Raw genomic sequence first — 72,089 nt, 5'->3', positions numbered from 1 at the left:
GGCACGACTCTGTCTAATCTCCTGTATCTCCGCCTCGAGTCTGCGAACACGTGAATCCTGAGCATCTGCTGCAGCATGCTGCGTATATCTACTAACCTCAGATAACTGAGTGGGGGTGACTCCTACTCCATAACCCCTCACTCGGCCGTAACGCTCTGGTCCCATCAACTCTGTGAATATCTCGGCCTCGATACGGCTCTGCTGCGTAGATGCTGCGGACTCGTCGTCACGCTCCGCAATGAGAGATGTAGCCCTCTCCTGTATTTTTTTTGAAAACAAGAGTTATACATTAATAGCTAACAAAATTAAATTTAAATCATTGCAAAAAATATAATATTAATAATGCCATACATATAAATCTCTCGACTCATCTCGAACAAAAGTACCATCCTGATGAGTATGAGTCATCCGGTAAAACTCCACTTGTCCGGGTTCCCTCCCATGCTCATCCTCCTACACAAATAATTTCAATTTTAAGCAAACAGTTATGATAATTTAAAAAAATATATGAGTATCATGATACAGACATGGTCCACGATACATAATGATATTAGTTATATAAATATTTGAACATAAAAATTAAAAGTTAATTATGAAAGTTTAAGGAACATACAAACTCCTGTCGGAGTCGTGCATAACTCTTCGACCCCGATGTATGAGGAACAGACTGAGCTGCTCGTGCAGCTCTACCAATAGCAGAATAAGTCTGTAAAATAAAGTAAAGAACTTGTTATATATACAATATATAATAAAAATCAATATTTTTATAAAATATTTAGGAAAAAAAGATAATAAACAGATAATATACCTGTGCCCTCTCGGAGAACCAATAATGAACCAACTCCATCCACTGATGAGGGGGTACATCAGGAGGACAATTCCTAGCAACCTCCTCCTCTGTCATACCCTGTCTCATATAGTCCTTCTTCAATTGTGCTCTATATTCTCTCCATTTGCGGTTGAGAGACTTCATTACAAAATCATGAGTGGATGGAGGGAGAACAAACTTGCTCTATAAAAAAAAAGTTAAATGAAATAAATTATATAAATGATTAACAATTAATATACAGTATGAACATCAATTCATTACCTCTATAACTCGGAGGAGCTCAACTTTGTACGTTGGAAGCATGTCATTCCATTTTGCATAGCCCAACGGACATAGCTGAGGCCTCCGAGCAACAGTCCCCAAAAATGAAGTCAATAAGCAGGCAGCTTTCTTAATTGGCTGACCTAGCTGATTGCACTCCACAACAATCCTTTCGCCCTCACGCATCTGCCACACATCTCGTACTACTGTGGGTCCGCGTCTGGGGCGTACTCTCCCGGATCCGTCTGCAAAAAATACATAAAAGTAACTATATCATAAATATACATAAAATGAAATAAAAAAAAATTACATGAAAGACAATATATACCCTGCACGTGTATCTCATCATCTGGCTGATGAACAGGAGGATCGTGCTGTGCTGATGATGAAGGACAGGGCTCAGAATGCTGTGCAGCTGAACTGGCCTCAGGCTGCTGTGCTGAAGAAGACGTACCGGCCTCTGTCTGTGAAAACTGGAACTGCACACCAGCATATCGTCCCCTGCGACGCATGATGTCACCTAGCATTTATATAAATAAAAGGTAGAATCAGTTAATATATGGAGTAAAATAACATAATAATTAATGCAAAATATATACATCATAAATAATTATTACCAGTAACAATCAAGCAGTAGTGTTTTCTTCGAATTCTGTTCTAACCAACGTCGTCGTAGCATTTAAATCATCAGCTGGCACAAAATTGTAGGGCATACATTGTGTATAAGTGTCATCGTCATCATCCTCTACTTGGTTTCCCATATCATATAAGTCTCTAGGTTTTGTTTTGATGATAGTAAACCAATCTTTATCTTTTGCGTCTTGTACATAAAATACTTTACGAGCTTGAGATGAAAAAATGAATGGGTCATCCTTCAATAACACACCAGTGTGTATCAACCTTGAAAAATTTACAAGTGTAAATCCATTTGCATCTTGTTTCAAACCCCTTGGTGAGTTTATGTCTATCCAATCACATCTAAACAGTACTACTTTAAATTTTCCATAATAATCCAACTCATAGATATCTTTAAGTGCACCATAATAGGATTTTCCATCCGCTTCCACCATAACACCGCTATTCTGTATTTTTCTAAATTTCTCTCGTTCTCTAGTATGAAATTTAAAGCCATTAATTATGAAACCGTTATATCTATTCACAATCTTGTTAGGTCCTCGAGCAAGAGCTATTAGTTCATCTAAATTATTTGTCTCCATCATCTTTGATACCTAACAAAAAATGATATGACGAAGTGCAGTTGAGTTATCTGATATTAAATATGTATCAAAAATTAATATATCCCATAATTAAATATAAATCACACCTGATTCGAAAGCCACATAGGGAATAACTCGACCAACCATCGCTGTTCAATCCTTGCATTAGGACGAATGTTATGATTGGCTCGTCTCTGATAAATTAAAAATTCACTGCATAAAATATAAATATATCATTTATAACATTATATCTAATATAAAATTTAAATTTTGATGTCATTCCTTAAATATACTAACCTGCGATGGTCAGATATTATGTCACTATGAAGTAACACATAACGATGTGCTTGTGCTAAGGATTTTTGATCAAGTACAATACCTTCACCTCTTCCCAAGAATTTTCCAGCAGTTAAGAACTTATACAGTTCTGCATTCTCCACAAAGTCATTATGCCGTTGAGGTCGACTAAAAATAGTCTCTACACCTTGAAGATATCTTGAACAAAATGTCAAACATTCATCCGCAATATATGCTTCAGCAATCGAGCCTTCGGGATAGGCTCTATTTCGCACATAATCTTTAAGACGCATAAGATACCTTCAAGAATTAAATATTTATTAAAATATCAGTATGCTGTTGTTTCTAATAAAATTATCAAAAGATTTAAGGTTTGCAATAATACCTCTCAATAGGATACATCCATCTATAATGTACCGATCCACCAACTTTAACTTCTGAAGCTAGGTGAATGAGCAGATGTACCATAATAGTGAAAAATCCAGGAGGAAAAATTTTTTTCATCTGGCAAAGTGTAATTGTAATATCCGATTCTAACTGATCAAGTTCCCGAGGATCAATAACTTTGGAACATAATGCCTTAAAGAATGACGATAATCGAAGTACAATTGTAACAACTTGTTTCGGCAATGACGATCTTAAAGCTATTGGAAAAATATCTTGCATCAATATGTGACCATCATGACTTTTAAGATTTGAAAGTTTTCGATCCTTTAGATGCACACATCGTGAAATATTCGATGCATATCCATCGGGTACTTTGATACTTTTCAAAACTCCCAAAAAATTATCCTTTTCTCGAGCAGACATTGTGTAACATGCAGGAGGCACATAAATTCTATCATTAGCAAGCATTTTAGGATGAAGTTCCTGTCGGATACCCATTTCTTTTAAATCAAGACGTGCCTTCATGTTATCTTTGCTCTTTCCATCAAGGTTTAAAAATATTTCAAGTAAATTATCGCAAACATTCTTCTCTATATGCATGACATCAAGATTGTGCCGAATAAGATTATGTTTCCAATAAGGTAAGTCAAAAAAGATACTTCGTTTTTTCCATAAATGTTTACTTGGCTGTTGTGTAGATGCTATCTGTGTGTCTTCCTCATTTTTATCCTCGAAATAATTGTCTGGATCTTGAAACAACTCTGCATCTATAGTACTGATACTGACTTCCTCTGGTAACCCTTCGTGCACTGAGCTTTCAACATCATCCCTTCCTCTTTTTTTAGAGGACTTTGAGTGCTTACCATAGCTGTAATTCATGCCATCCATTTGTCTATGAACATCAGTTCCAGAAGATGGAATAGGGGCACATCCCAATTCTATAGTACCATCAAACAAATCTTTCTGAAATCGAAACGGATGATTTGCTTCCAACCATCGACGATGTCCCATGTAACAAAATTTACCTCCATGTTTAACCAAATTGAATGTGTTGAATCTCCACAACAAGGACATGCGACCCGTCCCTTTGTACTCCAGCCAGATAAATTGGCATATGCTGGAAAATCATTAATAGTCCATAACAAAGCTGCCCGTAGTTTAAATGTTTGGCCGTTGGAAGCATCAAATGCATCAACACCCTCCCACAACTGTTTCAATTCCTCTATCAAAGGCTGTAGAAAAATATCAATATCATTGCCTGGACCCTTATCTCCTGGAATAACCATTGACAAGATAAGTGATGATTGTTTCATGCACATCCACGGTGGCAAATTGTAAGGTATCAAAACGACTGGCCAAGTGCTGTAGGTAGAACTCAGGGTCCGAAATGGATTGAAGCCATCAGAAGCTAAGCCAAACCTAACACTGCGAACATCAGAGGCAAAATCAGGATGCCTATCATCAAATGCTTTCCATTGAAGACTATCTGCTGGATGTCTCAACATTCCATCCTTTGTACGTCCTTCATGATGCCATCTCATTGATGAAGCTGTTTTTGATGATGCATAAATCCTTTTCAATCTAGGTATAAGAGAAAAGTAACGCAATACCTTGGCCGGTTTCTTTTTACTCCGCGTTGCATCCAATTCATTCAGTACATCATCTCGATCTTCTTTTTGTGTTATCCATCTTGAAGATCCACATACATTGCATGACTCTTGATTAGCGTTTTTACCCCGATATAACATACAATCTTTCGGACAACTATGAATCTTTTCGTATCCAAGATCCAATTCTTTTACTACTTTCTTGGCTTCATAATACGATGGTGGTAAACGAGTGCTTTCTGGAAATGCATCCTTTAATAACTTGAGCAGCATGGTAAAACTCTTTCCAGACCATCCATTCAAATATTTTATATGAAATAAATGTACAAGAAAAGAAATCTTAGAAAATTTTGTACAACCCGGATATAATTCTTCGTCTGCATCTTTCATTAAGGTGTGATAATGAGCTGTCTCATCATTAGATGTATGTATGGGCTCCTCAACATGCATACGTTCCGTATGCGTACATCCATCAAACATCCCAACTGTTTCTTGTATACTACTGGATTCTCCTAAATTTTGAACATCAAATCCAAAAGCATCTGTGATCAAACCCCTTATATCATCATCTCTTGCAGAATTGTCTTCTAGGCTAGTGGATCCGCAATGAGTCAGGGGTTGGTTACATGATGATGGCAACATAGATTCTCCATGAAAAATTCAGTCGGTATAACCTCTTAAAAAATCATTCCATACCAAATGTTCTTCAACATTTTGTGGATCTAAAGAAGAACTATTTACACATTTCCGACATGGACATAAAATCTTTCCATTCAAACTACTTTTCTCCATACCAAATTTAATGAAGTCATGAACTCCATCTAAATATTCTTTACTATTTCTTGGTTTATTTATCCAACTTTTGTCCATTGTAGGATAAAACTGACCGAACTTGCAATTTATCTAAAAATAAAAAAAATTATACAATCTATATTAATGCAATAAGTAAAAAATATCAGTCATTTCATAAAATCCAAAAAAATAACAGCTACATAAAGTTTACATAGTAAATGCTTGCTATCATCAACTAATAGGTAAAGAAGGTCCTATCCCATTCAGAAAATACATTAATTCTATAGGTCAATTACAAAAATCAAATGATATGCAACAAGAGCCGAAAAAAATTTCGGCAGCATTTCTCCTTAGTTCTTCCGTATAGGAAGAACAAAAGAAAAATACCATCTGAAATTTATTCCGAACCCTCAGCATACCATTTGATTATGGTAATGACCTATAGAATTACTCACATTTTTCAAACTGTCCATACTGGACAATCAATTGATCAATGTACATAATTCTTTTATCCGTACAAAAATAAATAAATGTACGGATACAATAGAATATGTACATTAATCAAAAGATGGGTCTATGTTTCTATGCAATGCAATTTTTTTTTAAAAATTAATTCATAATTAACATTGCCTGGCATTAAATTCACAACCATCACAAAAACACCCATGAAAATCTACTTAGCATGCATTTGAAAATCTAGCCATTTCTGTGATAAAAAGTTGCAACTAATAATACAATTTAATGAGAGATTATCAACCAACTTGAATATTTCACAATGATATAGAAAACTATGCACCATGTGCTCATAATCTCCATATAACAGAAAAGATATTTAACTTTTCAATCACAACAAAATGAAGTCTAATCTGATAAATGAAAAGCTTGATATCTCGCTAGCATTAGGCTAAGAGCCACAAGGAAAAAAAAAACAAGTGTCATTTGATTGGACTGATCAAATGATGTCGCATATTGTTATAATAGTCTTCACTTCATTTATACTTGTTGTGACCCCTATGTGTATGTCGCAATTGGATAACTGAGCCATCATTTAAATGGATGTTGCTTATTTGGGGTTTCCAATTAGCATTGTAACTTTACTTTCCACCGTAGATAGCACTCCTAATGAAACAAAATTGTCTTTGGTTTTTCAAGATATTTATCTAATGCCTATCAGTTCTTTTAGGTAGAATTTAGGAAAAAAGCAAGAATAAGAGTTTAACATACAGTTGTAAAGTATTTGAAAATGTTCTCTTCAATATCTAAATAGCATGATCCAGTCAGATCATATGATCCAAAGGACTATATGATCCTCAATACAAATTTAGATCCTATGATCCTAACGTATCCCAATCCAGGATGAGATCCAGATATGTTAGGGTCATTTGATCCAGATTGCAACATGTGGATTGTTAATCATAAGATTTTAACAACAATGCTTGAGTCACCATAATAAAGAAAGGAGGAAGCGGGTATTTTCAGATACTAATGTGGACCAGGGTTATGTTGTATGATTTCTTAAATGTTATTGTGAAATGAAGCTATAACAGTACTCATGGATAAAATTGTTTAACTAGGTCTGTAACAACTAGATTTTACAAGGAAGTTAGGGGAAAAAAATATAGACATTTAATCTATAGCTAAAATATAGAATTAAAATAATTATGTGCTCTCTAAATCTTTTCATCTATTGCTAAAATATAGAATTAAAATAAATGGTTTATCTTCTCCACATAAAGTTGGATTAGTTCCTGTAACATTTTCTACTTTTCTTGCTTTCTGGCCTTAATTCCCCCACCTTCATAATCATAGCATGCCTCAAGTTCAAGTCCTTTGTTGTTGCTGCAATATATTATCACTTCATTCTTATATTAGGGCACCAGAGTGGTTCGTGAATTATCTAGTGTTTTCTCTAATTTTGGAATGGTTGGCATATGCTTCCTGACAATAATAACCCATTTTATCTCATGAAATTCCATCCATGAATTGGTATTTCATATGGTCTTAATAGTTTAATTCCTAGTATCTTTTGTATTATTGGTGCTTCTATTTGTATTTGAATTGGAGGTATGGTTGTATATATATTTCCATGATTATTTTACTTGTTGTTTAAGCTGCAAAATAAAACTTTAACAAGGCACCCGCATTTTAAGGTATGTTCCTAAAGTTACAGAAAGCTCCTACATACAATAGCACTTGTGGATTTTAGATATAACAAATTATCTCAGTACAATAAGGCTGATGGACTCAAATTGTAAAGTGTGAAGTCAAGTAGTGGTTGAATATCAAGCCCAATTGATTGGAAGATGCATTATCCATACATGTAAGCCATTGCCATTTCCAAACAAGAATGTGAGGGAAGATAAATAATTACACTCACTAATTTCCATTTTATTTGAGAGAGAGGATTGTACCTAAAAAGGACCGGATGATATTGAACTGTAGATGGTCTTCAAAAGCAAGAAAAGGAAGGAGGGAATGTGCTGAAGTTGCTCCTAATCTCAGATAGTGTTCCGGTATCGGGGATGCGTGAGATCAGGTCCCAATACCGGCCTCCTTTCGCATATTGTCTCAATTCTCAGACGCTGAAGGCCGGGGAGTCGTTGTTGGAGACCTTCGGGTAGTGATGACAGCCGACCAAGAAAGAAGTAAATTAGGGTTAGGGTTCCGGTCAAAGGGTGAGACTAGACATGAGAGAGAAAAAAATCGAAGGGAAGAAGAGATCAAACCTCGGAGAGACGAGAAAGCGCCGGTGCCGGCAAGAGGAAGAGCTCGAGAAGCGGAAAGGACAGCCTTAGAGGGATCGGAGACGGGATCGAACGATCGTAGACGGGATCGAGCAGCGGTGAGGAAAAAACGAGAGGAGAAGTCGGCGCCGGCGATCGTCGGCGACAGGGGGAAGGACCGAAAGCGATGGCAAAGTGGGACGGCGACTGCGCTACCGGTGACAGAGATGGGGTCGGCAGTCGGCGGAGGAAAGGATCGATGGGGCGGCGGGAGATAGATTAGGGCACGGGAGATCGGGGGTATTAAACGAACCTAACGACGCTTTTTAGCGTCGTTAAATTACTGTACAAAAGCGTCGGCATTTTCTTTATTTAACGACGCTTTTGCTAAAAGCGTCGGCGTTGACCTTGAATTGTTTTACGACGCTTTTAAGTGTCGTTAAACGACGACGCTTTTTAAAAGCGTCGGCAGGTCAGCCCAACTTGCCGACGCTTTCCAAAAGCGTCGGCAAAAAAACGTCGCTATTTCCCCATTTCGTTGTAGTGATTGTACCATCAAGATAGAAAAATATTAAATAATTTTTTAAATTATATTTAATTCAAAATATTAAATTATTTTTATATATCAAAAAAATATTAAATAATTTATTAAATTATATTTGATTTAAAATATTAAATAATTTACGTACATCCAGCTCCGCGCAATATGTCGATCTTCAACTAGTTTGTACAATCCATCATATGCCGCTTCTCCATACTAGTCTATCGTTTCAGAAGTCATGCGAACCCGGCACTTCATGAGTTTGTTCTTTTACATAGACAAAAATAAAAAACTCCATTTGACAATAATTAACCATAAAAAATATTAATTTAATTCAAAATATCAGTTGGCTAGTGCTGTCTGCCTATCACAGGGCAGTACCGAGTCTGAGGATTATCTTCACTAGAGCAGTACTTGCATACAAAAAGGTTACCCCCTACTATAATGTGTATCATAAATTCCATGTAACGTGGTCTATTGCTTCGATGTCGTGCGGCGAGGTTCAGGTTGCATGACAAACGTCCAACTTTTTCATTTTTGAAATTTTACCAGTGCTGAGCACGTGATCCCCATGCGATCTTTTTCAAAGAAACGGTCATTAAATACATGGTTGCAGCTTAATGTTGCTTGAAGGATATTTAACAATTTATTTTAACTTGAAGGATCCATTTGATTCGTAGGAAGATAAAGAAAAATATGATCAATAGAAAAATAAAAAATACCTCATTTGATTTGAAATTTCAAAAAAAAAGATGAAAAAGTAGCTTTCTGATCATGGAAATACATACTTCTTTTGATATTCTTACATAATTGGATTAAAAATTTTGTTGGAATCAGATTCATTAGCCTATCTAGTTTGTATTTTCTAAAAGCATGTTTAAACACAATCCAGATTACATTATCAAAAAAAAATAAAAAACACAGTCCAAATCCTAGCTTTTGGACTGCAAAAAAAAAATCCTATGAAGACCTCTTTTTTCTTTTTATAGAATTTGTGGTGAGTGGTGTTTAGTTGATACAGGGTCATACTTAAATGGATAATCTAATCCATGAATCCTACGACATTTTCCGTCTAAGTTTATAGCAGTATTTAAGTAGACCATTTAATGAAAATGTTGCTGTCGATTCCCGAGTTGGCTTTGAGGTTGACACTGAGTCAAAGTTGAGGTCAGCTCAGGCTGGAATGAGCCGAAGTGGAGGGCACACCAACTGATGGAGATTGAATATGTAAACAAAGTACCTGACCAGAAGTGATTTTGTGGAGGACCCTCTGATGCTTAAGTGAGTCAATAATCAGAGAATAGAGAGAGTGACGTAGCCAAGGCCACATTTTAATGGAAATAGAGAAGGAAGACGCACGAAACAAAGAGAACAACAAATATAAGAGAAAACTCTTTTCTAAATTTTAATTTAATATAAAAAATAGACTTCCTACAATATTGGCCAAAAAATCATATTTATAAAAGAAAACCCTAACTTGATGCCTAAGCTATCTGAAATATTTCAGGTTTATTCTGAATACAAAATAGATAAAAAATTAAAACTTCCAGCTCATCTAGGATCTTTTGGACTCTCATTGACTTGTCAAAAATGAATGAATATGATCCTAAAACTAGGCTATGATGGCAAAGTAGTTAGACACGTAGAGCATGAAAAGACTTTCCGAATTAGGTACTTATAGACGATTCTGACTCCGCATGAGAAATTTATGTCCGTTTTAGAGCAATAGGGTCAAAACCATTGCAATCAGCCTGATTTCTTATCCTTTCGGATTCAGTCTATCAAAGCAAGGTATTTATCAGCTAAGACATCTACACCATCCTCTTCAGGTTGGAAAGAACTCATCCTTAAATTAGAATTCTCTTCTTCCTCTGACAAATCACCTGCATAGAGAACCAATTGCTTCATATTGAACATATCATAGATACAGAGATGATTAGGTAGCCTCAACTGATAAGCATTATTAGTCATGTGCACTGGGCTGGCTGATAAGCATTATTAGTCATGGGCACTGGGCTATGCTTGGCACGGCCCGACCGAGGTCCATCGAGCCAAGGTCCAAATGGACCATGCCAAGCATGGTCTATTTAGCCCAAACCACAGCCTGGCACGGTTTTAGGCCCAAAGTCTGGTGGGCCGTGTCAAGCACGGCCCATTTAGTACCGTTACGGGCTATGCCAGGCACGGCTTGTTTAATGTTGTTACGAGCCAGGCACGATCTGTAACCGCTAATTTAATTTTTTTTATTTTTTGAGTTGGATAATGGCTAGTTTTTATTTTTTACCCATTTTAACCCCCCAACAACCATAAAATGGCTAATTTTAGAGGTAATTTAGAAAAATAAAAATATTAAGATTCCTATAAATACCCTCCTCTTTTATTTTTACCACACCAAATCAATTCTCCTCTCCTTCTCTACTCCTACTCCTTCTCTTCTAGCAATATTTAGTAATTAACAATTAGTAAGTATTCAAGTGCTACACAAGAGAAGGATTAGTCTACCTATTAGAGCCTTGAAGGTCCTTGTTGAGGTTCTGAGGAGCATAAGAAAAAGCTCACAAATCTTCACCTACCTCTACTTAATTTCTTCATTTGATTAATTTTTATTATTTACATAATTCATATTTAGATATGACATCTTTTGATGAGAGTCATTTTGGCATTCTTCTGATTTTTGAGGGAGAAAAAATTACTGTCTCTAAAATCAATATCGAAGATCAAGGCTTTGCCTCTTCTTTCTGTAAGAGAACTAATGCTATATAGAATGATTTTGAAAGAGTCATGATAGATGGAGTTTTAAAAGTAAAATATAAAAATATACCAAATTATATAGTTATGCTAGTAGTAGAAGAATTGGCTATTTGAAAAAACATCAAGAGAGCTATATGATGAGTGATGCTCATCTTCAAAGCATCCTTAATATATAAGGAGGTAATCTTATAGATAATTTTACATATAATTATAAAAATTAAAAAAAAAACTAATAAAATGGATAGATAAAGATGAATTATCTTTTAGCTTATATGAGTCTTTTAATTTTGAAGAGTATGTCCAATTAGCCCGACAATCTACTTACAAAAAAATTAATAGATGTATATTTAAAAGAGTAGCTATGACTAATTTTTTAGCAATAAAATAAAATTTAATTGAAACTCTCTCTATCCTAAATTCAAAAATATCATTAACTTTAGATATTTGGACAGTATCTGTTGATAGTTATTATTTTATTATTATTATTGCTCATTATATTGATAATGATTGGGTATTAAATAAACTATTCTTATTTTTTGTGCTTTTGATTTTTCACATTCTGAACAATAAATTTTTAATGCTATTTACCAAACTGCATATTCATATGGTATTAATGATAAAATTATGTCTATTATTTTTAATAATACATCTAATAATAATTCTGCTATTAGATTATTTAAGGACTCATTGCATCTAATTCTAAATGAAAATTTATTGCATATTAAATGTGCATGTAATATTTTAAATCTCTCTGTTCAATCTGGCATGCGTATAGTTCAAAATATTATTGTAAAAATTAAAAATATAGTTTCTTTTATTTATACTTCAAGAGCAAGACTTCAAAAATTTAAGTAAATATGTATAGATCATGGTAAACACTTTAGAAAACTTAAACTTGATGTAGTTTCTTTTCGATCATCTCGAGAGAACCAATTTTTTGCTAGCTCAACTTGTTGTAGTCACCAATAGGATATCGGTCCTTGGTCAGAATAGCTCACAAGAAGTTTCGACTTCAAAAGTCAATTTCTTTTGATGATTGTCAGTAGCCTCTTTATACTTGGCATTACTGACCTCAATTTTTTTCTTGACAGATTGATAGATAGCCTAGATTTCTTTGGCCCAGCTTTTAGTCCTCACACTTGATCACCCCTTGGAAGTTATTGGAGAAGTCCAAAACATTATTTGGGTTTAACCCATAGACTATTTGGACTAGACTGTAGCCTATAGACTGATTCATTGAATGATTGCAAGCAAATTCAGCTTGTGTTAAGGTTAAATCCCACTGCTTCAGACATTCACTAGCAAGACTTCTCAATAAGTTTTCAAGACTCCTATTAATAGACTCAGTCTGACGATCCATCTCAAGATGATAGGTTAAGCTAAACTATAGAGATGTGCCCAACCTTTTTCATAAGTTCCTCCAGAAGTGGCTCATGAACTTCTTGTCTTGGTTGGACGTAATGGCCTTGGATACTCCATGGAGATGCACAATCTTTTTGAAAAAGAGTCGAGCAAAATTGGTGGCATTCAAAGTTTTGTGACAAGCTATCAAGTGTGTCATTTTAGAGAACCAATCCACAATCACTAGCACTAAATCGCATCGTCTTTGGGTCACAAGTAATCCTAACACAAATTCCATATTGACCTCCTCCCATGGATGGTTAAGAATAGACAAAGGAGTATACAGTCTAGTATTAATCACTGTGCCCTTTGACACTTGGTACACCTGACATGCTCCATATATCGGATCACATCATGCTTCATCTTTGGCTAGTAATACTTGCTCTGAATCAGCATGAGGGTCTTGTCTCTCCCAAAATGACTTTCTTCATGGGGTTCCTATATAATCTTTTACCATGAAGAATAATTGAGAATACAGAGCTGCACCTCTCGAAATAGAAAACCATCCCATACCTGATAGTCAACTCAATCATCAACCTGGACCTCCAGTAGAATGATAGCAAAGTTTGGATTGCTAGCATAGAGGTCCCTCAAAGCATCAAAGCCAACCACCTCCACTTGAAGAACACCTAGAAGCTTGGCTGTCCTACTCAGTGCATTCGCCACTCAATTCTAAGCACCAAACTTATGCTTCAGAATAAAGTAAAACTCCTGTAAGTAGTTCACTCACTTGATATACCTGTGGTTCAGCTTTTTCTGACCATTGATATACTTTAGGGTCTCATGGTTAATGTAGAGAATGAACTCTCTTTGGACTAAATAGTACCGCCATTATCGAAGAGCACTAACCACAACATAAAACTCAGCATCATAAATGGAGTAGTTCAGCTTTGACCCTAATAAATTTTTATCATGGAAAGAAACAAGTTGCCTTTCTTAATTGAGAACTCTATCTTCCCTAGTAGAAGAGGCATCGCACTCTACCTTGAAGATCTTAGAGAAGCCTGAAAGAGCAAGAATATCAATAGAAGTAATCTTCCGCTTGATCTCTTTGAAGTCAATTTGCATCTCTAAAGTCCACTGGAAGCACCTCCCTCTCATGCAATTAGTTATCGAAGATGTAATAAAGTTGAAACTTTGGATGAACCTACGATAGAATGATGCCAAGCCATGGAAGCTCCGCACTTTAGTGATGTTGTAAGGTACTAGCCAATTCTAGATGGCCTGCACCTTAGATGGATCTACCTAAAGCCCATCAGAAGAGATGATGTAGCCAAGAAAAGTTAGGCTATCCACCATAAAGCTGCACTTCTTAGTATTAAAGTACAACTTCTCCCTCCTCAATGTGTCAAGGACCTCTTTAAGATGCTGCGGGTGAGCTTCTAAAGTAGCACCATAAAAAATAAGAATATCATTGAAATAAATAATAATAATTTTATTGATGTAAGGTGGCAACACATGGTTCATCAATCTCATGAAAATATTCGGTATGTTAGGAAGCCTGAATAGCATCACCAACCACTCATACAGGCTCTTTCTCATCTGGAAGGCTATCTTCCACCCATCCCTAGGCCGAATGCACAATTGATGGTAGTCATTTGTTATGTTGATCTTTGCAAAGACTTTGACTCTAGCAAGCTAATCAAGCATATAGTCCAGTCTCAAAATTGAAAATCAGTACTTAATGGTGATCCAGTTGATCGTCCTGCTGTCTATGCACATGCGCTACAAACCATCTTTCTTTGAGACTAGCAATGTAGGCATCGCACAAGGACTTATGCTCGGCCTAAATATATCCTTTGTCCAGCAACTCCTGGACCTGCCACTGTAATTTCTGGTGTTCAACAGGACTCATGCAATATGCTGGCTTATTTGGTAGACTCACTCCCATAGCAAGATCAATATGGTGCTGAATATCTTTTCGATGTTAGTCCTACAGGCAAATCTTCAAAAAAATATCAGTAAATTCTTGAAAATAGGATGTAGCATGGATCGGACTTCTCGCTCAGCCAAATCATCCTTCTCCACCACTGTCAAGAAATAGCCAGTCTCTATTGCTTCCTTCAAGTAAAAGTGCTTCGTCAAAAAGTTGATGTTGGTCTCTGACTATGATTTAGGTAGGTCCTCCTCCTTCATTGATGCTAGAGTAATCTTCTAACCATCCTTCTAAAATGAGTAGGTGCTCTGGCGACCATCATGAGTGACACTACAAAATTTTCTCCAACCAATTCCAACCAAACCTCTAACCTTTTAAGATGTTTAATCCTATATTGAATAGAAAAAAATTGAAAAGGGGTTTACATTGAAAACCTTTCTTTGGGGCTTTGAGAAGTTTGGGACAAACCTCACACGCTTGCACACACAGCCCGACTCACATGGTTGCACCATGCCCGCAGTGTGGCAGGGCTTATATTTTATTTTATCTCTATTTATTTTTTTTTCTTTTTAAGGATTATTACCATTTTTTCTTATTTAATTGAGATAAATACCATATTAAAATATTTTTCTGTTAGATTTCTATCTGTTGCTTTCTACTTGTTGTCTTATGCATGTTAGATAGTTTAATTACGTATTTAATTTTTTCTATCTGTTAATACATGTTTAATATATTTTAACGATACATTAGCAGCCCAAACAACTAGTCTGTGGACCTATAAAATGGGCTCGTGGTGGAGAGGGTTTGGGTATGTAGGAAAAATACTGACTCTCTTCCCTTTAATTTAAGATCTTCTTGTTCTCTCCAAAACCTTCTTCTTCCAAGTTTTTCTTGATCCATTTTCTTATTCTCTCATCTATTAGGTTGAAGCTCTGTCATTCTTTCCACGATTGTACATGCAGGAGAGGCCTCCGATTGTATTTTGAGATTCATTTCTCGAGCTTAGTCCCATACGAGGGTCGAAAATCATCTTAGGATAGTGCATTGCATATCTTTGATCGATAAGTTTTAGTTTAATTTACTATTAGTTTTTCAATATTGTTTAATTGTTAGTTCAATTAGATCGTAATCGACTCTCCTAAGAAATAGATTTTATCACGTATTACTAACAATCTAAAGCGAGTACCCATTCTGATTGTGATTTAATTATTAACAATATAGTAAATATTTATTTCAACAAAATCTTGTATAGTTGGTTCTAGTATTTGTTTGCATGTTAGTCTGCCTAAATTTATTTTTCCTAGAAAAGAAAACTAAAATTTCTCTTTCATAGAATAAAACATTAGCTTGAATTAAATTTATCATTTTCTATCAAAATATAAATAAATAATAGCAAAAAAATTAATAATTCATTACCATCAGTTCAGTGATATGGAATCATTGAAAGATTTCAATATATTCTTTGTGTAGCTCTTTTCTCTCTTAATTTTGTTCTTTAACTTTCTTTTTAGATACTTGTTCATAGGTACTGAGGATTTTGCTAGTCTCAAACCTGATAGTTTCAATAGAAAAGATTTTTTTAGGTGGCAAGAATAATGAGAAGTTTGGTTGATATCTCTAAGTTTGTTATTTGCTCTAGAAAAACCACTTCTTTTTAAATCATTCTTATCTGGTACAAATTCTAAATCTCCTAAAGAAGTAGACTATCATTGTAGGCTTAGAATACTCAATTGCCTATCATATAAATTATATGAAACATATAAGAAACACAAAACCTCTAAAGAATTCTAGCAAGCTTTAAAAGAAACCTATATCTGAGATGATGAGGAGGCTACAAGGTTCACCATTTCTAACTTTCACAGTTTTAAAATGGTGGACAACATACTCATCAATGATCAAATTTATCAGTTCCAAAATCTAGTCCAAGAGATCCATGGAGAGGGATCTACCCTTGATGAAGCATATCAAGTATCATGCTTGATAGATAAACTTCCACCCTTTTGGTCTCAATTTACCCGTGACCTTGAAAGATCCCAGTCTTCCCTCACCCTTAGGCTTATTTTTCTATCTATTAGAATAGAAGATCAATTTAGACTTAGAGAAATTTAAGAAAATCAAGAAAATTAACTAGCTTAAAGTCAAGGTTAATCTTATAGAATCCCAAAACCCAAGTTCAAGTCCTAAGGGTCAAAACTATAGAAGTCAAAATCTAAATTTTAAAGCCAAAGGGAAGAATTTCAAAGGAAAGGATAAAACTTAGGTTTCAAAATCAAAAGTCCAGATTTAATAATCACGTCCAAAGACCTAAGAAATAAGATAGTGAGAAATCCTGCTTTGTCTATAGTCAAGACAATCATTTCCCATCTTAGTATTTCTACTAAAAAAAAAGTAGAAAGTTATCTACAAAAAAAAGAATATAAAGAATCAAAACCAACCTAGACCTCAGGTTAACATGATCGAAGGAGAATCATTTTCTTTTAGATCAGTTTATTTTACTTCCTCTGTCAATTTAACCTATTTAGATGAAGAGTGGTGGTTAGATACTGGAGCCAACATCCATATCTATACTGATAGGTCTTAGTTTTTATCATATCAGGGATCCAGTAGAGGAAGTATAACCATGGGTGATGGAACAACTATTAAAGTACTTGGGAGTGAAGTAGTGAACCTGAAGTTTACTTGAGGAAAGACTTTAACTTTTCGAATGTGCAACATGTATCCACCATTAGAAGAAACTTGTTAAGTGGTTCCTTGTTTGGTTAGATTTTAAGGTTGTCCTAGCATCCAATAAAATTGTAATTTCTAAGGAGATATATTTATTGGTAAGGACTTTGTGTCCAAAGGATTGCTCAAATTAAATGTAATTTCTTCTTCCAAAATTAATAAAAGCTTAGTTTGTTCTTCTACATCTCTTGTATTAAATTTTGAATTTTGCAAGACTTGGCTTGAAAGATTTGGGTCATATCCATCTTAGATCAATCAATAAAATATCTAATTTTAATCTGATTCCAAAAGTAAATATCAATCATAATTCAAAGTGTGAAGTTTGTGTTCAATCTAAATAATCTAGAAAATTTTTCAAGCCTACAGCTTCTAGAGATGCTAAAATTCTTGAACTTATTCATAATGATGTTTGTGATTTTAATAAAAGACCAACCTGTGGAGGTAGTCGTTATCAAAGTTTTAAATCTCATGGGATGGGACTGTCTCAATTTTTTTATGGAACGAGATACACCGCCATCCCATTCTATTCCGATCCTTAGGATAAAGAATGTCCCAAGGTATTCAGATCAGGATATTGGGATGCTAGCAGAATGGTCTTGTCCCGACATATAGGATGTACTCCATCCCGATGTCCCGTGGGACATCCTACTAGGATCTGAATCTTGATCGTTATTCTATAACTTTTATTGATGACTTTTTGAAGTTTTGCTATACCTATCTTTTGAAGACTAAGGATAAAGTTTTTGACAAATTTAAGGTTTACAAAGCAGTAGCTGAAAACTAACTTGAAAAAAAAAATAAAATCCTAAGGTCTAATCGAGGAGGTGAATATACTTCAAATAAATTGATCCTATTCTATGAAAAAAATGGGATAATTCATGAAGTCATTACTTCTTATTTTTCTCAATCAAATGGTGTGATTGAGCGAAAGAATCGAATCTTACTGGATATGGTCAATGCCATGATAATAAATTTTGGTGTATCTCAAAACTTGTGAGGAGATGCTCTGTTATCAACCTACTATATCCTAAATAGAGTTCCATCTAAGGATAGAGAAAAGACCCCTTATGAATTTTGAGAAGGACATCCATCTGGGCTCAGTTACTTTCAAGTTTTGTGATGCTTGAATAAAATTAGAATTTTCAAATCAAAAGGAGTTAAAATAGGACCTAAAATTATTGATGCTGTTTTTGTTGGCTACTCTTTAGATAGTAACACCTATAGGTTCTTTGTTGTCAATTCTGAAATCTCTACTATATCAAACAATATCATCACTAAATTTAGAGGTACAATTTTTTTTGAAATTTTTTTTTAAAGTTGAATTTCTAGATCAACCACTGATCATTCATCTTCTTTAGATTTATCTCCATCATCATCTGTTCCAACTCCGATAGAAGTAACTTCTGAACTTAAGCTTAGGAGAAGCAACAGAACTAGAGTTGAAAAGTACTTTGATGGTAGCCACTTTACTTTTTTGATAGAAAATACTCCTACCACTTATTAAGAAGTCATGAACTCTATTGATGCTCCATTTTGGAAGGAGATAATAAATAGTGAATTTGAATCCATTATTGGAAACAACACTTGGATTCTCACTGATTTATCTTCTGAAAATAAATCTTTAGCATGCAAGTGAAACTTCAAAAAGAAGACGAAGATTGATGGTACAATACAAAAATATAAAGCAAAGCTTGTTGCTCAAGATTTTGAGCAAAAAGTCGATATTGACTTCTTTGATACTTGTTCACCTATAGCCCATATTACTATTATTTGAGACCTACTTGCTTTAGCTTTCATCCATAAAGTTATTGTTCATCAAATGAATATCAAGGCTGCCTTCCTGCATAGAAATCTTAATGAAAAGATTTACATACAGCAGTCAGAGAATTTTTTTATTCCAAACCAGGAGCATAAAATCTATAAACTTGTTCGATCTCTCTATGGATTGAAGCAAACTCTTAAGCAATGGCATGAAAATTTTGATTAAATAAATTTTTTTATAGATTTTAAATCAATAAATCAGATAAATATCTTTATTATAAACAAATTGATGATCAATTTATTCTTTTTTGCCTTTATATTCATGATATTTTGATTCTTGCTCCTGATCTTGACTTAATCAATAATATCAAAAATTTTCTATCACATCATTTTGATATGAAAAATTTAGGTGAAGATGATAAAATTTTTGATTTGAAGATTATTCATACTTTTGATTCAATCAATCTATCTCAATCTCACTATAGTCAAATGGTTATTAATAAATTTGATTATTCTAATTATTCTTTTGTATCTACTCCTTATGATCCTTCTATCCATCTCTTAAAGAACACAAAAAAAATCTATAAATCAAGAGAAGTATGCTCAAATCATTGGTTCTTTAATGTATCTATCTAATTGAACTATACTTGTTATTGCTTATTTTATTTTCACACTCAGTAGATATACTAGTAATCTTAGTATGTTTATTGGACTACTTTAAAGAGAGTATTCCAATATCTTAAAAGTTCAATAGATTATTCTCTTCATTTTGTTGGTTATCCAAATATACTTGAGAGTTATAGTGATTCAAATTAGATTTTTGACACATTAGATGTCAAAGCTACTTCTGGCTATATTTTTCTTCTTAGAGGGAGTGTTTCTTGATAACCTTCCAAACAAACTATTTTAGCTAAAAGTACTATAAAAACTGAACTTGTTGCTCTTGATTCAACCTATTCTGAAGTTGCATGGCTAAAAGAACTTTTATTTAAAATTCTTTTAGTATCTTCTCCTATTCCTTCCATATCTGTTTACTGCAATTCTAGAGCTGCAATAGATTTTTGCAAAAAAAACTTAAGAATACTAAAATAAATAAATATATTAAATTAAGATAAAAGTCTATAAAAAGAAAAGAAAAATTCTAAATTATTTCTTTCAACTATGTTGCAACTAACCTTAATTAATCTTATTGATTGTCTTACAAAAGCCTTAAATAGGAATATGGTCCTAGAGTCATCGAGGAGATGGGGCTTAGCTTATAAAGAACTTTCTAGCCATAGAAACCCAACCTTTATGATAGGAGATCCCTTGAAGAAGGTTCAATGTAACAATGATAAGCTGATTGATTGATCAGGGAGCATGTATGAATTTATCAAATATAAGAGTTATAGACTCTAGCCCATCCTTATAGTGATTGGTGCTCCTATATAGCGGTTAGGAAGAGTTTATTTTTGAATGAGATCTAAGATGTATTCCTTGAGATGTGATACTATACCCATCCCTAGAAGGGCTAACCTATATAAGAGTATACATATTTGGTCATGGCTAGAGACATAGACAATCTCTAGAAACTCTTATGAAATAATCAAGATACCTACACACTCCCATTAATATGCAAACCTATGATATGAGCTTCTGTATTGTGTGTGTAATAGTAAAAATATGAGTCAAAGAAATATAGTTGAAAATTTAGTTTACTCTGTTTCCTTCAGGTTAATACTATTAATACTAAGTAAAGTTATAACTTCACCTATTATATAGTATATATATTCAGTAAAAAAGTATTTCACATTATTAAATTTTTAAGTGTTAATTGTTTTCAAAAATTTTGAGTTTTAAGAGGGATTGTTAATGTTTTGGAGGGAATTGAAAACTCAAAATTTTCTCCAACTAGTTCCAACTAAATCTCTAAGCTTTTAAGATGCTTAGTCCTATATTGAATAGAGAAAAAATTGGAAAGGAGTTTATATTGAAAACTTTTTTTTGTGCTTTGAGAAGTTTGGGACCAACCTCATGCGCACGTGCAACTCGGCCTGGCTCACACGTGAGCATTCATGCCATGCCTGTGGCATGGCAGGGCCTATATTTTATTTTTTTCTCTATTTATTTTTTTTATTTAAGAATTATTACTATTTTTTCTTATTTAATCAAGATAAATATCGTATTAAAATATTTTTGCATTAGATTTCTGTCCATTGGTTTTCTACCCATTGTTTTATGCCCGTTAGATAGTTTAATTATGTGTTTATTTTTTCTACTCATTAATTTGTGTTTATAGAAATTTTTTGTGCACTGCGAGCGGTGTAGAAAATCTGACATGGAGCGCACCGTTTTATATGATTGGTTCACGTAGCCACCGCTTTTCAACGCGCATTTATTGCCTACAGTTTCATTTTTTGGTTTAAAAATTTTGCATGACAAAAATATTCCTGATCTTTAGATAAAATTATGGTATCCTATAGCATATTATGATTTCCTATATGTAGGATGTCATAATATGATCCAGAAAATTATGACATCTTATGACATATCATGACATCCTGAGTCAAATTATGATTCTCTGCATATAGGATGTTATAATATAGCCCAAGAGGTTATAATATGATTCAAAATGTCATAATATAGAAGGAGCATTTTTGTCCAACCACTTTTCAATGCGCATTTAATACCTGCAGTTCTACTTTTTTATTTAAAAATTTTAAATGATGAAAATACTCTTACTCTTTGAAAAAAATTATAATATCCTATGACATATTATGACATTCTGCATCAAAATTTTGATTTTTTGCATGTAGAATATCATAATATGGACATATGATATTATAATTTTTTTTAAAAAGTAGAGATATTTTCGTCATTCAAAATTTTCAAATGAAAAAGTAAAACTACAAACATTAAATACACGTTAGGAAGTGGTGGTTATGTGGACTAATCATATAAAGTGGTGCACTCCATGTCGGATTTTCTACATCGCTCGCGATGCACAAAGAATTTTTCTTTATGTTTAATATGTTTTAATGCTGCATGGGCAGCCCAAATGGTCCATGGGCCTATAAAATGGGCCCGTGATGGAGGGATTTAAGTATACAAGAAAAATACTTGCTATCTTCCCTCTAATCTAAAATCTTCTTGTTCTCTTCAAAACCTTCTTCTTCCAAGTTTCTCTTGATCCATTTTTATTTTTTCATCTGTTGGATAGAACCTCTGTCATCTTTTCCACGATTGTGCCCACAGGAGAGGCCTCCAGTTATATCTTGAGATGGATTTTTTGAGCTTAATCCTGTACGAGGATCAAAAATTGCCTTAGGATAGTGTATTGCACCACTCCTATTTGTAAGTTTTAGTTTAATTTACTATTAATTATTTATTATTGTTTGATTGTTAGTTCAATTAGATCATAATCGACTCTTGTAGGGAACAGATTTCATCACATGTTCCTAACACTTCCTTTAGGATAGAATTAGTCCTGTCTATGAGTAAATAATTAATGGCGGTCTACTCTCAAAGTATAATAAATCACTTCATATTCTTCTTGAAGTACACTCTAATGAAGAAAAATCAGGATCAAACCTAACTAGCCAAATCCAGATGTATTGAAAATCAACAAATTTGATTGAAACAATGTTTCTCAATCTTCTTTTATGCAGATAGAATCTCCTTCTAAATACTTAATGGGTGTACTTAAGGTCACTTAATCGGTGCTCTTAATTTTCTCCTCTAATCTAGTGCTATTTAGATAGAAGAGGATGTTAATCTGATAGATGAGAAATATGATCTTTTTTCTATTTATAGATGTGAAAGGGCGAGTATGATTGGATGCTTAGGTATTCTTTCATTAAATACATTCTTTCACATAATCCATTCGTTCATTAAGAGTTGTATTTCTTAGAACCACCATCAGATCGGATGCATCTTTTCATTAGAATGCACCTTTTCATCTATGAAAGTCTTTTGAAGAGTCCATTTCCCATGCATCAGTATGAGATATCTTATAAGGAGAGAAAGTGACTTTTTAAAGATATCTCATGAGAGACAATTACGAGTTGTGCTCGTAGAATTTTATAGAATTTTATGAGAGGAAAGAGAAATAAATATAAATCAACAATCCCTCATATAATGCAAAATTTTGAGAATCATATAACACATATGAAATATGTATGGATTAAGAAGACTGTAAAAAATAAAGGTACCTTACTTGTTTGAATCTTTACTTAATGTTGACATATTTCATTTATAGAGTCTGTAGTGAACAAAGTCTTGAACCAGGCTCTTTAACATAAATTTTATATGCCACACACATAAATATTGGCTATTGTTGGATTCATTCAGATTGATACTTTTCAGTGTTGCTTTGATATTTTGGTTTCATGAGTGCTCTAGAAATAGCTTAATCTCATATATAGGTTGCGGCACCATAACCATACTCACATAGGTGCATCTTTCAAGGGCATCTATAATGGATAAATATCCAATATAATTAGCCCCATTAAAGATAATTATGCTTCCTCTTATCGTTGCATTAAAAATCACTTTTATTAGAATGGGACTATGGAGTAATTATTTCCTCTCTGTTTTTTTTTTCAAAGTACTTCTCCAGTCATCCTAAAACAACTTGTTAATATCCATTGAACCTTCTTTTTGGGATCTCCAATCAGTAAGGTTGGGTTGCCATTATTAGATAATCAATTAATGTGCTTCAGTCCCATTCCCTTCATTAATTCTATAATTTGCTTTCTTGCAAGTCCTTTGGTTAGTGGATTTGCTATATTTTTAGTAGTCCTTACATACTCCAATACTATTACTCCATATTTTTGAAGGTACCTTAATATTTTTAGTCTCAGGCATGTGTGCCTCTTAAGTTCATTGGAGTGCATCTTAAATCTCATATCAAAATTACTAAATAAGAAATATTTAGTATCATTAACAATTTCTATATTGGTACCAAAAATTAAAATATTATCAATATAAAAACACCTAATAACATATGAATCATAATTTACCTTAGTATATATACATTTATCAGCCTCACTTATAAAAGAGCCACAAGATAAAACTATTAAATCACACTTCTCATGCCACTAGTTTAGTGCTTGTTTTAGCCTATACAAGGATTTAAGAAGTTTACAAACTTTATTCTTATCTAGATACTATAAAGTCTCTAGGTTGTTCCATATAAATTTAGTCTTCAAGATCACCATTAAGAAATGTTGTTTTCACATATATTTGGTGAACTCTTAATTTAAATATAAAAGCTAAAGCAATTAAAGTCCTAACAAATATAATTTTAGTAATAAGAGAATAGGTATTAAAATAGTCAAAATCTTCTTTTTGGGTAAAACCTTTAGCAACTAATGTTACTTAAAATTTATCTATAAATTCATCTATTCTTAATTTCTTTCTAAAGATTAATTTACAACCTATAGGTTTGCACCCTTTAGGTAGATCAACAAGAATCAAAGTTCCATCATTCATTAGAGATTTTATTTTATTATAGCTTCTTTACAAAACATAGTCTACTAAATTAATAGCATCACTATAACACTTAGGATCATCTTCTATCAAATAGATGTAAAAACCATTTTCATAATGCTTTTCAATCCTTTATCTTTTACTTTTCCTATGTTCATCTAAATATAAAGAATTAGTGTTTCCATTAATATCCTCTATATTAGAATTGCTATTAGAAGGTAAATTAGAATGATTAAAAGATTTATTAACTTTATCTTTAAGGGGCATAATATTTTCAAAAAAATATCTCTAGATACTATTATAGCATTTACATCAATTTTATTAATTTTTTGATTTTATGATCGTAATTCAATAATTAGTACTTTAAGAGTATCCTATAAATATTTCATTTATAGTTTTAGGATCCAACTTTCTCTTTTTATTTTTAGAGATTTTAACTTTGGCTAAATACCCCCACATTTTAAGATGATTTAGATTAGGTTTCCTATCTTTTCATATTTCATAAGATGTTGGATTAGAATTTTTATCGAGAATTCTATTAAGAATATAACAAGTAAATAGAAGAGTTTTCTTTCCACAAATTAAAAGATACACCATAACTAGCAATCATAGAATTAACCATATTAACTAAAGTACTATTTTTTTTTTTCAGCTACTCCATTAGAGTTGGGTGATAAGGAGAGATTATTTCATGAATAATATCATTTGTTTCATACAAATTATTAAGCTCATTTGAAATATGCTCTCTTACCCTATCTAACCTTGAATTTTAATTTTCTTATTAAATTAATTTTCAATTTCACTATTATAAATTATAAATTTATTTAAAGCTTTATCTTTTATTTTAATAGGAGATGCATAGCAATATTTAGAGAAATCATCTATGAAAGTAATAAAGTATCTTTTTTTTTTATTTTTAGTTAAAATATTTAAGTCACATACATCACTATGTATTAATTTTAAAGTTCAGTTTCTCTATATACTATTTTAAATAATTTTTTTATTTGCTTAGATAGTACACATATTGTCAGAATCTAGGGGTTGATTGATTTGCATAGCAGAAAGAAATATAAAAATATTTATTTAATCATGCAGTGGAATAAAAATAATTTTTTAGATTAATTATGTGAGATCTCATCTCGAATCAATTAGGATTTCTCATAGTTGTTAATATTAAAATTAAAATAAAAAAGATCAAATCTTCATCTTTGCATAGATAGTTTTTCACTGTAATTTGATGATCGTGAATGTCTTCATAATTTCTTTAAAGCCGCACAAATATCTGACCTCTATAGGTATCCACATAAACTGTTATCTAATCAAGAATCTGATCTCACAAAGGTGCTAGCTTTCTTATAGAGATCCTCTTGAATGATGGATTTCTTTTTTTTTTCTCTTTGTTGAAAATCTTTCTTAAGGATTTCAACATTTTATCTTCGTAGTTCGCACTCCACACATGAATGAATTATGAATACTTCTTCATCCTTTCTTAATTTTCTTCTTAAGGAAATCCAACGCTATTTTTCTCTCTTTCCTCTTTCTGTTTTCCTTCTCCTAAGAACTCTTTTTAGATGTGAGCCTTCTAAAGGCTTTTTTCCTCTTGGGTGTCCAACTCTTGGATCTGAAAATATCTTCAGGTGAACTCCAAAGAGGCATTGGAGATTTCTTTCTCACATGAAGGGAATTAGGGCGTCAAGGTGTGGGCATGGAACCTTTCTAAGCATGAGATCAATCTCAAGAAGACCCCAAATCGTCCAAACTCTTTTGGATGTTAAAGATTTTGTGTGCCTCCCTTTAGACATGAAATCCTATTTCACATGAAGAGAATGACGTAAATTATGTGGGGTGTGGGGTATTCCCTTTTAAAGAGAGGCATGAGAAATCCTTCTAGGATTAGGATTCCACCATGCCTACAAGCCAAGAGTCCATGGGTGCCATAACTCTTGTTAGTGTCAAATCCCTTAGGTATGATCCAACTTCACATAAGGGGCATGTGGAATTTGGAGTGAGGAAAGTGAGGTGCCAACACTTGGGAGAGGAGTTTTTATGAGTCAATCACCTTTTGATGTCAATTTTTGATCAAATCCAAAATTCTTATCTCATAAAAAGTCCTATTGCCTTTGGACTTTAACTATGTCAACTCTTTGATATAGTCAAAGTTTTGATTTGTCAATCTTTGACATGTCAAATTAAATCCAATCATCTAATCAGATACAACCTCTTTGTGTGTGACTCCATAGGTTCTATTATATTTAGTAGTGAGATATATTGTGATCTTCATCAACAATATTATAGAAACTCCTTTCAATGAATTGGAACAATTCCAACTCACCATTAAAAATTATTGACCATCAAAATAAATCTCATAAGTCCCATAATCCACTAGTGATGTCTAGCACATGTAGTGGCATTCTAGTAAAATAGAATAGATGAATCTTTAGGTATAGTTATCATATGATACAATACTTCTATCATAAATTTCGATAAGATAGAGATTATAAAATTTTTTGTCAAACCTCATTATCTGTCATATGTCAAATTTATTTGACTCGAGTTTCTGATGTAAAAACTATAAAAACTCTTTCCATTATTCATACTATTCTGACAAGATCTTTTGAACTCAGTCTCATAAATCATATAGGACTAACTCCCTTATCTATCAAGGATGATAGATTTCATATAGGTGCAAATTCTATTCCTATAATAAATCTATTGCAGCCAATATGCACCACAATGACCCATATAGCTAGGAGACTAAATGTATATGTAGTGAAATTACAGTAATCACATTGTGAACAGCCGACGCATCGTAGATCAAAGGACTAGTCACATTACTGCAGCATCGAGCAAATCATGGATGAATGAGTAGATATTCAAGTGACTTCTCATATTAGTCATGCTATGTATCCTTATTTTTCAACAACTATCTACACTCTCACTTCAGTATCCTCATACTGTAGACTCGAGACTCGTCTATTCTAAAAGAGAAATGATTCATATATCAATCTATCTGGATCAATCACCATCTCCATGATGATTAATTGATCGAGAGTATTTAGAAATTAATCATCAATGACACATGCCTTAAATTTTTAACTTTTGAAAATATGTATCATCATCTTATTAATTTCTTGAAAGACTCATGGACATATCCCAAAATAACTTTAGCACACTACCAATATCTGGTGATGTACTATCATTTGGGATATGTATGGTGATAGCATTACTGCACAATGTAGTGATGCTATCATCGAACTTATCACTAGATTCTTCATCACTGGATAGGATTTTGCATCACCAAACAAGATGATCACATCACCTAACTTACATCACTAGGATGATGTAAAATATCACTTTCTACCAAACAGTACTCAGTGAGAAGCAGTGGGAGTGGTGTGGGTGTGGTGGTGGTGCGGAGAATCAACGGACCCGGGGGGATAGGGAACCACGAGCATGAGGGGAGAGGGGAGGGGGTGGGTGCGTGCAGGGGAGCCATGGGGGTGGTGGGGATGAGCACTGAGGAGCCATGAGAGGGTGCAAGCTAAGAGGTGTGGGAAACCGTGGGCATTGAGGGGGAGAAGGGAGGTGGTGGACGCACGCAGAGGAGCTATGGGGGTGATGGAGACAAGCATGGAGGAGCCACGAGGGGGTGGTAGGGGATGAGGGTGGAGGAGCCACGAACAGACGAGGGGTTGGGGGGCGTGCGTGGAGGAGTCACGGGTGGCGTCGGAGGAGGGAGAGGGTTGGGCGACGAATTTTGTGTGATTTTTTTTAGGAGTAATTTTATCCAAAATTTTTATTGTAATATTATCAAAAAAGTGATAATCTGGATAGTCATTTCTCTCAAAGACTATATAGATTGCCTCATGAGAGACAATGTAGATTGTCGAGGTAATATAGATTGCTAAAGCAATTTAGATTTCTATTCAAAAAATATATCTAATGTAGCAATCCAGCGGGCCTACTTTAAATTGCTAGCAATCTAGATAGATTGTCGGCTACCAAACACAACCTATGTGTAATATATTTAAAATAAGGATAATACGTACATTAATGAGTTTGACCATATGCAAAGACTCAAGTAAAATGCTAGTGTGCAAGGGCTAAACATTAGACAAAATTGGATGCTAATAATGCACTTCATGATCCTTGACTTAATGGTATTAGCCACATTTTAAACAATATGCCAATTAGTAACCAATGGGATATCAACCTTGTAGGCACTTTTTCTCGAACAGTACAAGTTGGCACCTTGCACCGGAGCTTTTGTTGGGCTATTGTTTTCTCTGCACCACCTATCAAGATCCTTGGTGTCTTCTTCGGTTCCTAGGAGTTTATCCCTATGCAAATTTTGTGCGCAAGACTATACATGAAGATGGTTATCTCCTTTGACAAATAGTTACTAGGGATCGAGGATTGCTGGCATGCTAGATCAATCAAGTCAATTAGTGAATATATGGCTTAGTCCTCAAGTAGGGCTTAAAATGTTCTAATGAATGCAATGACATATCAAAGATATAAATACAAGAATTTAAAATAAAGAGATAAAACTAAATCAAAGAATTCTTGCGAAAACAATCCTAAATCTTGGGAGAGATCAATGCTCAAGTCTATATATAGAAATCTTAGACACGAGACAATCTTCCTGAGAAACACTTGGCATCAATATGCAAATGTGTTGGAACCGCATCATTCTTTCAATATATGTGTATACGTATGTATATGTGTGAATGTATGCTTTTTTTTTTTTTTGGGTAAGACATGCATGTATGTATTTATTGAGTATGGAGTTGTTTCCAACTGTTTCAACTTGCTGCAAACCGCTTTTGCTTATAGTTGAGGAAAATCGCTAGCAACCAATTTGCTTGATGCTAACGTGATGTCATGTCTGCCAACTTGCCACGTCACCATTATTGTCTGTTTTCTTGTTGGAGCATTCTTGAAACCAAGGATGGGAGACCAAAATCCAGCACCACCAAATCGCAACCTACGGACGGTTGTGATTTTCTTCTTTTCGTGCTCATCGCATAGCTTGTCAAACGCACACACGGCAAGCGGATTTGGGTTTGGGCACCGTTCGATAACGAGAGTGCTTTTTCCACCCCTCGCCTCCGCCCTAAAACAAAACCCTAGTAGTGGAAGAAGCTCTCTTGCTCGCCCTTCCTTTTGTCCTCCCCCGAGCTTCTTCAATCTTGGGCTCCAATGGAGGAGGAGGAGCTCCAGAAGGCCGTGTACGCTTATCTGAGGAAGAAAGGCTTCAGGCAGACCGAACTCGTCCTTCAAGAAGAGCAGAACCGCCTTTCCTCCTCCGCTCAGTCCGATCTCGCTGTCTCCAGGTTCATCCAATCCTTCCTGCTTCTCTCTCTCGGTCCTATTCTCGTTTTCTTCTCTTCTCAGCTATCTTTTTCCGTAAAATCTCTCAATTAGGTGATCTGAGACCACGTTGATGCCTACCGAGAAGGAAAATTGAAAATTTGGTGGTTGATTTCTATTCAACCTATCTCAAAATGGCCTATTTGGTGGTTATTGTATATAACAAATGTTTTTTTTTTCAAATTTGTTGACGATTTTTTTATAGCTTTGGTTTGCTTGGAAGTTGGTTAGGGTTCTTTTAGTACAGTTTCCAACTGGGTTTCAAAACCTTTTCTCGCTGATTTAAGCTAAATTTAGGGCACTTTACTCGTATCATTTGGATTGATGAGCAAGGAGCAGGTCAAGGTTGCATGGAGAATTGGACTAGAAATAATGGGGTTCGTCCGTGGGTCATTACGGTGTGGTGAAAGCGGGCCACATTTGGTACCCGATAATACCTGAATTATGACTTTGCAGTAAGTTTAGGTCCATGCGAGGTTTCAAAAATCCGTAGCTATTGTTTGATGTCAATAGGTTCATGTTGATGATCTTAGTTTCACATTGGCCTTATGGAACATGATTTTGTATAGATTCCTTTTACTTGCTTGACTAAGAACTTAGGAGCCTTAATCTTTGCTTTCGGTTTATTTGGGAGTGTGATTGTCGCAGTGGTTGAACGGTGTTGTGGAAGTTTTTAAAATATCAAATTAATGTTTCCGAGTGTCCGATAAATCTATCTGAGATTTAAGTTGGGGGATATCTGATGACTATTAAAAGTAAGTATGAAATACTTTGAAGTGATTTTTCCTGTTGGATAAATCAAAATTCAAAAGTCTATATGCTTGGAAGTGTTCCGGTTGTATCGAGAGCAGTATGAGGGTGCCCTCTGTAATTTGTAAGTTTTAACATTGTGGATGATAGCTTGGTCATGGAGAGTGGATGTTCAATCTTTCTAACAGCATTTGAATGACGTGACACTTTCCTAGAGGGAGCTAATTAAGGTCTAAAAAGTTTCTGAGTTATCATTGGTGTTTAATGGATTCAACAGTCTCTTGCTTGTGATCAATTTCTCTGAAGAACTATTGTTGTTGGAATTTTTTTTTTATTGACTGATAAGTGTCATCATATTTTTAATATCAGACAATTGTGTCAGCTTAATGTGATAGAAGATATGATGCTCAAGAGATTAGTGATAGCCATCAATTATCAACACAATTAACTGTGATCTGGTGGCACTGCATGAGGATGAACATCATGGAAGTATTCAAGGGTGATCATATTATGAACTTGAAAACTCTCAGACAACTTATTGGCTCATGAAAATGCATATTCAGATTGTGGAGGTCTCACTTGCTCTCAAATAAATGTGATAGAGTTTTGACAATCTAAAGATCATTTGTCATGTTAACTTGATGGAAGTCTTTATTTGCTCAAGAAGAATATATCAATTCATTATAAGCCAAACACAAACAAATATTTGTTATTGCTAGTCAACTATAGGATTTTATATATTAGCAAGAGAACTTTCATCCAACAGATGGGAAAAAAGATCCAGTGGCAACGAGGCCTGCTAGGTGGTATAGCAGAACCGGTACTGGAGGTTGCGTCAGCTGGCGATTGGTTTGGTATAGTATGGGTCTCTACTATGCCATTCTAGGGCATACTAGAAATAGGGAGAGGGAGGGAGAGAGGGATAAAAGGAAAGAGGTAGAGAGAGAAGGGGAGGGGGAGGAAGGGAAGGAGGAGTGGGAGGGTCGAGGGCTAAATCCTAACCCTAGTGGAGTGAGAGGGAGAGGGCAGAGGGCTAAACCCTAACACTTACCCTAGTGAAGCAAGAGAGAGGGATGCTTATCGATGATGAATGAGGGGGGAGTGAGCCATGTTCGATCGGAGGGGAGGGAAGGGGGTTGCTCTCGAACCATCATGAACACAGAAAGGGAGGGGGGGGGTGCTTTTGAACACTTTTGCCAGCAGGGGTGCTCTTGAACACTATTGTGAGCGCGGGGTGGGGTGGGGTTCCACCTGCTATTGAGAAGGGAGGGAGGCGGAGAAAGAGGGAGAGAGATCAAATGAAGAGGGAGGGAGAGAGATTGCAAACATTGAACTGTAGGAAATCGGGGCTTTATTAAGACATTAGGGATGAACCATCCGGATTGTCTAAACTGTTCTAGTTCTTGATGGTTTGGTTTGGTATGAAGGGAACCGCCCAGTTCAGGATGGTTTGGCCAACCTTGAGTGATTGATCTGGTTGAGTTGGTAGTTCAACCTTCTTCAGTTGGAATGATGAAGAAATTGTTATGCTTTATTTCTTGTCTTTTGAAGCATTTGATAGCCGATCACATGGACCTTTTAGTTTAGGGTAATCAGGTTTAGTGTCAGGCTTTGCTTTTATTCTGTATCATTTTTAAAGGTTACTTATAAATTAGGAGTTAAAGGTTTCATTTATAGATATAGATTTGAAACGAGTCCCCATTTTCCCTTTCCCATTTGAGTGTGTGATTGGTGCAGCTCTAATATGGTGATAGACTCATCTGACTGAGGTTCAAGCCATGATTTGTTACCAATGTAGTTAACTTCCTTGAGTGACTAATTATACTACTTGAAATCAGGTAATGATTTGAGGTTATATAGTATGAATAGAGACCTATATTATCTTATTCTGGAGTTGCACTGCTAATTGGCTAAATGCATAGTAGTAATTTAGAATGCATTATATTATTATCTGATTTAAGAACCAACTATATCCTTGTGTTAAAAGCTGATGTATGGTGATTTTGATCGTCAGTTTTATTACATGCGCCTGTATACGTCCGATGTGCATGTGAACTTAGAGATACACTACTATTGTTTCATTTTTCATTTTTATCCTGATTTCATATCTTGGTAACTAAGGTCACAGATGTACAGAATAAAGTTCTCGATTGATATATTTTTTGAGGGAACTGGTATCCTAAGTATAGAAGTCGCAACCATGTTAAATTTAGCCAGATCTAGATTGGCATTTTTTGTGCATTTCTGTAACACATTCTAGTAACTTTGGTCATTATTAATATCTCATAGTGAAGTTTTGAAGGAATCTACGCACTGGCCAGCTTTAATCTCCAATCTTTCTTCTGTTCAGCAGATGCCATATAATTTTAATCTTGTTTTAAAAGTTTTCTTGTTTGTTGCTTTACAGATTAGACAATGATCCAGCAAGATACCATGATGGATATAGCAAGCTAAGATCGTGGGCGTATAGTTCATTGGATTTGTACAAGGTAATCATTTGTCAATTAGATAAGTATGTTCATAAAAGCACTGAGGCTTCTCTAGTAAATGAAGAACTAGGTTCAATATCTAATGACCAACAGAACTCTTTGCCTTCTATCATGTTCAGTATACAAGTGCATCTGATTTTACAGATGGTTCAGGATTTGGATCAAATTTTAAATTTAGCCCCTTGTAGTGGCCATCTACTATTGCAGTTTGTGAATATGGCCATGGCTCAAGATTACTACTTGGTAGCAATGTTGTTGTGCCCATTTATCTTAATACTGAACCCTCAATTCTTATATTTTTGACACTGAAGTGTCAATCTTTCATCACCGTTGCATTCATTGCCTCATTGTTACAAATCTTTTATCAACATTTCCCATGGTCAACATTTTTAGTTATGTATTTAAATAAGGCTTTACTAGCATGTGATTTGGTGGGAAATTTGGAAAGAGAGTTATTGAATGGCTGAACAATGCTTATTTAATCACATTTTTCTATTGCTCATTGGTGCCTATGTTTTTACCTCTTATTTGGAACCTTCGTACCTTCATATCCTTATTAAGAACTTGGCAGGAGACACCTTGTACCTTCTTTCTTTCTCTTGATGCCAATTAAAGTCCTTACCACACAAAATTTCATATAAAAATCCATGATACGGTAGTTCTTCTCCATTGACTGCTTATAACATGACATATTCCCCTATAGTGGCCGGTGGTACTTTTTCTGTAGTTGAGCTATAATACATTAGCTTGTATTAGATCACACTTTACAGTGCTTGATAGATAGTGTATCTTAAGCTTTTAAGATTCCATTCCTGAGGTTTGATCAATGTATGAACTTGATCAAGTTTTAATCTTAACCTGAAATCTATAACCAGATTTCTGAGCATAGGAGTGAGTGCAGATATGATTTAAAAATTAGAACAGGCAGGTATTTTCAATCTTAAACTGCAAGTTTGACATATAAAATATTGCAGTATTCTTTCAAGGGATTATTAGTATGTCTGAAAATGTTGAAAAAGGAAAATTTCATAAAAGGAAAGAATTGCAAGTTTCAGTGCCGAGGATGGCAAAATTAGCTTTCATCAACTGTATCAATGAATTTTCCTTGGATTTACTACTAATATTTTTTTCCTAGTTGCGTTTATTTTTTCTGATGTCTGCACTATAATTTTAGAGGCTTTTTCGATGATGGTTAAATACATTTTTGATGATTGTTAAATGCTTTTCTTAATGGGATTCAATAATTTGATGTATAAATTTTTCTTTTGTCAACATGATGTTCTCTTTCATATATATCTTTTCTAAATTTTGTTTATCAATCTACTTTGAGTTATATTCATTTAGGTAGAATATCTTTGATTATGATACTATGTAGGGTTATGGAAATGACAAAAATCTTGTCTCTCATTTGAACTTTATACAGCATGAACTTCTCCGTGTGCTCTATCCAGTTTTTATACACTGCTTCATGGATCTTGTGGCAGAAGAGCATATGCAGGAAGGTACACTTTTCCGCTTTGTGATTAATATGCTTCTTGAATATAATAAATATTCAACTGATTCCCTATGAAGTTAATTATTATTGTATATTTTATATTTTATTGCTTATGTTGTAATATGGATCTTGTAGCTCGGACATTTTTTCATACTTTTCGTGAAGACCATGAACTGATGCATTTACGGGACCTTCAAAAGTTGGAAGGCATTCTCTCACCTTCACATTTGGAGGTAATATTGTCTTTTACCCACCTCTACTACATTTTACTATATACTAGTTTATTGAAGGAGTGAAATATTTATATTTTTTCCTTGTTATATGTTATTTCATGCAGGAGATGGAGCTTGCTCGTTCTTTGCGGCAAAACAAAGTTAAAATAAAGCTGTGTGAGGTGCTAATTTGCCCAGTTTCATAGATGTGAGCTTGCAATTCCACTAGTTAGTGTAGGTCGTGTATTCTTGGTTTTTCGAGATATGATGGATATGAATTTATTTGTAGGAATAGTTAGTGAAGGTTGTATATTCTAGCGTTTCAATATATGGTGGATATGGGTTCATTTGTAGGAATTTAATGGGAGATTCATTCCTTGAGTTGGTAGTGGCCTATCTATGATCGAGCAATTGCATGCCTGCATACATATGCATATGTATATATTGGTATATGTACATGTATTTACATTACCTACATATGGAAAAGATATATATTTTTAGTTACCTTTATGTGTATATCAAATTTGTCTCATATAGATTAATTTTTAATATGGAGAACAAAAAAGATCGGCATGCAAGGATTGTAAAGTGATCCTAGGGGAAAGCATGAGAACACAACACAGGCTAGTAGAATTAGATCTATATACTGGGCATAGGAAGAAAGAAAGGACACTCATATATTCCTAGTGCTAAGATGGTGAACTTAAAAGAAAAAATGTTGCATTTTTTAAGGACAAACTATTCAAGGAGGGAACTAGAAATCTGAAATTGAATAACATAGAATGCAGGACTAGATGGCAAATTGTGTTAAGATGGTAGGTAGAGAAGTTCTTGGGGAGTCAAAGGGTAAAATATATCCCGTGAATGAACTTGATTGTGAAATAATAAGGTAGAAGAGGCAATTAAGATAAATTGGATTTGTTTTAAATAATGGAAGAAACAAATGATATCATGGTTTTTGAATATATAAGAAGCCTAGGAAAGAAGCAAAAGGCCAATAAAGCTAAATATTTAGTGTATAATAATTTATTTTATAGCTTGGATCCAAAGGAAGATAAGAATGAAATTTATGAAGTAGCTAAAATAAATAAGAGGACATGTCAAGATATTGATTGAGTTAGCTTCGTTAAGAGTGAGGTTAATAGGACTTTGGTAAAAGGTAGGAAACTAAAGAAAGATGAGGGATGCTATTTTTAAGAATTGTTAAATGACATTCAGTTAGAGACAATTCTGTTGAAGAGGCATGGTTGGTGAGTTATAAAGGTTCTCTTCATGCAATGGATATAATTGAAGTTGAGATTGCTTTGAAAAGGCATTAAGCTCAGACGAGAATACCTATTGGGGTTTGGAAAATTTTGTGAAGCATTAGGCTAATTTGGCTTGTAAAATCTTATTTAATGGGATTTTGAAAACCAAGAATTACAAATGATTGAAGGAGAAGTGTTGTAATTAAGACCGGCAATCCATGAGGCAACCAACTTAACCCACGAGAAGCAAGTTCAGGTTTTGGCGTGAATGAGCTTTGGTGAAAACAACTTGAGCAAACTTAACGCATTTGTTACATGTGTCAAGTTCAGGTTTCCAGATGTGACCTGTCTAACCAATTTCGACTTGTTTAATAACGAGGCGGGTCAATACAATTATAATTTGACCCATTCATGACCTATTTTAAATGTTTTTATTTATGGATCTAAACTGGTTTATAGGTTGTTACAAACTCAACTTGATCACACCTGTTTATCAAAAGACTTATGCATTGTGGGTCAGGTTACCTGTTTAATGAACATGTTAAGTTTGGCTTCAATTGCTAACTTGTTTAATGAATGGGTTGGGTTTAGTTTGAAAGGTTTTCTCCAGTTACCTGTCTCAACCTAGCCTGAACCTGACCAGGCCGGACCAATTGCCACTTCTAATTGTAATGCCTGTGTACTATATGTATGGAAATTTTGTAATAGTTTGGGCATTGATTTAACAGGTCACTTTATGAAGCTATTGGAAAGGGTCATTGCACAAAGATTCAAAGAAATGAGATGCTTTAGGAGAACCAATTTGCTTTTATGCCAAAAAAGTCAACAATAAATGCTGTCTTCTTATGTGATGATTACAAAAATATTAAGGCAAAGAAAATAATCTAAATATGGTCTTTATTGACTTGAAAAGGCTTTTTTGGAGTAAAACTCGGAAAAGGCTTTTAAAATGGTATGAAGAAAGGTAATCTAATGCATTGTGTACATAAACCATACATTGAAATCACTGCAGATTTCTGTGCTATCTATGAATCACTGCGAATTGAAATCACTGCTTGCACCAAGGGCAAGGATCATCATTAGTTCCATATCTTTGTATGCTATTTATGAATGAACTCAATGTTAGTATTAATGAAGATGTACCATTGTCTGTGTTATTGTTGGATGATGTAGTGTTTCTTGTGGGGGAAAATATTAAATATTTGATTAGATTTATAGAAGAAAGTTTTAGAGGATAAGGGCTTAAAAGTTAAAAGAACAAGGATGAAGTACATGAAATACAGTTTTAGTTAATATCGAGAAGTTGAGGCCCCAGTTGAGATTGATGGGTCAGTGATATTGTAGAGTGATCAGTTTCATTGTCTGGGTTATGCAAAATACTATAGGGGTAGATGAGGACACAGGTAATAGTATTAGAGTTGGTTAGATGAAGTGGAGGTGTGCTTCTTGGGTGGTGATTGACACATATCTTAGCAACTTAAATGGAAGTTACAAAATGGCATTAAGGCATGCATTGTTGTATGGCTTATAACATTGGACGATAAATAGGGTCCAAGAAAACAAGTTGTGAATGAGAATGATAAGATGAATGTCTGGGGAAAAACTGAAACAAGGAAGAATTTAGATCCTAGCGGGACACCCCGCGGGACATCGGGATGGGGTACCATCCCATGTGTCAGGACAGGACTGTCCCGCTAACATCCTAGTGTTCCGATCGAGATACCTTGGGACATCCTCTGTCTCAAATGTCGGGACAGGGCGGGACGGTGTTGCATTCCATATCATGAAAAAATTGGGACAGTCCCATTCCATGAGATTTAAAACCTTGCAAGGAAGGATAGGGTGGGAAATAAGTATATAGAGTAGCTGCTGAAGTTCTATAAAGTGAGGAGAAAGTAATGGAGAATTGATTGTAGGGTACGAACATGTACACTGAAAATCTGTGGCAAATTTAATAGGGAGGGGTTCTTTATGTTGGAGGATGTAAGGAAAGGAGAGGAAAACCTAGGGTAACATGGTTGGATGTTGTGAAAAAGATATATAAAAGCTTGACATTGAACGTGGCCATGAATAGGAATATTTGGTGAAAAATGAGAATCTATAAGGCTGATCTCAAATAGTTAGAATAGCCTGGTTTTGATTATGGTATTTGCTGTTGATTTGCTTATTATGTTTATATTCAATAATCTTATGGATGAATGAATGTTGTTGGTATTCCTTTAGTAGTTTTAACATTATTCATGGCTATTAATTCAGTGTTTATAATTCTGCATGATGCTGACAATGAAGTAACATATAGTGCTTGGTTTCAAATCTCTGTGATGTGTCTTGCTTTGTCTTCCTTCCGTGTAGAACTGCAATGGAAAATGGGTTCCATACTATTCTCAAAATTATTGCCATTGCAAAAAGTTGATTATGTTTCCTCTTTGGATCTTTGAACTATCTCATGCCATGCTTATGCCAATATGAGATTGGTATGAAATGCTCAAGTATTGACTTTTGACATGTGATTTCATGAAATCTTGAAGTCTTTTATCAATTGATGCAGAACTAGCTTAAGCATAATGCAAGCAAACAATTACACTGATATAACAGCGTTGAATTGGTGCACAAGAATATATTGGGCAAGTAAACTATTTTTTAAACTGATTTATGGCAATTTAGCATCTCAAATCATCCTATATGGTTTGTGTCTCTTGGTGTTTAACATGTGCATTGCATAGTTTGAAGCAAGGTTTTTCGTACAGAACATACACTCGGTAGTAGGCTTACCATATCAACCAGATAAGGTCCTGATAGAGTAGGAGGCTCAATACAGTACTGGATGGACACATGGTATAGCTGCATGCTCACCTGCAGCAGCTGTACCATGTGTTGGTACAAGGTCGTGTTGCACAGACAGAACCCGCACAGGTAAGCTATCAGTATAGAGTTTGGTACTAAGTTTGAAAACCTCAGTTTAAAGTAATTTATCAAGTCTTAATCACAAACAAGCTTAAAATCAAGGATAAAAAAAAAAGTCTTATGGTGATGAAGTATACTTTGATAAAAGCATAAATCATGTACATATGTAAATGAATTAGCAATTTAAACAATTAAAACATTTTAACATAAATGACCACACATAGAGTTGCTCAGTCCTGCATCAAATGTGTTAGAGGTTTATATATACCTTCATCATGAATGTGGATGATGTTGTAGGAATTATAGATATATAGCAAAACCATAGGAAGCTCATGTACTTATAATATCTTTCAAAAAATCATATATTTAATGTCAAGGTTTTACATCCTGGCAGATAGGGATTGTCCTGGCTGTCCCATCCCATTTCTATAAGAAAATGGGATTGGGACGGAGTCGGGACTTCAAAACCCATTCATGTGGAGAGAGAAGAGGAAAGAGGAAAGAAAAGAGAAAGAAAAGATGAAGAAAAGAAAAACATGAAAGGAAAGAAGAAGAAGAAAAATGAAAGAAAGGAAGGAAGAAGAAAAAGAAGGGAAGGAAAGAAGAAAGAAAGGAAAGAGAGAAGAAGAAAAAGGAAAAAAAAAGAAAGAAGGTAAGGGATCAGAAAATAAAGAAAAAGGAAAGGGAAGAAAGGAAGGTAGAAGAAAAAGAAAAAAAATAAGGAAAGAAAGAAAATAAGAAAGAAAGGGAAGGAGGATGGGAGAGAGATGGAAGTTATCTATTGGGATACATGACTGGGACTGCTGCTAGGACAAAATGGGACAATGGGATGTCCTGTTCTATGGAGAAATCAGGATTCCTCTGTTCCATGGGATTTAAAACCTTGCATAATGTATACTAAAGCATTATGACTTTGTGAAGGGAATGGACCATCACCTTTTGTGCAAGTCCTATTGTATTGGGCCACATTTATTATAATTTTGACAAATGAGGATCCATAAAGCTGTCCCCAAATAGTTGGCAGAATACTGGGTGGCTATGCTTATGGTATGGACGAATTGTGAATAATACTTATATCTTGGCCAAAAATATGACAGATTGAAAAACTAAAGTTTTATATTGAAAAATTTGTAGTTCATTAGTTGATTGATTTTTTTTTTTTTTTTGTTAATCTTTGAGATTTTTTCATGCCAATTATATAAACAATTTGGGGTATCTAGATCAGCCTGTGTTAACATTATATCTGAATATCAATCTTAATAAATAGCTTTATCACTTTAATTTTGAACCTTTATTGATTTTGCAGAGAATTATGTGTGACCTATGTTCCTATGTTTTGCCCAAAACACATTGATTCATGGCCTGTTATTTACAAATTTTAAAAGAAAAAAAAAGCATAATATGGTTGAATTCTTCAAAGAACCTAAAAGGTAATGGGAAAATGGATAATCTTGATTTTTATGCAGTAATCTGATGCAAAACAATGGTATCAGATTATTACCTCATCTGATTTGTATGTTAGGCCTTCAAATCAAAAAAGGCTGAAGAAATTGTTATAGATTTCAAAGATGTTAGATGGAACTCAAATGACCTAAATAACTTGAAGAGCAGTTATTAAAGGATGGCATTTGGTGGTATGAACTGATTCACAAGGTTTACTATTTCACGATATTATATTATGCTTATATCTGGCTGAAATATAATGAACCATACAGTTCAGATTAACAAGAAAAATTAAAATTCCAGTTTCTATCTTTTCCCATCCTATAGTATTGTCTATATCTGTGAGTATGGAGCACTTGGTTAAGTTGTGTGTAGGGGTGTGCACGGTTCGGTTCGGATCAGTTTGGGTTCAATGTTCAAACTGATCTGATTTGAATCAGTTTTCTAAAGCCAAAAGTGATACTGAACTGAACACAGAAAAACTGGTTCAAACCAAACCGAAAAAATCGGTTCGGTTTATCGGGTTGTGGCCTATTGGGCTTATGTTAAATAGGCAGCTTATGGGATGGGGCGATGGGCTAAATGGGCAGTTTATGAGATGGGATAAATAGGCTAAATATAGCAGTGATAAACTGGTGGAGCTAGGGCAAAATATAAGTAAATCGGTGGCAGTTCATGTATAAATTATATTAATATATAAAATATATATGTGTGTGTGTGTGGGTGTGTACCCACGGGTCAGCTTGGTTTGAATCGGTTTTTTCTAAACTAAAACTGAAACTGAATTGATTTTTTTGGTTTCTAAAATTTTTAAATCAAAACCAAACGAATTTGGAAAAAACCAATCCAAACCGAGCTGAAATTAGCGGTTTTAGATTGGTTTTGTGGTTTGATCGGGTTCCTTGCACACCCCTAGTTGTGTGTTTACAGCCATATCATCTCGTTTGCAAACAATGAAGAAAGAATCAAAATCACGTAAGGCATAGATGTGAACCAGAATCCGAAGCCCTGAGGCCAGATATATCATGATGGCAAGAAATATGGATGCTGGAGGTGAGTCAGGTGATGTGGCAATGTGGTTCCTTGGTCTGATGGACAATGAGATCAATGACGTAGATGCTCTTATAGCTTCTTTTGCAATTACAGGCTGAAATTCTGTTGAATCTGTGTTTCATTATTTTTATTTTTATTTTTATGTTTTGTGTTGGCACATACTATCTTCAGGTTGACGTGGTCTTGTTTTTTATTGATGTGTCATGAAATGTTTTTGACGATAAATTAGGAGCCTTGTTTTAGAAATTCCTGCCTGCAAAGAGTATGCCGTGATTTAAGTCATAATCTGGGTGATGGAAACTCTTGGTGCTTTTCTGTATTCAGTATTCCTACGACCTCCTGCTGCAATACCTTCAGAAGACACAATCCGTTACCATGCTTGGGATAATCAATGAACATATAAATTTTGAAGGTATGAATTCGTCCAATTACCAATAGACTTTGCATGTTATATTTGGTTATTTATAAATAAGAAAAAAATGGAAATGTTCAATTCCTTCTTACCTACTCCAGTTCCTCTCGTTTGTCATGGTTTTCTGATAATTTGTCTTCCACTGATAATCTTAACAGTATCTGCTGGGCAGCCTTCCTCAATTTCTGATGATGTGGATGTTGTAGCCTTAGTGGGGAGTAGCCAGGATATAGCTAAACAGATAAATCAGAAGGAAGTACGCTGGGGGGTAAGTGAGAATATTCATCTGGTTTAAGATTTTCTTCAATGGTTAGTATGTGCTGGTTTAAGATTTTCTGCAATGGTTAGTATGGGAAGTGCAACTTAAATATTCAGGTCTTGTTTGGATTTTGACATCCTGTATTTTCGAGATTTCTCATGTAGGTGGGAAGTGATGAAAAGAAGCAGAGAGGGAGAAGCTTGCAGGACTCCTGGGATTTTGAAATCCATTACAAGGGTAGACTAGTATTCCTGAAATTTGGGATTTCAAATCCTGCAGCTTCTCTCAGTCTAGCCAACTTCTCCCTCTGGGGTATCCTCTTGTTTTTTTTTTTCTGCCACCCATCTGCCTGATATCACAGAGATAAGGAAATTTGGCGTCCTATGGGGCCTTCATTTGTTATCATTCCATTACATGTCAGCCTTACAATTAAGCCTACATGACTGTTATTAATTACAGAAGGAAAGATGTTCAGAATTTATTTGATTCCAACTAGTCCTTTATAATTTCCAAAAAGAAAAACAGTCCTTGATAATTCATTGTCAGTATTCTGTGAATCTTTGTTTTATAGGATGTTCAAGTTTAGTAAGTCCAGTATAGGTTCTGATGACAGTCATTCTTCTGTTACTTGACTTTTTATTGCACTCTCCAGTTTGAGAAGATTTGGGAAATCGGAACAAAGAAATTGAATTTACTTAAATCCTTCAGGCTCCATCATATTAGATGCTGAAAGTATAATCACTATTTCAACATGCAGTTCAGTATGGCTGCATATGCCACCACTGCATTCTACTGACTGCATCGCACTGGACCTAGCAGCCACCATAAATGGTGAGGGCACATAGTGGGCCATTAGCTGCCATCATAGGCTTAGGTGGTCCGCACATGTTAGCTGAGCCCTCTGCTTAAAAAGGGCAGCTTCCTACCACTCTGCGCGGGCGGACATGCGCAGCCTTTTGCATGTGGAGAGGTAGTTCTATGTTTTGAACCTGTGACATGTAGGTCATGATGGAGCAACCTTACCATTGCACCAAGACTTGCCTTCTACCCCAACCCTATGCCTGTGATCTCATATTCTTCTCCTCTTTCTCAGCTTCATTTGATAATTGGCAGATTTATTCATTTATGTATTAACATACGTGAAATATATTCTTATCAAGTTGGGGATGTCATACTTTTGGATCTATATGTCATACTAAACTAAAATATGGTTTCAAGCGGCTTCTTGGGATTACTTAATTTTTCTTTTTCTTTTTTCTGAATGTTTTTGTATTCATTTCTTCCTAATTTTCTACCTGTTTTTATCTGTTTTGTAACCCTTATCTACTTCTTAATATATTTAAAATGTCAACGCACATGCACCTGCATCCTGCATATGGTCTATGCATTAGGCCAGCTGTTTGTATGCTGTGGCTGCTTTCCAAAACCATCGTATAGGTGTATTCTTTTTATTTTCCATTAAATAAACTAGTCTGTTGATGAAGTGGCAGTCTGACAACAATAATAGAGAACATGATTATTTGGCTGAAAGAAATCGAGATTTTTATTATTTATGGGTACTAAATATGCTGTGTTCTTGATTTTGCTTTTATTTGTATATTGTCAAATGGAATGAATGTAATTTCATTTCTTTGCTTTTGTACTATAATACCTATAGCAGTCAAAATTTAATTAGCACTTTGATTTTCAATAGAAATCGGATCATGCATATGTTCTGATCTTTATAACATATAGGGAAAGGACAAAAACTTGGTTGACATTTCTTATGGAAAAATGCACCATCTAAAGAACTGTCTCAATCCCTTAAAAATTGAACTTACAAAAAAAGTTCAGACATAGCATGCTGAAAGTAAAACCACATTTTCTTTGTATGATGGTACGTGGTAAACATGGTCCACAGCCAATAATCCAAAGGATGGAATGACACACTTAAGCATGAAACTCATGTTAGAGATCATCATCATGCTCGCTCATGGTGGAAGGGTTTCCATTTGTTCTTCTCTGCTGTGTTCCACTCCAAGAGACCTCTCAACTAGCATGATTTATGGGTTGGTGCAGATCATCGTTGCCATCATACATTATGAGATTGCCACTTCCAAAAATACATTTCATCCATTCTTATTGGTCTCTCTGGGTATGGCTAGTGAGAAAAGAAAAATCAAGGGATTAGCAGTGGAGTGTTTCCATTTGTAGCCATGCTGACATTGGTTCACACCAATTTTGCTGTTTGTTGTGCTTTGTTGTTTTCTCTGGCTATGAGTTTTGCCTATGACATGATTTTTCCCCTCCCCCTTGACATTCATCCTGCACTGCTGTATTTCTATTTTCAATGCAATAAAATACTTCTGCCTCGTGAGTGTACGAACTTTACCTAACCTCCCTTGCTATGCAGTGGTAGGTCTACTTTAGCAATAGGAAGTTAGTTGGAATAGTATCAATGTTAAATTTGAATTCTAGATACAAAAATTTCCAGGGGACACGTGCAGGAACAAAATTTGGATCCTATGTATGTTCCCAAGTCTTTGATTTGGAGAAAGCTACTGAGATTAAATCACACATTAGATTTGTTAGGCTTTATGAGACTTTATAAACAATCAGAAAATTTAACTACCAGCTTTTCTTTTGCTTCATTTGAAAACTAATACACAAAATGGGAAAGCCTTTAAGCAAAGTCAAGTCACACTTTATTAAAAGTGCATTATATTGACTAAAATAATATACTTATACATAAATTTGTTTTGTGTATCCAGCATATGTCAAAATTTATTATTTACTTGCTGGAGTTAAATAGCCTTTTTGTATGAAACATTTTAAGGAGAATAACTATTGTTCCATTCTCTTTTATAAAACATAAACGGAACTGTGAGTTGTTACCTATTAGAAATGCACACTCTACTTTACCATGGTACCTCTAGCGTATTCTGCAGATAGTTTAACGAATATCTGTGCAATTGCAGTTGCTTGAAGATTCAGTTGAAGAACGTTTGGAGAGACCAGTTTCAGACTCCGAGAAGCCTGAGGGTGAAAACAAAGAGGTGGACCCAGAAGATAGCAAGGCAAGTAGTTGGCTTTCAACGTTTGATCTTGCAAATTGAAAGATTGCCATTTTATTATATGATCATGTGTATATTGATGTATAAATTCATGACTTTGGCAAAATAAAGGCCTTTGGCATGAAGTAGTTGATTGTGAAAGATGTTAAACTGTTAAAAACCCATTACTGAACCCTTGACCTAGTGGTTTCTATGTGATGGTGTGATAGGATCTCTCGCATGTGCGATAATTCCACTGAACAAACTTGCCCTTCTGAACTTCTATGTTCTTAGAGACAACATAAATTGAGCTGTGGACATAAGGATCTAATAGATACCCTGATCATGAGGTTCACATCTTCAAAGTCAAACCTGAACTCAAAACATCTTTCCATGGATTATATGATCTTTTAAAGCAAAATGTTGTTCAGTTAGACCTGTTTGGGGCTTGTGGTCTCTGCTTTTAGGTGGGCTAACATTTTGAAGCAATCGGCTGAGTCTATGTGGAGATGTGAAGCAAGTCTAAGGCTCATTCAAGTGCCATGCTTGTTTCTCTAGTGTACACTTTTTATTAAAGGTGTGTGTATGCATTGATCCTCTTCACAAGCAATCAAAAGAATTGGCCTCCTGTTGATATTTGGATGATGTTATATATTTGGACTTGAATGTCATACTCAAGTCTTCCATATGGTGTCATATATTACATAAACTAAGATCTAGATAAACGGGAAAGGATGGTGATATTGTATATAAAATAGATATATGAAATTGACATATATGGAATGTGCAAAAGGTTTGCTCAATTGATGGATTAGAACTTGAGATGTAGGCATGAAAAATTTTGGAGGATCAGAGCATTACCTCTCAATGTGTGACATGTTTATAGTAGCGAAACACAGTATGTTATGAATGAGGTTCATTATGATGTCACTGACTAAATCATTAGATTTTAAACAGATTTTGTAAGGAGCAAAGAATATGCTCTTTGCTGAATAAAACCATGGTTGAGATGGACAAGAGACTTGAGAACAGCGTGTTGAGGTGCACAACAAGCAAGAAATCTGTGAGCCACAGTCACTTTTTGGGTCGACAGAATAAACCTTAGTTCTTGTTAAAACTATGTAGACAGTTGAGCTTGGTTACGGAAATCAGTAGTGGGTGCATGAATGGATTTGGATGCACACGTAGGTAAATTATGTGTCATAAAAAAGGAGAAGGAATAAAATCTAGTTATAGGAGTAGGTTTTCAGGGAAATTATGAAGCAAGTGTGACACCCCAAGTTAAAGATTCCAAAATTGAGTTTAAACTATTTCAAATTTTAAACAATGATGAGAAGGATAAATCTAATTAAAGCTTTGAAGATGTTAAGTGACATACACTAATTGTAGTCAGTAGTCACCATTAAAGGAATATTTGCTGGGCATACATCAGAAGAAATGTTTAAGAGTTAGCCTTCCAGTTAATTGTCTTCTGATTTTTTTTCTTTCTCCACAGGAGATCCTCAAGTCATAGAAAAGCTAGTGTATCTTTGCAGGGCAACCAGCCCAAACTATAATCTTATTATGGCCTCTGATATAAAGTAGCTAAGATGTATACAAGAAAGTTGTTCTTATCTACGAAGAAAATGTGTTGTAGCAATAACCATAAACATCAAGCCTGCATGAACTATTTGATGTTGGGTTTAAAAATCCTCAATCCTCACTGCTAAGCATTCCTTTCTATGTTCATCTCGAATGTTATTTCGAGGTTTTCCATATCTTCTTTCACAACTCATGTCCATATTATGTTGAATGTTCCCTTCAACTTCCTAAATCCCTCAGCATTAGTTGAAGTAACCCTCCTCTTCAAGATATACATGCATATGCCTGTACCTTCTTAATTGGCTTGTCACATTTCTATAGCTTCCGGCCCAAATTTCTGACTAAAATATTCAAAATGGTTAATATATAATGTCTTCACTCAAATCATTAATGTGCATTAGATATGTTGATGTTGACATCCCTATCGACTGAGTTGGTAAATTGCATACTATTTGGTTACTCTATGCACTTAACTTCTTACTCTTAATATTTATGTACTTATTGAATGGATTGTAGATTCATGAAGCTATCGATCAAGCTGACACATATGGATAGGATAATGCTAGGGATGTCATTGGGCTGATCTGCAGGCCCTGTTTTATCATTTTGTACCATCTTGAGATGGGCTATGGAGTCAGGCCTATTGAAAATCTTAGATTAGCTTAGCCCATTGACGTTCCTAGATAAGGCTTAGCAGTTAGGAAGCTTTTGATGTTTGAGAAATTCACGATTATTATTGATATGGTATGTTTTGCATTCCTGAACATCCTATTTAACCCTTGCTTAATGTGTAGCAAAGGGGAGCTTCTTGTACAGATTGCAGATGCTATATTATATCCAGTGTTCCTGAATACCAATATACTGACTATGACTTCCTAGTTCTACTCTACATTCTTCAGCTGTCACTTAGTTGCATGTCCATTATATAGTCCACTTTAGTCATGGAGCTTGAAATGCACATTAATCCTTTTTTGGGATCATGTTTTTTTTCTAAGTTAATCTCAAACCTTTATAACTTCAGCAGAAAAGGTCTGTGGAGGGAGGAAAACAAGGTGTTTCTGTCAAGAAGTTGAAAAAGGACAAGCTCGTTGGTGCAACGGGGAAAAATATCCGCTCTGAGACAAGCACAGTCTCCATCGCTCCTCGAGTGAAACCAGAGCTTACTCTACCTGTGATGTAACAAACAAGATTCCCCCTTCGCTCCTCTTTTTTTTGTACTTACAGCCATGGATGCTTATATTCATTGCTATCCTTTTTTGGTTCATAAACAACAGACGGTTTCTAGGTTTCGCATACAGATGTAAAATAGCCACTGCATGAAAGACAATGTGGTATAGTTACTGCATATCTCATCATTGACAAATATTTATTCTAGGTGACCATGTTTGGTAACGATAACTCATTATGGTTAATTATGTATTTCATACATGCAGAGAAATTATGGCCCTAGATATGAAGTGGAATTCATAATTCACAGTGGGAAATGATTTTGCTGTCGATCGTAATTCATTGTTGGAATATTGTGATCTTCAAGTTGACAGCTCGAAATCATGTTGAATTCATTCATTGAAACCAATCTTTCTTAATGTTACCTTCATTCAAAATTTAAATATGTTTGCATCAAGTATCATGTCCTAGCATTGTGGATGTTAAAGTATCTAAAGGTTTAGTGTCTCTTGACTGCTATGTGCATGTTTTTGTCTCTCACAGTGCGCATAATCTTTCCTTGGCAGAGCTCATGCAGTTTTATAGACCAAAAATCAACGATGCCTGTGTGTATGTGCACGTCTGCCTGTGTGTGCCTCTGCATTTGTGCTTGTATGCCTGTGTTTTTTTGCATATATGTCTCTGTGCATGTACATTGTAGATCATCCAGTTGAGGGTCTGCCTCGATGTTCATTGTCTTCGTTAGCAAAAATGCCTAAGGAACCAACATTAAATGTGGTTGAGATTTCTTGCACACTCATCCAGTGGTCATATAATGGATAGTTCTTAAGGGGAAGATATTATGATCTGATGTAGTTGTGGTTTAGAAGTATCCAAACTTCTTGATTTTAGTCCATGTAAAAGATGTACGTGTCGTGATGAACTGCATGGATTATGATTTATATGGTCCACCATTCTTTTTCACATAGCTTGACTGCTACAATCAATTTTCTTTTACTAAATCCATTGGTAAGATCAAGAATCCTCTGAAACATCTGATTCTTTTGGTTTCTGCATGTTTAAATTGTTGTAGATCACCATCAGTGATGTGCAAACTGACCAATAATGTTCCTCACATTGCTTGGATTTGGGCTTTAGATACTCCTAGACTTGTAGCGACAGCAATCTTGTATGATCTTAACCTAGATCAGTTTTTGCTGTAAAAAAATATTGCTGGCTTTCTAAATTGCAATATCAGCTATGATATGTTTGGCAGAATCTAAGTTAGAATTCAACCATTGTAAAATGTTAGACATATACTATGGAGGTTTTTAGATTTGGATCAAGTGGCCACAATATATAAAGCTTGCTGAATTTTGGAACTGATTTGTTTTAAGATGTGTAAATTATGTTTAGCAGTATGGATGGACGTCTTTAATTATCAATTGCTAATTTAGATCAAATATTGTTGGAAGATTGAACCCTTATAGATTACATTGATAAAATCCTGATGCATCGAGCCAGTAATTTTGAACTTAGATGCTCTGATTAGATTTACTTCTCAAGATAATTTTGTTCTGTTTCACTATTGTTTCATCCAATAAATAGATAGTAGGCCACTGATTATTGGATTGATGGATGGAATGTTTCAAGAATAAACATTTATGTTGTCTATAATTTCAGGACCACTGAAGTAGAACAATCTATTCTCGAGGACTTAAGAAATCGAGTGCAATTAAGTAGCTTGGCATTACCTTCTATCAGCTTCTATACCTTCATTAATGCACATAACAGGTGCTCATCATCAAATTACAATCAAACATTTAGTTACCAGTTGATGCCTCTTCAGTTGTTTTATTTGTTATTTTTGGTGGCCTGACTTGTATCTTGAATGTGTTATAGTTTAAATTGTTCATCTATTTCTCATGATGGGTCATTGGTTGCTGGTGGATTTTCCGACTCTTCTCTGAAGGTTATTTTTCTTGTTGAAAGTGGGGATGTTTTGTTTTCATTCCATTTTCCTCCTGTAAGAGTCATAGTTCCATCTAAATTAGTAAAAAAGTTGTGCATTTTCTTATTTTTTGGCAGGTTTGGGACATGTCAAAGATTGGTCGACCCACCAAAACATGTAAGAATTATTGCCTGCATTTACTATTGGTAAATTTCTATTTCATGGTGATCCTAATTATGTAAAAGTCTGGGGGTAAACATGTGCATAAATTGAAATATATTACATAAAAATGGAATGATGCTTTTTCTTCTCTATTGGCGGAGGCTAGGCGGATTGAAAAAAGTTAAAAGGCTAGATCAATCCAAAAATGTTTAAAAGACGGACCACTTTTGAATACATATACAAATGGTCAATTGCCTATGCTTATCCTTGTTGGGCCTCGTATATTTTCCTGCCTGGGATGCTGCAGGCTGGGCCTGTGGCTATCAGATTGTACCTGTTGACATCACCCAAAAAAAAAAAAAGAAGAAGAAAATCAGCAAGCATATTAAATGCCAGGTTTAATTCTCTGGTATGGAAATAGGAAAGTAGGGTTCATCTATCAGCCATTCCATTTGCTGTGTGCATGTTACATGAACATCTTTCATGACATCATGACAGGTTTTCCAAAATGCATGCATGTGAACTCAACTGAAATAAGATTTTCCTGAAGCACCAAAATCTTGCAGTAATCAGATAATGCTTTCATCTAACATGTTCTATGTTTAGGTGTGTAACGTGTGTTTTTATTCGTCTCGATTTTGTTGAATAATTTGAGACAAAAAATGGTTATTGATGGGATTTTTTTTGCTTTTAATTATAGTCGGGTGACCATTTTCATATGTAGTGCCACCAGGTTGGATTCCTATCTATTTTATAGTTCATTTTATTTTTCTTTTTCTTCATGACTACCTGTTTTAGTTTTTCTCCTAGTTTCAAAGGTTATCCTGTTCTCAAAAACTAGCACTTTTATTCTTACAGAACATATGCCACAGTTCTCTTACTTCCATAAGCTAGATCATCCTTTAGAAGTGTAAAGAGATTATAACCTATAGGCAGACCCTTGGTGCAATCACAACTTGAAACATACCAGTAAGATTGCATCTACTTTTCTTTATAAGCTCATCTCCTCTGTACATATCTGTTCATGATCTCAAGAGAAACAGTAGTATCTTACATGTGAGCTCTCATGCTACTCCTTAATAAGCTTTCTGTGAAACTACAAGAAAAAGAAAAGCAAAACCCATAGTATCATAAATCTTTCTATCACCTGCTTAAGTAAGAAAGTAGACTTTGTGGAGTAGCCTTTCTGGTTTAACTTTTGGCATTTATGACAATATGTTTCCTAGGATTTTTGTCACTTGTATTTCTCTTTGATCTCCCTTTGTGGCATAGATCAATCTGCAATTTATCTCAATGACAGTTTGCACAGTATCCTCCATCTTTGTCATAATGAGTTACCAATGATTCTGAATTACTTTGTTGGTGTCTCTTCCACATCCTGCTTAACTCTCAATGTTTTACATCCTTACCTGATATTTCTATACATCCATTTTTGCAATTATGTTGTGGTACACATGCCTCCTTAACTAATGGTGGTTCTTCAACATTATATGTCTAATGAGATTATTATATAATAAGTAGTGCAAAAGCTTACATCTTGCTTGAATCTTTGATTCTACTACAAATCCATATTTTTCTTGCTTTTAATGCACCTAATTTGATATTTAACATTCTGCTGCCTCAGCATTGCTATTTGGTAGTTACTTTTCTCATCTTATCTTGATGCAGCTGTCATATAGATCACCATAAGACATTTTCCTAAATTTTTTTAATTACTTTTTTAACAGCTTTATATAATCCTATGTTCTTGAAAGAAGTTTAAATTTTGTCACTTTTAATTGTTGACATGCTTGCATGAATTTGCTTATTGTTCTTCTGATTGTTAGCAGCCAAGTTCTTTGAGTTTAGATTTTATTTTAAATTTGTTAGACTGTCATAATGGAAGCATTTCAATTACTGAACAACCACCTTCAGCCAATTCGCAGGGGGAAAATGAATCTGTTGAAAGTGAGCATTTGCTGGGACTGGAAGAGGGGAAAAGATCGTACACATTATTTCAGGGTCATGCCGGGCCTGTTTATTCAGCTACGTTTAGTCCTTTTGGGGATTTTCTTTTGTCTTCATCATCAGACTCAACAAGTAAAGCTTCTTTAACCATGCTAAGCTCTCATATACTAATTTTGTGCTTTGTTCCTATTATGCATTCAAGAGCCACACACACTAAGAAATGCCATAATTTTTCACTGCAGTCCGATTGTGGAGTACCAAGCTGAATTCAAATCTTGTTTGCTACAAAGGTCATAATTACCCAGTATGGGATGTTCAAGTAAGAATCATGAATCTTAGATCTTGTTTGCTAGCATATTAGATGTTGTATGTTCATAATTACAATGTTTATATATATATATATATATATATATATAACATTGGACCCTGATTTTTCAGGTTTAATTGATAGACTATGATTTAAGCAGTTAAGCAGATTAAACGGCTGCTTGAGCATTTAAATAGATGTTTGAACAGTTAAGCATGCTAGATAGTTGCTTGGTGCTTAAGCTGCAACCACTTGAAAAATTAGGCATTGCATAGTGTTCAGTCGAGGACTTAAGCATCCATTTCTGCTAACTTCAATAAGCATGTCATCTGTTTATTCTTTAACCTATTTTCCACCCTATTTTATAAAGGAACCTAACAAATAATAGTTTGGGAAAAAATACATTTACAACCCCTTCAGTTTGCCTATTTTGCACAGTGACCCTTTCATCTCCAAAAGTTTTTAAAGTAGGCCACCAGATTATACTTTGTTATGAATCGCCCCTATACCCAACATCACCGAACGGCCTTTAGTAAAAGACTCAGGTGACCATCGCATGAGTCCTTAAAATATGCTGAATCTCCTAATATGCCCTTGTCTTCCATGATGCTGGCCTGCCCTCCCATCGCCCATCCCCTTTTCGTTCACCTGTATTCCACATTTCCACTCCCTTCTCCTTGGTCTCCCATGATGCTGCTCACCCCTCCTTCTCCCACCCCCTCAGCCCTAGGCTTCCATGATGCTGCCCACCCCTCCCCATCTCGCATCCCTCTTGACTCGGCCTTCCTTAATATTGCCTTTTGCTCTGGCACTGGCTTTTGCATAAAATCTTGTGCCCCCTTTATCCCACCATCCTATGTCAATTTCACCCATCTATGTAAATTTTGTATGCTATTTGTTTCTTTTATTCTTACGCATGTGGATTTGTTTATAAATAAAATTTTGTCACAGCGATTATGCTGTGGCATTAATATTGAATTCTGGAAGCAGTAAGCACTGAAATGCATCGAACAACATATGCATGTTTTCTAGTATCCCACTTGTATGGATTTATTTCTATCTCGTTTAAGCATTAATTTTATTTTTTTGACTTTATGAATCATCTTTCTCATGCAAAACAGCCATTATCTATATCTTACGGTAGTTCTTGTTTCAAGTATGTTTCAGGGATGCCCTGTAAACAGCATCTAGTGAAGTGATAGCTTATTTCCACAATTTCTCTTGCATAAATAATTCTAGTATCTATGATTTTGAGATTAATATAGTTCTTTACTTATATATCATTGAACATGTATATATCTCTTATGTTTGCTTTGACATCCGAATCATACACATATTTTACTTTTGTGGCACAGTTTAGTCCCGTTGGCCATTATTTTGCTAGTTGTTCACATGATCGGACTGCTAGAATTTGGTCGATGGAGAGAATCCAACCTCTGCGGATAATGGCTGGACATCTTTCTGATGTTGATGTAAGTTTAGTCACTGTGATTTAGCATTAGTCTTTTATTGGATTGTACTTTATGCAATTCTTTTTGTTAGTTGATACAAAGGCATGTGCTTTTTGCTATTAAGGGCAAGCCTACTATGTTTATTAATTATAGCCTGACAAAATATATTATCTTCTCATGAATCAGAGATATATATTATTATTTAAAGGTGCATCAAAAGTAGACAAATGATTTGTTTTTATGCAAGCAATGGATTCACGCATGCATGTCTTGAATAAAAGTAACAGACTTCTCCATTTACATTGTTATGAATTTGAAAGAATAATCAAATTATACTTTCTTGCCAACAGTTATTATGCAAGCCTAATTATTCCTGTGTTGTATTGCTAATTTTGTCTTCTAATTGAACTCTTAATATTTTTTCTAGGGATGAAATTTAAATAATACTCCTTAATCATCTATTGCTTTAAATACATCTAGGTAGGTCTAAAATTATATATTGATAAAAATTGATACAAAAATATATGTTGGCCTTTTCTATGCACCTTTATTGCCCTGCTGCCCCATCTTGAATATATGAAGCATTTCACGATTCATTATGCTTCAGCATTAAATCATACCATCCTTTATTAGATATTGTTTTTCCCTTGATATGTAGTTCTATTTGATTTAACTACAAAAGCTATTGACACTTTTGTGGAGCATAATTTATTGCTGCACTACAGATTGCAAGCTTTCAATATCAATGATTATTTCATCTGATCACTCAAATACATTTTGGATTGGAAAATTTTACACTTCATTTCATAGTTAGACCAAATTGAACTACATATCAGGGAAAAAAAAATCTAATATATATATATATATATATATATATATAGAGAGAGAGAGAGAGAGAGAGAGAGAGAGAGAGGTTGGGCTACGCTTGAGTGATCTCCACTCAGATCCAGTCATGTCTATATTGGACAATAGAGGTCCTACATCTATGATCTCATGGTTCCGCTTGATTGTAGCCAAGTCCAACTCTCTCTCTCTCTCTCTCTCTCTAAATATGTATATGTATGTATGTATGTAGTGAGCAAAAACATAGCATAGAATAGTAGAAGTATCATAGTGAGCAAAAACATAGCATAAACTATATAATTTGCATTTCCAAACCAATTATCTTAACCTAAATTTTTTAAAACATATGCAGATCAAATTTCAGTTTGACATTTCTAAGTTTTTAAACCAAAACATAGTATTATACTATTAAAATTGTTAATTTTCTTGTCATTTTATGTATGAATAAAGGTCCTCAGAAATTCATGGTTTTTGGTTTCTAGCCAATTTAAATGTTGTAAATCATGATCAACAGTGTTGATTTCATTTGGACAGGTCCTTCATTAATTTTGATTGGGAAGCATTTGGAGCCAAATGCTCTCAGAAGCATTTGGAGCCAAATGCTCTCAGAAGCATTCTAGCCTCTGTCTTTGTATACATGTATTCATAAAGTGATCTGATCCAATAATCTGGCAGGATGGCTAAACATTGATCCACATCTAACTTTGTTAAGGAACCCTTATCCAATTTGGTAAAACCTAATCTTACCTAATAGGATGAGAAGTTGAGAGGGGTTGTTGTGTAGCTATCCTCCATTGAGATCTCTTAGGCTAGGGATTTTGGCCTCCACGTACTACCTCTTGTTAGCCGTGATTGGTTACTAAGAGTGGCCTATAGTGGATGTGAAAAACTAGGCAGCAATGTGGTGATTGGAGGCATGGTTAAGAATGGTGGATGAGTCAGAAAAGATAGATAGATTGGCAGGATTCCATTCTCTCTGAAAAAAAAAAAAACAAAAAGATCTTTTATGACGTCTTTTCTGGTATGGACATTGAACTTCCTCTAGGACAAGCTTAGGGTTGAAGGCCTTGAGTGTGATGGCTGAAAGTTGCCTAAAATCACAAGGATGGACCCTCAAATTGAAGATCCACACCAGTGATTATTATCTACCTGACTGAAAATGTTCAAAAATCAAGGACTATATGTTTTGCTGGTCTCTAACCTATGCATCAAGTGGGTGCAGAAACAAAGAGGTTTACTAATATGAGATCATGTTTTGCTGTGATCTAAGTCTCAATATTTATTGACTTTTAATTTGTACATGTTTTTGCATGTATAGTTATAAATAATAAAAAAAAATCTCAAATTAATTATTCTATCATGTATTTTAGCAAAAAGCATAATAGGCACCATCCTTTTTTTCAACCATATGATGCATGGTTAAAGATCTCAAAAAGTTACAAATTTTTATTTCTAGGGGCTTTTACAGGTCATAATCATAGTCAAACAGTGTGGATGCTTGATTTGATGATTTTAGTGCCTATCATTGATTTTGAAATATGTTAAATCTTTACCAAAGCTTTAAAATAAGGTGTGTCAACCAACTCAGATGTTTAATATGTAATATACCTTTCAGATGGGTTTTATTCAGGCAGCTAGATCATAATCGGGTGTCTTTGGTGGAAATTTTGGCCCAGACCTAACTTATTGGGCTTCGTCAGCATTAGAATTTGACCTTTGAGAGGCCTATTATATATGAGATTATCTTCTATTATATTGTTAAGCATAATATACATGATTCATGCTTATACCATATGAACGTATGGTATTTCTTCTTCAGGTCATATTTGGATGAGCTGGAATTTGTCCAAATCTAGTTGGATGGTTACTTGGTCGGTCAAATCTTGATGATCAAAAATCAGAAATTTCTACCAAATATGGTAACAAGTAGTTATTTACGTATCGGCTTGTTTCGGCTGGTATGGGGTGTACCATACCAACCTGACCTGATATCAATACAGTGTGGGGGATTCATATGCTTTTGTATTGACAAATGCTGTTATCTTGACTCCCTTTGTGTACTGCATATCATACCAACCCAACCCAAACCTGAAGCGATAACTTACCAATGTGAGATCTATGGAGAATAAAATATTTGGTAACAAGTATTGTAGGAGGATGTTGAAATCCAAAAAGAACCTGCCAGATTATCTCATAGAAATTGTCATGATAATTGGTCTAGATCCTTTATTGCAAGTCAAATCTGCTATGGTTAATGATGAGAAAATTTGTTTACATTTAGGGAGAAGAAAAATTCCAAGAAGCCTGAATTTTTGGCTTCACAGCTTATTTCCACCACGAGGGTTCAATTCCACAGGCAAACAGGTTAACGCATGGCACAAACATGAATCAGACCTTCAAGGAAGAAGAGAGAAGACAAATCAAAATTTATTTCTGATGTACATCAACTATAGCAGATACTCATCTGATTTAAAACCCAGATATCCCATAAATCTTAGTGTAATGCTCCAAACACAAGGATTTTTTCCTTAAGAAGAAAAAAAATAAAAGAAGGAAAGACCTATTGGTGTCTACAGTCAAGGAGAATAAGCAGACCTGCACAGCCCATAAGAGCCCATAAGAGATGTTGTTTTCTTTATCTTTCTGTTCTACCTTTTCATCTTCATATCTGTTCTCCTATGCTTCATAAGAGAAACCAGATGCTCCTATCCATCTGCGAGAATTGAGAAGATGGTAGTGTACGGCCCTTTCCTTTCTAGTTGAGAAAAGTACAGTCCCAATTGTGACTGCCACCTATCTTTTTTTGTGTAGGTAAGTTTTTCAAAGAAAAAATTCATGTGAATAAGTTACACTATCTTGAACTAAAATAAGGACCGAATTCCACAAAAAAAAAATCATATCAAACTAATTTTCATGCTTTCATCAACTAGATTCCTAAAAATTTAACCCCTTTAAAACATTGACATAGAGGTCTGAACTCTCAATAAACTAAAGTCGCTGTGCTTAAATGGAGAAATCTAGAAGTTAAATTGTACAAAAGATAATCTAAATCGCTATTATCTCGTTTGTTTCCCTTTTTTGCACTTTAAGTGTTTCTGTGCTCTGCTAGTGTTTTTTTGCTTTTCTTTTTGCAATACTTTTATCTAGTTTGTTTGGTAGAGTAATTGATTGATGTAATCATGAGAGAATTATCTGTTTTACTTAGTGTGTACAATGGCATGCAAATTGTAATTACATTGCAACCGGATCAAGTGACAAAACTGTCAGACTTTGGGATGTACAAAGTGGGGAATGTGTACGCATTTTCATTGGTCATAGGAGCATGGTATTGTCATTGGCAATGTCTCCTGATGGACGATATATGGCTTCTGGTGATGAAGATGGTACCATCATGATGTGGGATCTCTCAAGCGGTCGGTGTGTTTCACCATTAATGGGACATAACTCCTGTGTGTGGACACTTGCTTTCAGGTGATTTATATTCTCTTTCTTGTTTTTTGTTATGTCCTTATCAAAATTTTTCTTCCAGTTGATTGAAAAATTAAATTATATCAATTAGCCATTGTGTAAAGAGGACTGTGGTATCGAGTCTGATAACGTGCCATTTATTGTTAAACTATTACTGAATATTATGCTTTCATATTATTTGGCATCATAGTTTAAGGTAGAACTAAGCTGAGTGTTTTGAGACCTGAAATGTGTTATTAGGTCGTCCTGTTTAACCAGTCATCTGCAGGCTATGGCAGGTTGGTTGCACCCAGACTCAGAAATATTTGACAACTGTTAGAACTGCCAATTCAAGCAGTTTGATCATTTGAACAGCTTGTGTTGGACAACGAAACCTGCATGGTTTGACTGGAAAGGAAAAAAGAGTGTAATCCCACCATCCCAATCCCTTTGCACATCTCCTCCAGCTGCCCAAAGTGTGCCCTTTCCTCATTTTCTTTTTACCGTCCAATGACTCCCTGTCCTTCACCATTGCCAATGTAATATAATCAATCTCTGTTTGATGGAGGCCAAGTTGTGTGAGAGAGCCTATGACACTGTTGTCACACCAATGCAGAGGAGTTGGGTAACCACTGTGCAACCACTGCTATGTAGTGGGAGAGGACCCTTGCTAATGCTTCTGGATCATGGAAGAGAAACCAACACAGAGGGAATGAAATTCTGGGGTCTGGAATGGAAGTTGAATAGGGAAGAAGGAAGGAGGGGTTAGGAATTGGAAATTGGAAGAAAGAAAGGTAGGTAATGTTTTCAGCAGATCATGCTCTCCTTTTCCCTCTTTTCTTTTGGCCCAAGTTGGAAGAGGATGTGGGGATTGGGAAAGTGGACTGTGGATATGAGTGGGTAATGGTTTATATTGAAGAGGAGCAAACTGACTCAACCATGGGATCCCATGACCTGACCAACAGAGCAGTTTGAACTGGGTCAGCAGGTACTGCACACTGATTAAGCCATTTTTTGAGCGTTAGAAAAACTCATTTGGCAACTAAAAATATCCATGCTTATCTGTGCCCAGTTCATTCCATTCTTGCTGCATTTAAGCATCAGGAAAGAAGTCCGTGTTGCAGCATTTTTTGATGCGAATCATTCCTGCCACAAGTAGAGCAGCCAGCTTTTATGCTTCTTTCTCTAGTGCCGAATGAAAGAAAAACTAACTTTATGGGCTTGCTAGGCCAATATTCGTGATGCTAAATCCACTATAGACTCTTTATGCAACACCACTCGTTGCTTTACATGATTTATAATCTGCTTCTGGAGCAAAATCAAAGTTCAGGAAAACTGCAGCTCCCAATTGGATCAGTAAACAAAAAAAAAATCCGAACATTGTTGCATGATACTCTAGTCCAGTTTGTTTTTTTTATGAACTTGTTCATACTGCTGGGAATCATGAAAACAAGCAAATCTAAGTGTGGAAAGCAACATGCATTAAATCAATTGATCTTGTTTTGACAAACCTTGATAAGAATATTCTCTAATTGGTAGGTATTAATGAAGCTTGAGACTATCTATTCTGGCATTTATTGAAATTAGAGTCGTGAAAGATAGTGATGAAATTCTCTGTGGTTCATGCTAGAGGTGGCCTCATGTGTTACATATGAAGTGATTGCTCATGTTAAGTATGATGCCTTCGGTATCTATTGTTTGAGAAATCATGAGCAAATGTGAGTCGAAAAGACTGCTCCAGCGAATAAGACTAATAATTGTTAGACATAAACAGAGTGCATGTAATGTGGTATTGTGGTTGCAGTTAAAGTTTGAGGGATGTGAGGCTTTAGCTAGAAAAGATGGCAATGAGATATTTCATGCTTAATTAGAAATGTTGTTGTGAGGTCAATAATTGGCAGATATTTCTCACAGAGTCCTGTGTTGCTTTCATGTCAGTCTTCTTTAGGTTCACTTATTTCTGTAGACTCTAGACATGGTCAGAACTCAAGAAGGCTTGTTTAATATATTTTTATTTTGATGCTAGTTGGATCTGCTTCATTGTATAGGTTTTCACGCCAGACAAGGAAATAAGTGCAGTCTGAAAAGATAAAACATCTGCAGAACACAGATGTTGAGATGGATTTATATGCCTTGATCTAAGTTTTGCATGGAGGATGGAGGATATGTTAGCTTCTGATTAGGAAATTGTTGTAAACAAGTGAAATAGTTTGGTCTTACACAGACAGTAGTTCTTCTGGTGAAGAGGATAAGTTGGATCTAGTCTCTGAGCCTCTGACTGGAGGGAAGACTAGCAGTGTGGAAAAGAATTTGAAGGCACATGCTTTGGTTAGGGCAAGATGGTCCTTATTAGGAATCAATGACATTTGTATCTAACTATATAGCTAGGTTAGATCCTGTTTATTTGTTGTGATAATTACTTCAGTTGCAAAAGCTTGCTAACGTACAACATTTGAATTCTAATGCAATTTGAGGAAATATGGTCCATGGACATGTATGTCATTTTGATGATTCATCATTGGGGATCTCAACTGTTGATCCTCGTGTATTTCTTTTCAAGAAAGAACTTTTTGACTACTTTATGTTCCAATCACTGTGACCTTATGAAATTGAGGTCAGTAACTGGTCTTTACCTGCCTAGAATAAGTCGGGACCTAAGAGGCTCCATGACGGGGAGATGAAAGAATGAAGGTAACAAGATGCACCGTCGTGAGCTGGAACTGCTGTGAAGCTTAAGAATCATAAGGTAATATGGAGATTACTGACACGGAATGTTTTCATCTTTCAATAGGCATATTGGTGATTTGCAAGGTGTAGGGAGTTTGTTAAACTTAAAAATTGGAGCTCTCTCACTTTGTTGTCACAATAGTATCTCAGAAAGAAATTCTTTACGAGTGTTTGCGTGTTTGATATCAGTTATTCCCTTTTAATTGAGTGATGCTCTGATACTTTCAATAGATTTAATAATAATTTTTGTTTTGTATCCTTGATGTCAGTGTCCTCGCTTGTGAGTAGTAGAATGTTGTGAGTGCGTTGAATCACTGTTTTCTTTGCAAGTTCTGCAAAGCTAGTGACAGTATTTGGATTACTAATTCCTTTCATGATCTCCTTAGTTGTGAGGGGACATTGCTTGCTTCTGGATCTGCTGACTGTACGGTTAAATTATGGGATGTGACCGCCAGCATGAAGGTGCCACGGATGGAGGAGAAGTAAGAATTACATTCCAAACCTTCTAATTCTCCTATGCACCATGCGCACCAGTACTGATAGAAACCATGTCCCATCTTCTGATCAGCAAAGCTAGCAGCACGAACCGACTGAGATTATTGAAAGCTCTCCCGACCAAATCTACTCCTGTCTACACATTACGGGTTAGAAAAATTCCTCTCCATTTAAAAAATAATAATAATAAATTTCCTCCTCTTATCTTTACTGTTTACATTCAGTAATTCTTTATTCATGTACACTGTTGATAAATAGCTTAATATTGGTTGTATATGTACTGGCAGTTCTCTCGGAGGAATCTCTTGTTTGCTGCGGGGGGACTTTCAAAACAGGCATGAATACGGCTGTTAAAATGAGCGGCAGAGCACGTATACGATCTATAAGATGTCAGTTCATGCATCTGTCGGTCTCTACGTTCTTTCATGTTTGAATCCGAGGCATCTTCATTTTCTTTTTAGAAGTTGGCTCTATTGGCAGTTTCTTTCTTTTTGGTTCCCAACAAAATCTCTATCTGCTGTTGTTGACTGTTTTTCCCCTTTGTTTTGAAAGATTATATTTGAACACATTCCTGCAGCAAGACTCGATTTAAATTTCGTATTTATTTAAGATTCTCTGTCTATTTTAAATTTCGTATTTATTTAAGATTCTCTGTCTGGTGTTAATTATTTATTTTTCAAATCACTGTCATTGCTCTTTAAGGAGAACAGTATTTCCAAAGCAAATAAATGATTTTGATACATCATAGTCTGAGTGCATCTTATCAACTTTTATATGAGCTGGGTCTGACAATGGGGAAGTCAAAAAATTGAGGGTAACGCCTGTTGCAGGCCTAGATGGTTCGTCCTTATCCCCAATTTGCTGGAATACTACTGTACTATTGGTATGACTGTTATTTTGTTAATGTCTAATATCAGACGAGGGCATGATCCTATAAGCTTGACCGTGCTTTCTTAAGTTCATTCCCTCATCTTAATTTCTTAACCGTGGCATGGTGTTCCCCTCCAGTGCGATGCCTTCTAATGGGAAATGATGAGTCTGGTTGCAGGTCCCCAGAAATGATGCGTTGCGTTAGTGTATAACAGCATGCCAGATTTGGAGCGAGGGACTTCAATTCCTTGCGTTCTTGAGGCTTGGTTTGTTTCATACCGCGTAGCCGTTGCTTAGTCAGAAGCTCATTTATTAGATTCGCACTGCATAGAAACGCTCCCATGTTCCGATTCCATTGACCCAAACCGACCCGCTAGCTGCTATTGTGGCCAGGTCAGGTCAGTGGTTCAACCACGATTCAACAGCTGGTCGAGTCATTGGACATTGTAAGCAAAAATGAATGTATAAATATCCAAAAATAAGAAAAGAGTATAATCAAGGAACATAAGAATAGAGTCTAGAATAAGCTTTTACATGATTATATGTAAAAAAATAAAGGTTACTTCATATTTTTATTGTTTTATTGGGCATGTTTGTTTGATAACAATTTGTATCAAAATTAAATAATTTTAAATATTTATTTGGTATTATCTAATCTATTATTTAATTATATCATCGCGATCAAAAAATTATTTGATAAAGCTGTTAATGCAAATGTTTTACATGAATATGCTAAAACATTATAAAATTAAAAATTTTAAAGAATGCAATAGAATTGATAATTTTAACATTGAGATTTTTCTTATTAAAAATATGTATGCTGCTGTACACTTGTACCAATTGGATTTAAGATTTTTTTTCTGCTAACTATTTTTTTATCTCAGTATTGATACAAAATATAAGTTATTAATTTTTAATCAAGAGACATGCTTTTACCCAACAACTTATTGATGAGGGAGTTAAACCATTTTTTGCTGCACCTTCAATCATCGTCTATAAAGACGGCAGACTCAGTAACCTTCCTTGCAAACGATTGATTTCTTCCTCAGTAACGGCCTTTGTTTTCCCATCGATGGCGCCTTCTTCCTTGGACCACTTCCACTCATGATCTTCCATCATTACTTTGGGTTTGTCCTGCAGGAGAGCATTCTCTAAGTAGGCTTGTCCTTTCCACTAGGTTCTATAATTGATGGCGATTTCTCCACTGTTTCCGGATTGGGGACTCATGGTGTTTCCATCTCTATGTCAACAGGCTCTCTACAGTCGCTCATGGTTTTGACATCGGGTACATTTTTTTGATGGTATCATCTCTTGCCACATGGATAGAGGCTGAAGGTTCGATTCGAACTGGAATCGGTCAGGAGAATGAGATGAACATAGTCTAGAAAACCTGGGAATTGGCTCCTCCTAGTCTTAATAGTAAGTAGATCAAAGAGGGAGATCAATAGGAGATTGGCATGCTTTAGAAAATCATAAGCTATTGACATAGATACTTTTCTATTTGGGCATGCTTTTCCCTCTTGCTATCACTGTGTTTGACTTTTGTTCCAGCTTTGTTATTGTTTGATGATATCAAATGTCTTTTCTTTTTTCGCAAACAGTTTTGGAAGGTCCTTTGTCATTAGCAACTAAGGATGATGGTTACTCCTTTGTAATTAATAGTGAATGTCTCACCAACCCTAATGCGCATGATGGTAATTTAAACCAGGTTGTCCCTTCATTGGTTACACTAATTTTATTTTAAGAACATAGGATCGACATCTATATATATAACTACACGATACAAGCCAGAATCCCTGATTCGATATCTATTTCTTATATCAAAAGAAGTGCATAGAGCCTGAGTTACAGACCTTGCAACCCTAAGTTGATCAGATTCTTTTGACAAAATGAATAGTGCCACTTAAGCTCACTTGCATTGTCAGCTGCGCAGCTGTATTAAAAGCCTTTGTTATTCAATCACTCAAACTGATCTTGTTGTTAGGTAAATGGATGGGTTTCACATGTAGTTAAGACAAACAAAAACGAGTACCACTGCAGGATCTGACACCACTGCCATTGTTTATGCGCTGCACCTTAATTTGTTGACACTAATGTCCCCAGAGTTAATGCTAAACTGGTTCGTTCTTGTCGTCGTTGCCACTCATAGACAACTAGAAGGCTCCTATAAACCCTCGACCACTTTAAATTTGTTTGAACTAACAAATTGTATGCGGTAATCAGGTTGCGGACTAGGTGGCTCATAATGTGTTTCATTTCTTTTCATGAGGTCAACCAATCCCAGGCCTGCTTGTAAGGATTTTGGCTGCTAATGTTTGGGGTATATATTATCTTAGACATTAGTTTTATATCATTCTTCTACAGACTTTGCCTCCTACTCTACTAAATAAATAAATAAATAAATTGTATGCACCTGGCATCAAGACGATGCTTGTCTATGGATCCGATATTTTGTATTCTGACCTTTTGGATTGTACATCACTATTGTCATAAGCCAAGAAAACTTCGTCAAGGTACTCTTTTTTTAAAAAAAAAAAAAAAATCCTTCCTGTGCAAGTGTAATGAAGTCCTAATTCTACCTCATTGATTCCAAGTTTCCTCTCTGTATTCAGATACAGTAATTAGGGATCTTATGTTGCAAATTTGTTCCAATGTCTTTAAGGGATTTCTAAAGCCACGTGGCACCATGGAATACAAGAAATATTTTGGACTCAGCAGAGTGGTGGATGCATTTAAACTTGGTGTTAATATCATTTTTTATATTCAAATTCTCAAAGGAGAAAATTGAGAATGCAAAATCACTGAGTATTGAATTATTTATTTATTTATTTTGGTGATACAAGAGCCATAGGCTAAAGAAAATGAGATACACAGGTCAACAAAATATACAAACTAGGAAATTAAGTAAGATACATCCTGAGCATCAGCAGCCAAAATCAAAGCTAGTGGGCTTAGAATAAGTTGACCAAAAAAAAGATGCACTTGGGAATGATTGAATATTGGATATTCCAGATTTAAGTTCAATCCCATTTTGATCTTCATTTTGGTTACGTTTCTCTCGTCTTACTTCCAGAACAAATTATAAATGATGTAATGCCTTAGAGGTTTCAAAACTTTAAAGGTGTGCACACATAGGAGGAGAGAGAAGCGAAAAAAAAGTTCACATCCGACAAACAGCAACTCACTTGCTACTGCGACACCTGTTAAAGAGCTTCCAGCACCTTAAAAGGTGTGCACACATAGAAGGAGCGAGAAGAGGGAAGAGATAGAAATTGCGTGTCCAACAAAGAACAATTGGGAACCTCGATTGAACGCGCGAGCTGTTATAATTGTTTTGAAGGATATGTTAAATACATTAATAAAAAAATTTGAATAATGATCAATATCTAAGTATTACTGTGTTTTTTTTTTTTTTTTTGATAAGATAAGTATTGCTATGTTATAATTGCTTCAATATAGCAAACAAATGGTCGCTATTTATTATTGCTACTATCTACCTATATAAAATGATATATATTATTTAAATTTTTAATTTTTATTTCAATTAAAAAATAAATTTTAATTTGATGAGTTGTGATCTGGGTGGCTATTATTATTATTTTTTTAATTTTTTATAAGATGAATAATTTATACACATCCAGTATAAATATATATGAAAAATAAAGTATAGTAAAACATAGCACAAAATGGAACGATATTATAGCTGGCCCATAGAATACCATCTGTATACCGTGCTACATAGGATGCGATCCAATTTATGATAGATATGATTGACATAAAAATCAAGACACCCTTGTTGTCAATCCGTGAATATTTTATAGCAGTGAATGTTTGCAATCCGTGCTATTCAATTATTTATCTGAATATGGATCCATCTAATCATTGTAGCATAGCTACCTTCAAAATGAATGTGATGGGCTCTGAGGATGAGCCATGCATAATCATGCAAGCTTTTTTGTTTTTTCTGATTATTAGATATCTCTTTTTATCTGTAGCTGTGTTTGATTATTAGATATCCTATAGCAATGGATATCTTCAATCCACATTATTCAATTGTTTGTTTGGATCTTAATCCTTCTGATCAACGTAGCTAAGTTACCTTCAAAATGAATGTGATTGGATCTAAGGATTGGCCTTGCATAATGTTGCCCTCTCAAGCTTTTTTTGTTTTTTTCTGATTATTAGAAATCTCTTTTTATATACAACGGTGTCTAATTATTAGATATCCTGTTGTAGTGGATGACTCCAATCCATATCATTCAATTATTTGTCTGAATCTGGATCCTTCTGATCGTTATCTTCAAAATAAATGTGGTTGGCTCTGAGGATAAGCCTTGCACAACGATGTCCTCCCAATTTTTTTAATTTATTTTATTTTTTTTGATTATTATCTATCTCTTTTTATCTGTAGTAGTGAATAATGACTGTTGACACGTGTATTAGCTTTTAATCTCAAATAATCCCAAGCGACGTGCAAGTAGGACAGGCTCCGAATGGCAGTCACTAAAATTATTACATGGTCGATAGCGATTGGGGTGGGGAGCCATCATAACGCTATTATGACGTTATTCAATTCTTCCGTAGACTCCATTATTAAAATGCGACAACATTGTAACGGGTCCCATGTGTCAGTGAAAAGATGCCAAACTGGGTGTCACGGAGGTGGGTGTATCAAGGATTTCTCACATTTTTCATATTTTACAGTCTAAGGCCAAACCATGCCTACGGTCACTGGCCACGGTACTGGGTCCGACGGTGGAACAGGCAAACACAAGTCAAAGGTGTGCATGGCATTCCTCCCAAGTCGTACGTTCTGACTTTAAAGTTATAATTGTACATGGTCCCATCCATGGGATCTCTTAGTCTAATCAAAATATTATGGAAAGGGCTGAACCCTTGTTTTCTTGGGTTGTGGGCCTTCCTCTCTATTTTGTTAACCCAAGGAGTAGTACATACAATGATTCTATTTTAGATTATGCGTCCAGTGTTTCCAAGATGAGGAAGAAAAAAAGTACGATATTTTGCTGCCTATTCCATGGGAGCAAGGCGTCGAGTGTCACTATTGGTTGTTTATAGATTTAACTGCAGGGCTCAACCCCCACAAAAAAAAAAAAAAAAAAAAAAAAATGAAAGAGAAGAAAAAAAATGTAAGATCAAAATTTATATATTTTTATTTTTTTATTAAGCTTGATCAAATCAAAAATTAACCATAATTGAACAATACAGATCTATTTTTAAATGGCTTGTGACTCTCAAAATTTTCAAAAAAGCTTGGTGACTTCAAACCAAGTTTTAATTAATGTCGCATTAAGTTTTGGAGTTCAAATCAAGATAATATTTGAATTCATAACATCAATTATTCCTTCTTTTCCTTTCATTATGACAGGGAATATTCAAGCTTTGCTTTTTAGTAAAGCTACATATAGGTTGGGTTGGATTGGGGCCTGCTTGACCCTGGTCCGACCCATTTGCAATAAAAATCCATTAAAACAAATAATGAATGTTTCAATATAATTAAGTGAGCATATATCACTGCAAATGGGATTACTAGCTCAAATAGATAATGATTAGTTCAAATAAAGGTTTATTTGATGAATTGGAAAAGATATTTGCGGATAAGAAGAAGGGGGCTCAATATAATTCAAGGTTTTGATCCAAGTTGAGTTGAGCATATACTTTAGTAATCTAAAATAAGAAAAAAGTGAAGATTTTGGAGAAAGAATAGAAAATTTGAGAATGAGAAAAATAGCTTTACTTGCCACAGCAATGCAATATTATATTTATAGATACATTTTTACATAGAATATAGATGAAGAGTTTGACGTACGTAATTGATTTGGTTTTAAATTATAAATGCAAGATTTAAATTTAAAATATAATAGAAATGGTAATTTTTCATATACCAAGATTAAGAGAAGATGACTGCATGATTGATAATTGAAATTCAAACTCAAAATCAAAATACATCAGAAATGATAACGCATTGACATATCTCGTAATTGCATGAATTAAGTTCGCTGATGCCTAATTTTTAAAATTCAAATTTGCAATGCACTAAAAATGATAATCATATCGGTATATCTTATGAGTTATGATTGTAGATAATCCAAATGATATAGAAACTAGATCGGATTAGAAATTACAAATTTTAGATCAAATCTAGTTTTTAGATCAAAGCCAATTTTTGACATCAATCCGATCTATAGGTTCATGCGAATAGATTGCACTGGGTTTATTTGAGTCAGGATCTAGCTCTGCCATAAGTCGATCCTACCAAGTCGCAATCTTAGTTTTGAGCGGTGCAAAGATAGTTAAACTCGTCTCTTTCTTTTTCTTTTTGATTCTAACTCGACCAAACCTAGAATTAGTTTGAATACAAGTTGCATGAGCTACTTAAAACTATTTTCTAGTAGTGGTCCCCCATGGGATGGAGGAAAGCAAAAGAAAAAGCGCATGTTTTTTCTTGGTCCGTTGGATTAAGTTTCTCTGATATGATGCACTCGGGGGACCCCAGGTGGGAGACATGTTTTATAATAGAGCCAGATATTTGTTTAGATTTATGGTGACAAGCTATTCAAATAAACCTGAACTTGGTCCACCATATTTTCAAACACAGAGAACTTGGTGACCCTCTTTTCCATAGGTTGAGGATGGCACCATCCAATCTACTTCTTAATTTCCTCAAAAACTCGTTCCTCCCAATCTGCTCTTTTAAATATTCTTTTTATTAAATTGTTTAAGAAACTTTTTTCTTAAAGAATGAGCCAGCCACCTGGTAATTAGTCCCAAATGGGCCTAACCAAGTGGTGGAAGCCGGCCATTTTGTCTTCCTTTTGTGGCTCGCTCTCTACCAACTTTCCTTTTTGTGCAGAATATTATAATACATGGATCTCAAGTTAGAAGGTACGTTGTGTGGACACCATTAAAGCATGGAGAGGACAACGGCGGCATTTATTGTTTCAGTACACGCCTGGCATTGTTCGGCCAGAGCTGCATAAATATGTTAGTGGTAATGGGCACCATTTGGAATGCATATTAATTAGTTATCAATGCAGTGAGATGCTTTGAGAAGGGGTTCACTCAACCAGATTCCTGGCGTGTCATCCCTTCAAACCACAAGGATCGTGAACGGCGCGCGCCATTCCTTCCTGTCATCGTTTCCGGAACTTGCAGTGGCACCGCTGCAAATTTTTAGCCATTTACCTACTTTTTACATCCTGAAATTTTTAACTTTTAAAATTAATTTTTAAGATTTAAATTTCAGTTGCAATATAGCCTACCCGTCAATCTTCATTAGAATCTATGAACATCTGATTATCACGTGAGGTGAATTTAAACATAAAATTTTATTAACATTCTTATCATCTGGATTAGGAAAGAAGTTGTTTTTTAGCAGAAAAAATTTCACTGATGCTATTGATTAAATAGCTTTGATGTAATTTTTAGGTTACCTTGCAATTGAAATGTTTGCTAGGAGTTTGTAGTTGATGTCGCAAGCAACACACCATAAAATTGAATCTTCTAATTTGAAATGATTGTCCATGTCCATGTTGAGCAATTTGATGGATCCTGATCAATCCAACTTACGTATATGTAGAAAAAAACAATGTTTTTATAGATCACTAAGGAGTTTTCTACAAAAATTAAATTACACTCTTCAGGAAGAGGATGAGAGTTGTACCACTCCATTTAGTGCTTCCACGATAGCTTGGGCCTCCTTGGCAAATGCAAAGGAGATAAAACCAAGCCCTTTGGACCTATCAGTGTCAAGATGACCTCGGCACCAAGCATGTTAGACAGTGTAGCAAATTTATTTCTCGGAGCCTTGGAGATGATAGTCTATCCAAGCTTGCCTGCACAGATCTTGTGAGGGCTATCAATGTATTGTTGACTCCTCATCCTTGGCCCCATCACCTCCCTTTCCCTTCATCTCGGCACCTCCAAAAAGTTCACCTTCCCTATCCTGTCCCACACTTGCTATCATCCAAGGAATCATCCGAAAGAAGGTGTGGTTGCCAATGTACAACCGCACCACATCCAGAGATGGCATTGAATCGATGGTAGGAGACTATTGTTTCTCCTCATCTTTGTGTTCTTCCACTTCCTCTCTAGCATCCGCTTCATAGCCAACCATGTTGGTGTGCATCATAGTGGCTGGCCGGAATGAAGAAAGGAACAATAGAAATTAGTGAGGTGGTGGTTTTTCCTCAAATTTCATTTTAAACCATCGAGTACATTAGTCATGTCATACATACCGTTAATGGTATTAGAGCTCGGATGGATGATTGGGCCACGTTGCAATAAAATCTTAAGTTTTAGGATCTAATTGAAAAAAAAAAAGTTTGGGATAAATACAAATCACGAAAAGTTGAAGCAGTATCACTATAAATTTTTCAATAGTTTTGGAAAAAATTATTGCATACACTATACACGGTCATGCTAGTGAATGCCACCAATCATGAGATACATTAGTGTGAGTTCTATTCATCCCATGCTTATCTTAGTGGTGAACCCATATTAATGCATCTTGTAGGTAAATATCATGGGTAAATTATTTTTTCATTGATCAACTTACCCATATTCTTATGCATCTCTATGTGGTTAAGTTATTTTTTCATGGATAGTATTTACCATAAAATAGAGAGAACAACTTACCCACCAATGACGATATTCACACTATTTTGCAAGGGTTTATATGCAAAAAACTTGAAGAAAATAGAAGAAGATAACACGTAGCATTCACACTCAATAGATGCTTTAAGAATTACTCAGGAGTCTTCGCCTCATCTCTTTCTTCCTTTTTTCCTCAGCTTTTTTTATAAGTGGCACTAGAGAGCTTTTGCTTAAGTTGTCTACATGATACGAGAAAACTCACTTCTCTTTGTAAAACCTAGGTGGCCTCTTCCTATTTATAAGAAAAAAAACTAGCCCTCGGGTGGAAATCCTAGCCCATTATGGTTCCAACCTAGGAAACCCTAGGTGTTGGCAGCCTACTGAGGTTAAACCAAGGCATGTGGCAACCATCTAGGAAACCCTAGATATGTGGCAAGCCACCTTAGTACTTTATCATGTGGCATATTGTATCAAGAGTTTGTTTCACCTCTAAGCTGGACTGAGTTTAAGTTTAGTGAGAACCAAAGACAGATAAGAGAAAAGATCAAAGATGATAGACAAGTATGAGATCTCTATTGAAAATAGTGTCCCAAAGCCAATCATCAGTCTGTTGACGGTTGTGCTCATTTTTTGTATATGTATATGAATTATGAATTAATAAAAATTATTTTGATATTTTTCATCACAAAATGTTTCATCTTCTAATGAACTCCTATGTTGTGGTGAAGTCCTTAGGACTATTTAGACTCGACAAAGGAGGATTTATCGTTTAGTCCTTAAATCTGTTCGCAATCAAATAATACGTTATTATCAAGGACGACAACATTTATCAAGCATAGGTCATTGTGTGCCATATAGGTTGGTTGTCCTCTTAACCAATGAGTGTGGAGACACTAGTATGGCATACAGATGAGATGTAAGGGTACATCTGCACTGAACGTAATCGACTCCGGAGCTATTTCTGCTGTCAAGATTTGCTCCGATAGAATATGGGTATAAATGTCCCTCCGACCTGAGACCGCCACGGTGACTTGCAAGCAACTCACTGCACTTAGGCACTAGACTACCTGAATTTTTAATTCAGTGATGGAAGATTGTTGGGTGTAGTCAAGTACTTGTCGGTGCGTGTGTCAAGATGGGATTGACCACTCCAGTTTAGGAGCTGTGTATAGTCGTGTTTCAATTTAGCAAAACCTTGGCCAGGATAGTCCTTGTGAGGAGTCACAGGACTGTTTGAGTTGAGC

The 72,089-nt window shown here is 35.0% G+C and overlaps 2 protein-coding genes across 4 annotated transcripts in view; one reads left to right on the top strand and one right to left on the bottom strand.

The window, feature by feature from the left end:
- LOC140859621 (uncharacterized) overlaps positions 1-467 on the bottom strand; it is a 797-nt gene extending 330 nt beyond the window's left edge. The window contains exons 1-2 of the mRNA XM_073261511.1: positions 352-467; positions 1-258 (exon numbers count right to left, since the gene is read on the bottom strand). The exon at positions 1-258 is cut by the window's left edge and continues 102 nt beyond it. Of these exons, the coding sequence (XP_073117612.1) occupies positions 1-258; positions 352-408 (315 nt within the window). The 5' untranslated portion in view covers positions 409-467. The remainder of the gene's footprint in view (positions 259-351) is intronic.
- A 29,239-nt stretch (positions 468-29,706) lies between these two features.
- LOC105033669 (transcription initiation factor TFIID subunit 5) lies at positions 29,707-61,971 on the top strand. Of its 3 annotated transcripts, none has more exons than XM_010908559.4 (19): positions 29,707-29,972; positions 33,167-33,248; positions 34,672-34,750; positions 34,879-34,976; positions 35,081-35,137; positions 41,927-42,014; positions 42,173-42,282; positions 45,231-45,329; positions 47,911-48,062; positions 49,716-49,826; positions 49,935-50,004; positions 50,121-50,160; positions 52,060-52,224; positions 52,335-52,411; positions 53,755-53,871; positions 57,899-58,164; positions 61,254-61,349; positions 61,436-61,511; positions 61,650-61,971. In XM_010908559.4, exons 1-19 carry the CDS (start codon positions 29,839-29,841, stop codon positions 61,701-61,703), a joined length of 1,971 nt encoding a protein of 656 aa, XP_010906861.1. In that variant the 5' UTR covers positions 29,707-29,838; the 3' UTR covers positions 61,704-61,971. The 3 variants fall into 3 exon arrangements, with proteins under 3 accessions (XP_010906861.1, XP_010906860.1, XP_073098802.1); XM_010908558.4 differs by having other exon boundaries at positions 47,908-48,062; XM_073242701.1 differs by lacking the exons at positions 57,899-58,164; positions 61,254-61,349; positions 61,436-61,511; positions 61,650-61,971 and adding an exon at positions 56,513-56,641 and having other exon boundaries at positions 47,908-48,062.
- The last annotated feature ends 10,118 nt before the right edge of the window (positions 61,972-72,089 follow it).

Source organism: Elaeis guineensis, chromosome 8 (assembly GCF_000442705.2).
Source record: "Elaeis guineensis isolate ETL-2024a chromosome 8, EG11, whole genome shotgun sequence".
NCBI classification, from domain to species: domain Eukaryota; kingdom Viridiplantae; phylum Streptophyta; class Magnoliopsida; order Arecales; family Arecaceae; genus Elaeis; species Elaeis guineensis.
Note: the sequence above shows the minus strand (reverse complement) of the source record. Positions and strands in the feature narration are given on the sequence as shown.

Bases quoted from the DNA above. Each gene is read 5' to 3' on its own strand.
- LOC105033669 (XM_010908558.4), top strand. From the start codon at position 29,839: ATGGAGGAGGAGGAGCTCCAGAAGGCCGTGTACGCTTATCTGAGGAAG. The intron at 42,015-42,172 runs GTATGAATTCGT...TAATCTTAACAG, and splicing joins TGAACATATAAATTTTGAAG to TATCTGCTGGGCAGCCTTCC. The intron at 61,512-61,649 runs GTTAGAAAAATT...ATGTACTGGCAG, and splicing joins CTCCTGTCTACACATTACGG to TTCTCTCGGAGGAATCTCTT.